The sequence below is a fragment of the Centropristis striata genome, chromosome 13 (genome assembly GCF_030273125.1).
Source record: "Centropristis striata isolate RG_2023a ecotype Rhode Island chromosome 13, C.striata_1.0, whole genome shotgun sequence".
NCBI lineage: Eukaryota > Metazoa > Chordata > Actinopteri > Perciformes > Serranidae > Centropristis > Centropristis striata.
In genome coordinates this window covers 3,946,841-4,002,693 of record NC_081529.1, presented here as the reverse complement: position 1 = coordinate 4,002,693, position 55,853 = coordinate 3,946,841, and the positions used below count along the sequence as shown (strand labels likewise).

The window sequence follows — 55,853 nt, the reverse complement described above, 5'->3', positions numbered from 1 at the left end:
ACCCTGGACCCATTACCAAAAATTGCTAATCGTATGCTCCCCCAGTCTTTACTGGTGTATCAGGTGTTGCCAGTTGACTACCATTTATACCTCCCACATTATGATATAAAAACTTCCCGCTACCTTTGTGTGTTGGGTACTTGCATAATATAGTGTGATTTACTTCCATTTTATGAACACGTTTTACCCAACTTCCGGTCACCAGTACAGCAGTGTTCTCATACTTCATTTATTAAAAAATGTTAAATCAACTCTATTTTAGTTAGCTCTGTACATACTGTATATAGCATTATATATTTTACCGTTCACTTTTGTATTGTTTGGTAGCATTTTTGATCATTTTGAAACTAGAACATTTAGAAACATTAGAAATTTGGATTGTGTGCTTGCCTCTAGCCCTTGATTCTCGTTGCTTAAATCAGCAGTTAAACAGGGACTCTGTCCTGAGGGTGAGGCTTTGGTAGCTAAGCAACCAGGTGGCCAGGTGGGGTCGACCAATCAGAGCAGAGCAATCAACAGAATGTTCCGGAAGACTGGCCAGAGGTGGAAAAACTGAAATTTCTGCCCTCGAACAGAAAGCCTTTTTGGAAAAACCATAATACCTATCATTGATCCGACTTCACTTTGAGCGTCCTGAGTTCTTCCTGAACATCTACATGTTTTTTTTAATGAAAGATGAAAAAATAGCTTTGTTAGAGCGATCTAAAAAAAACTGTTAGCCTAGATCTCCTTTTTTCCGAAATCTTCCTGCGTTTGGGAGCCAATGAGGCAGTTGGTGCATGTTGGTGGCGCTTCTGTGCATCCCACGCCCAAACTATAACTCTGACAGCTTTACCAGAGGATTGTGAGTGAGAGGACAAATTTTCCTACGTTTCTATGTATAAATTATTTCTGTAGAGTGAAATTTGCGGCCTGGAGCGCAGTTTTCAAACAATTTGACAATTTCTTCTCTCCCTCTACACTCTGTTTTTGCCCAATAATTTGAAAACCACTGCTTCACTGCTTGCAGTGAAGATGAGTGCCTCGCTGCTAAGCAGTGGCACTAATAAAAATAAGCCCACGGAATAACAATTAGTGTGCTTTTGCAAGCAAGCACACAAAATAAGAAATAGACCCGGTGAATAGTAGTTTGTGTGCCTTTGCAAGCAAGCACACAAAATAATAAACATGAGCAATAATAAGAGATGCCTCGCTGCTAAGCCGTGGCACTTGTAAAAAATAGACCCAGTGAATAGTAGTTAGTGTGTTTTTGCAAGCAAGCACCGTGGCCCTAATAAAGCACGACAGGCATTACAATCTCAAGCCAATATAAAAATATATTAAAAATAAAAAAACAACACTCAAATATGATGATATTATTAAGGTGTTTATATAAAATACATTCTTAATCTTCTTTTAAAACCAGCCACTTAAATTCACAAACCTCACCTGGAAGACTGTTCCAGAACAAAAGGTCTCACATTACATTCAATTGAATACTTTATTAATATTTTAATATCCCCACATGTATTCTGGAAAACAAAGCTGTTTGTCTCTGTGCTGTGCCCCCTGCTCCAGGTCAAGAGTTTATGTCTGCTCTGCACCTAAGTAGAAAGATCCCCCAGCCAAGAGGAAAACTGCTCAATCAACACTGTAAGAGAACAGAACACAGACATACATGATTTATTAGTGTTGAAAATAAGTTTGGAAAATTCAAGGCTCACTGAAAAGTAGAAATAACATTCTGCAGCTGTTTGCTCTTGCTACAAACTGTTTATCAGAAACGTTAGCGCTGAAACTGGTATTTCACAATGTTAAATTTTTGGAGCGCATCCGAATCACAGGAAGATACACAATTACTTTGGTTGATGGATACAGTGCATACGGAAAGTATTCACAGCGCTTCACTTTTTCCACATTTTGTTATGTTACAACCTTTTTCCAAAATGGATTCAATTCATTTTTTCCCCTCAAAATTCTACGCAAAATACCCCATAATGACAACTTTAAAAAGTTTGTTTGAGATTTTTGCAAATTTATTAAAAATAAAAAACGAAGAAATCACTTGTACATAAGTATTCACAGCCTTTGCGATCAAGCTCAAAATTGAGCTCAGGTGCATTCTGTTTTCACTGATCATCCTTGAGATGTTTCTACAGCTTAATTGGAGTCCACCTGTGGTAAATTCAGTTGAATGGACATGATTTGGAAAGGCACACACCTGTCTATATAAGGTCACACAGTTAACAGTGCATGTCAGACCACAAAACAAGCATGAAGTCGAAGGAATTGTCTGTAGACCTCCGAGACAGGATTGTCTCGAGGTACAGATCTGGGGAAGGGTACAGAAAAATTTCTGCTGCTTTAAAGGTCCCAATGAGCACTGTGGCCTCCATCATCCGTAAATGGAAGAAGTTTGGAACCACCAGGACTCTTCCTAGAGCTGGCCGTCCCTCTAAACTGAGTGATCGGGGGAGAAGGGCTTTAGTTAGGGAGGTGACCAATAACCTGATGGTCACTCTGACAGAGCTCCAGCGTTCCTCTGTGGAGAGAGGAGAACCTTCCAGAAGGACGACCATCGCTGCAGCACTCCACAAATCAGGCCTGTATGGCAGAGTGGCCAGACGGAAGCCACTCCTTAGTAAAAGGCACATGGCAGCCCGCCTGGAGTTTGCCAAAAGGCACCTGAAAGACTCTCAGACCATGAGAAACAAAATTCTCTGGTCTGATGAGACAAAGATCGAACTCTTTGGCGTGAATGCCAAGCGTTATGTTTGGAGGAAACCAGGCACCACTCATCACCTGGCCAACACCATCCCTACAGTGAAGCATGGTGGTGGCAGCATCATGCTGTGGGGATGTTTTTCAGCTGCAGGAACTGGGAGACTAGTCAGGATTGAGGGAAAGATGAATGCAGCAATGTACAGAGACATCCTGGAAGAAAACCTGCTCCAGAGCGCTCTTGACCTCAGACTGGGGCGACGGTTCATCTTTCAACAGGACAACGACCCCAAGCACACAGCCAAGATATCAAAGGAGTGGCTTCAGGACAACTCTGTGAATGTCCTAGAATGGCCCAGCCAGAGCCCAGACTTGAATCCCATTGAACATCTGTGGAAGGATCTGAAAATGGCTGTGCACCGACGCTCCCCATCCAACCTGATGGAGGTCGAGAGGTTTTGTAAGGAGGAATGGGCGAAACTAGCCAAAGATAGGTGTGCCAAACTTGTGGCTTCATATTCCAAAAGACTTGAGGCTGTAATTGCTGCCAAAGGTGCCACAACAAACTATTGACCAAAGGCTGTGAATACTTATGTACATATTATATTTTCGTTCTTTATTTCTAATAAATTTGCAAACATTTAAAAAAAACTTTTTTAAAGTTGTCATTATGGGGTATTTTGTGTAGAATTTTTAGGGAAAAAATTAATTTAATCCATTTTGGAATAAGTCTGTTACATAAAGAAATGTGGAAAAGGTGAAGCGCAGTGAATACTTTCCGTATGCACTGTAGGTCAATGGCGGAGGTCTGCACTCCAAGAGTACCTTTCTAGTAGCAAATAGGACTGGTGTGCTTTGTTAACATTGAGCATCTTACCTGGTCTGAGATGGTGTGCTTGAAACTGCATCGATCCCTCGTCCTTTAATTTCTTCTGTCTGTGAACCTCTGAGTCTGTCCACCTCGCGGTCTCTTTCTTTCTGGGTCTGGGCCAGTTTGTGCTTGTACTGGGCCTGCAGCTCAGAGCGTTCCTGCTCAGCCAATCGTGTTGGTGTAGCCAGGCGTTCCATCAGGTCTTCACACTCCTGCCATCTGGGCTGCTGATTCCTCGAGCAGCTTCACACAAGCCCTGGAATAATATGCAAAGGAATACGTACAGCTAAGCATACAGACACACATAAGCTGCTCGAAGTGCAGGGAGTTATGCATAATGTATGTTAAACATGTACACCATCCCTGTCGATGGGACAGGGAGGCTCACTTACCAGAGAAGGTGAACTACTTGTAGTAATGTGCTGCAGATGAAGGTGCAGAGTTTGGCTTCCTCCCTCCTGTGGTGGTGGGTTCATCTGAGTGAAAAGGGGGGAAGAAACGACTCTGGTTGCTGTTTTTAATGCAAACTTCAAAGCCGGTAAAAATCCAAAACTAATAATGGGAAAACCCTCCAGTTAATTTATTCTTAACTTTGGGGAGTCTTTCTTTGGCCCTTCTTTACCAAAAGCCTTTGTTTGTGTTATAGGAGCTGAACTGGGCTTTAATGCAAAACGGTCATGTCCTGTACAAGGACAAAGAGAAATACAAATAAAAAAGCTACAAAGCTGAACTTTGTACCTGCATTTACACAATTTGTAACAACTATCTACCTTGATATTCTTTAGCATGTCATTGGGATCTGCTGTTGAGACCTGAGTCCTGGACAGGTACTTTCAAAAACATCTTCTTGATGCTATGCTCGGGCACATCATCAGTGATATATCCTGGGGTCATTGGGTGTTTCAGAGGCTTCCTCCATCCGCTCTTCCCATGGCACAGTGAGCTCAAGCATCAAAACATGATTTTTATGATTCTGACCACAACACAATATCTGGCACAGAGTGATCTCTGTGATGTGGAGAGGAAATCGCAGCTGCTTCCCAAGGTCTGCTTCCAGTCCGGTGCAGTAAAGTGTAGCCCGCTTGCCTTCTGGTGCTCTGTTGTTGGTCTCTCCCCCTCTCTGACAAAGTTGATGGTGTTCCTGGTTGGCCCCGTCTTCCGGCAGATGTTCAGGCTACTGCAGATGGTCTCAGCGATTGTCCGGAGGACTTGGTTGTGCTGCCACTGGTAGCGACCATCGGCGAAAGCTCGAGGGCATCTGCTCAGGATGTGTTCCTGCCAATACCCCAAGGTGCATAGACAGCCTGGACAAGGAACTTGATGCTGTACGGATACATATTCCAGAGATTGTTCCTTGTGATCTTTCGCTCCATCGCCTGCTTCCAATTTGGTCCAGCAGCATTGCTGCGCAATCAAAGGCCTTGGGAAGACATTCAACAGAAGACAAGGTGTTGATAAAGAACACCTGTGGGGAGTGTGACCAATGGGTGCAAAAGGTTGACACGGTGATTTAAGGCATGGATCTACCAGCACGGTATACTACCAGAAATCCTCTGGCTACTGCTACTTTGGTTTGCCCTTCAGTTTTGTGGTCTGTAAATTACAGTGAACTATAGGCAAGGCAAGGCAAGTTTATTTGTATAGCACAATTCAACACAAGGTAATTCAAAGTGCTTTACATACACATTAAAAACAGCAAGACACAATTGAAAACAGTAAAAACAGTCAATTAAAACAGGGAAGATACAGCAGGATAAAAAAAGAGATAAAATAATAAAAAGTACAAGTCAAACATTGTGTAGTTAAAAAGTAAGGGCAGTAGAGTAGAGCAGATAAGTGTTAAAGTTAAGAGTACGCTTCAGTAAACAATAGTGTTTTTAGTCCTGATTTAAAGGAGCTGACCGTTTGGGCAGACCTCAGATCTACAGGTAGTTTGTTCCACAGGTGAGGAGCATAATAACTGAAAGCTGCCTCACCCCGCTTAGTTCTTGTTTTTGGGACACGCAACAAGCCAGTTCCAGATGACCTAAGGGGTCTGGATGCTTCATAGAGAGGGAGCAGATCAAGCATGTAATTTGGTCCGAGACCATTCAGTGCTTTGTAGACCAGCAGTAAGATTTTAAAATCTATCCTCTGACTCACAGGTTCCTCTGACTCCCAGTTTCCTGGTGTTTGTGAGGACTCTGGCGGCAGCGTTCTGGATCAGCTGCAGCTGCCTGATTGATTTTTTGTTAAGACCTGTGAAGATGCCATTGCAGTAATCCAACCTACTAAAAATAAATGCATGGATAAGAACTATAATTTTTTATTTTTTTACAGCTGGGATGGATTAACCTTGTGTAACTTCTAAATTCACTATAGAGAGTAAATCATAATATACACTCAAAGCGATAGATGATATATGTTTAACTGCAGTTTGACTCACCATGATGAATCTCTCCTGGTAGTTGAGAGTAATTTAGCTAACGTTAGCTGAGCTAGCTAAATCTGATTAGGCATCTCCTTTCTCCAATGGTCACCCCTCTACACTGTTGAACATCAGCTAATATGTTTATACATCTATTGTTTCCGTGTTTTAATACAGTCAAGTTTTTTTCATTACCCCTGTCATGCTCAACCTAGCATAAAATCGCAACACTAGCATGAAAAATGGATAAAATATGCAAGAAGTTAAAAGCCAAATACACAAAAAAAGTGTACTGTAGCTGTAAATACAAGCGTTACTCAGGTTCATCTCAACATATTTGATATCCTTATGGAAGGGATAGCATTTATGCTAACGCCCTTTTATTAACATATTTGACGCCCTGTGCAAGGTCATCATTAAATCATAAAGAGGCATCCTTAATTCCCAACAAATAAATAGAGAGCGAAAACATTTTTTGATGAAAGAATAAAATAAAAGATAGAAATCATGTTTTTCATAGCCATGTTCATTTTTTTCATAGAAATGTTTATTCATTTCGTAAGCATCTTTATATATTTATTTAATATTGACTGATGGCATTCCGGATTTTTGGCCTTTTTTTTTACATCTTTAGCTGCTTGCTGGCAAGAAATCTTGAAATCTACCCAACAGTTTGGCCACCAGGTGGCGTCAGAGACAGCAAAACTGAAGAGTTTAATAATTTATCTTCTGAAGCCTATATTTAATTCAGTAAGGTCTAGGCCTGATGTTCCACTCTTAATCAGCACAATTATAACCAGTAGGCATGCTGCTCAAAGTTAGGCTCATAACACTATTCCTCATGAGCTATTTTCAGGTGTTTCATTTAGATTTGGGATAACATCATGTGGTTTTTATCCTATATCAGTTTTGTAAAAGCAGAGATTAGTTCCATGAACATGGTGAACAAACAAACAACCTCTGTTTAAAATATATGACCTTTGCATGCAAGAATATTTTAATGTTTTATAGATGATTGAGAAGATGGAGTGTTTATTGTTTCATGCACTATAATCAATATTTAGGGCTTTCTACAGCCCTAAATAAGAGTGCATTAAAGATTTTATTGAAGAACGAAATTAAACATTTTACTTTATCACGACAGAAATACCTGAAAGCATTTAATTGCTTTATTTAATTTGTGGGGAAAAACACACATTTTTGAGATTTACAGATTGGGCAAACCTTTAATAAACAATACAATACATTGATTAAGCCATTTTTTCAGTAGAATTTGTGTCGCATTTCATTTCTCAAGAATAGCTGCTCTATAAGATGTATCCAGTCAAATGTCACCCTGTCCTCATACATGCATATAGTAGGAAATTTAACAAATGACTACTGTGGAGGCACATAACATGTTTCATGACTTTAAATCTGATCATATAACCAACTATAACAATATAAATTCATGATGAATACACAGTTTTGGTCAGGCTTCATCTTCCCACCTGGAGTTCACCCCAGAGTTCACTCAGCTGCTGTTTCCTGTCACAGGGATGAGTGCGTCTGCAGGACAGATAGGGGGAAGCTATAATCAAAACAGGCCTCGTTGTTTTACCACCCTTTTTGTTTTTTTTAATCCTGGTGAGATGCTTGGCTTGAGCTGCCAAGAGCTGCTATCTCAGAAGTTGATCAGTGAGAGACAACAAGAAAAAGATTACAGGGAATGTCTTTGTAGTATCCAGGGGGAAAAGTCCTCATCGCAGAGGTCACTGAGACAAAAGACAAAACAAAACAGTGTTAAAAGTTGTGACGTTAATAACACAATTGTTCACTTTTTTTTTTGACAACTGTCCATTAAGTTTTATTTAACCCTTGTGTGGTGTTCGGGTCTGTGGGACCCGTTTTCATTTTTTATTAAAAGAAAAATGATACAATTAATTAATTTTTCAAACTGAGACTCACTGACTTTGGCTCATTTTTTGTGAAGAACATATATCAGAATACATATTTAATGACCACACACCATACACCCCCCCTACACATTTCTATTACATATAAGATGTCCGGGTCCACTGGACCCGGGGCTAATAGAAGTGTGGAAATTGATGTTCAGTCTGTCTTGACTGATATGTTTACTCTGTGTTCATGTGTTCAGCTTGTGTTGTGCATCATCTGTTCAGTATTTTAACATAAAAGTATTTGATTGTGAGGCATTAAAAGCCACAAAATGCAACGGGTCCATCAGACCCACAAACACTGGCTGAGTAACAACAATATGAACATTACACAAGGGTTAAAACATAGCACTTGATGCTTACTAGACTTGATGATGGCCTCATGACTCTGGTCACGTCTGCAGGGGAGGAAGAGCACAAGAAGTAAAAACCAATATGCAAAGTCACAATGAAAGGCAATAATCACACATAAAAGGTTAAATCATCATGACTCAGCCTCTACAGAAATGATCCAGCTAGCATGAGATTATAACGCACCAATGCCCTGTGACCTGCATGAAACCTCCATGCAGTGGTTATGTACAATAAGTTAGTTTATCACTTTATATTAAGAGCTTTTCAGCTGCATTAAGCAATGTGATTGTAGGGCGGTAATGTATTTATAATAGGCCTCCAAAGGGATGATGGATTGTTGTTGTGCCTCTGAATCATTTAGTATTAGCAGTGTAGCAGTGAATACTTAAAAGCTAAATGTGGGGCAGGCATCTTAGCTCTTTATGCATCTGTGCCTCAGTAACATGCTCCACTGCTCCACTTTCTCCCCTTGTCTGGAGCCCCTTCTGTAAACCTTGCACACACACACACACACACACACCACTTCCTCCTAACTGTCAATGTCCCTTTGTCTGTCTGGATGTTTTCCTGTCTCTCTTTCACTCACTGTGATTCCAGGCTACTTTATATTTAATTTACAACTTAATTGAATTGTATATGCTATTGCTTTTTAAAACTGGTTTGAATAAATTTAGCATTAGCATTAGCTCTTATAGGGACCACAATGGCTTATAGGGACCGCAATGGAAATAAGCCTTAGGGCTTTTTTGTGTCATCCCTGACTATTTTTATGTATTTATATTACGTATGACACAGGTTGCTGTTTCATATTTTTTATATTAAGAATGGTCAAATAAAATCAATCAATCAATCAATTAGCTTGATTATAAGTCTCAAATAAGTTGTGTTCGGGGTCAAATGTGAAGTTTGTATTCTCAAAGGGGTACTCTGCTGGTTTTACACATGAATATCACTGATCAGTCAGTCATCATCAGATGAGTATAATTTCTCTTGTGTCGAATATCAGGGAAAACTGTAGGAAAATATTATTATATTCTTGATATTTTAAAGCATTAAACATTTACAGCACAGTACCTAACAGTAATTAACAGTTAACAGTAATTAAATCCTGTCTCAGAGACACATGACCAGACAACCCAACTGCAGGGGGTTATAATGTGTATTTGCATGATAGTATCTGACTGGCGGTGTTTCCAATCCACTTCCTTTTGTTTCTTTGAAGTTTCTCTCACTGTCCTGTGATGTCTGATTCCTGTCGCGATTTGCCCTGTAATGAACTCCGGCCCTTTGATCAATTGAGACTGAATTTCTGGATAAAAGTGTAGGATTTTCTTTTGTCAGGAGAGAACGCAGACTGACTTCTCTCCATGCTGCAAGAAATGATCAATATTGGACGAGTAGTGTCCCCCACCCTAACCCTTAGAGAGACCTTAATTGAACGTAACCCGGAGTTTGCCAGAATCACCTGATCTTGGTGTTCTGGTCTAATGGTGGGATTATCTTAGTTGTAGTTTCCAGACCAAATCTAGTTTACAGCTTGGATCTGGAAACTTCAGCTTTATTTTAGTCCACCATATCCTGGTAAGTTTCTGGTAAGAATTATAAAAAAAATATGGTTGTAAAATAGTCACAAAGATCGGTTTGAGTCGGATAAGTTATCTTGACAGCAGAGTTTGGTAGTTAAGAATTTGGTAGGATTTATTACCAGACAGAGAACTCAACATGCTACAACATGCTACAACATGCTGTGAGGTTCAACAATGATGGGACCAACATTTAGCACTTAATGAGTTTATATTTTGGGCGTACCATCCACATCTACTGCAGGTAACACACCCAGTGCGTTTACATGCACAGTTTAATCAAGCGATGCTTAAAATTCAATTTTGCCGTCTCATTTGACTTCTGTACTTGTCCCTGTTTACATGCAACTGAAAATCAAAGAAAATCAAATAACTGACGGGTATGTGTCCTCCTCCTCAACACTGGGTGGCGATATGCATCGTTTCAGTGGGTTAATATGGCGCCCACTCCGGTTGACCAATTTGTCATAATAAACAAGAGAGAAAGGCGGGAAACCGGCCTTTTTAAACAAGAACAACAAGATGGATAACCGTACAGTGTTCATTCATTATGTAATGTACAGGTTACTTGTTGTGCAGATGAGGTGCACACTATCCCTTGTGGTCATGGTGATTTTGAGGGGCAGACAAGAAAGCCAGACTCTGCTGGAGGGCTACAATAGTAGCCTGTCTTTGGTTCGACACTTCTGCAAGCGGCTTTCTTGGATTTTTTGTTTCGGGGTCATACGCCAGCGCGGCGGGTGGAGCATGCACACATGCGTTGTCTTGTACATGCTGGCAAAAATCATATTCAAAGATCAGACAAGATCGGGCACGATCAGGGTGGTATGGCCGTAAGCCAAGGCTCGGAAGAGAGTTTCCATAGAACTTGGCGGTCCTTTGTGGAGTTGGTGGCTGGTTAGCCTTCACTCCCTTGGCCTTTTTTTCTTTCTTTTTATTTTTCATTTTATTTTATTTTCTTATTCGTATTTTTATCTCTTATTTTTATTTTGTTGTATTCCTTGTCTGCGTGCTGTGCTGTTTGTTTGTTTTTTTCCCTTTTTCTGTGTTTTGTCATGTAAGTGCTTTTTGTGGGGAAAAAATAAAATATTAAATTTAAAAAAAAAAAAATCATATTCCAATCACATTACCTTGGTGTCGGCGTCGGACTAACGTTTACATGCACACATTTGTCCAGTTATAGTCGGATTAAGGCAATCTTTTGTGTCAAGTGTCATGTAAATGTACTGAGTGACAATGGATAAGAACCTCATACAACCCTGCTTCAAGAAATCAAAACTATCCCTTTAAAGTTGGGATATTTTGACATTTGCTGCTTGATAGAGCTGTACAAAATCCCGGCATTGCCCCTTTAAGACCCCTGTGGCAATAGAGTACATTATCTTCATGTGTTTTCATTGACTTGATTGTTTGTGTGTCCTTACCATGTGATCCTCGCTGTTGTCATTTTTGGGTTTCTGCTGCTCCATTGCTCTTCATGTATGGCACATCTTTCTCATTGGCCTCTTTCTGCCTGTCACGACGGAAACAGACATATTATATTAAATACTCCATATTCATCCTCACAGCACCTTCTTCAACACATTTATCTGTAAACAGCTTTGGGAAAGAAACTCATTTAAAAAAAAGGAGGTTTCGTGTTTATTAGCTCATAATTGTGAAAGCTGGCTGTTGCCATGCTCCGTGGTGCCGGAGCCTCCTGGTATTGTTTGCCATTGCTGTGTGAGTGGCTGAGCAGGGCCGGGAGGCTGAGAAGATTGCACTTTGAGTCAATTAGCAGCCATGAGCTCGAGAGCTCTGATGCTTTCCCCTCCATTCATCTCTCCATTAAAAAAAAACCTGGAATACACTGTTGTTATGTATCGAGCCACTTAATCCACACACAGTTGCTCAAGGCGGACACTAAAATAATCACTGGAGTGATTTCAAATCAATGAAGCAGATAAGTCTCTCCCTCACTCCCCCACACATGAAACACACATGCACTTTCTGTGTTTGTTGTCCTGATGGAAGTGTTTTATGAAGGATTTAAGGATTTTGTCAGCCACTGGAAAACAAGAAATAGTTAATGATCAGTACTCACGGTCTGATTTTGTTTGAGAATTTCTGTCGCAGGATGAGAGCGATGGTGGTGAGGACCACCATTGTAGTACACATGGTCCTATACGTCCAAGGATCCCCTGCCTTGGGTCCGAAGGGACTGGTAGTTTAGAGCAGCAAGGCTTGTCCTCCCATTTAAAAGGCTTGAATGGTAAAAGGCAGAGTTTGCGGTGTACAATCAGACTATTTCTGTCTTTCCTCTTGGCTCTGACTCATGATTGGGGAGATTAGCTCAGAGGATTAGCCAGGATCAAGACAGGACTAGGAGGTAAACAGAGCATGCTGTGTGTTTCTATTCTGAAAAAAAAACCCATCTCGCCACCATGTCGTCACAACATGCAAAAACAACCTCGATATTGTTATTTTTTTGTTAAGGAAGGGCCTGTTAAAATTGTCTTTGAGTGGCACTTCACAACGGATTAAAAGATACTAATCAAATTACTGTATATCTGGAGAAAGCTAATCCACTGTTGGCCAAGTGCAGAGCTCCTACGATATCTAATGAAAACAGAGCCCATTGTGGGATAAATGGAGGTAAAAATAGGGACCTCCAGCAGCTTATACTTAGCACTGCTGACTCAAGCAGAGAATAAGGGAGCAGTAGGCCAAGAAATAGAGGTAAGGTCTAATTATGTCAACACTTGTGTGAGTAGACATGAAGGCGATTCAGATTAGAGCAGATATACATTTAAAAGGATTCCACATTGTGACAGTAAGGTTGCAGGGTTTTCTTTGCATTTTTATTTCAAAATTATACAGATACAAAGGTGAGTCATAATGAAAAAAATGTACAATCGTCACAATTAATTGTTAAAAATGTAAAAATGTCTTCTTTATATCTCATAAAGTGAACACAAGTGGGCACAGACGGATAAAGGAAACATTACATGATATTTAGAAAGAATGGTATTTACATGGCAGTTTCTTGATATACACATTCAGTAGAAGGCACATCCAAGCCAAATGTGACCTCTCGTCCACTGTTGGATTAACGTTTGCATTTTCTTCCTCTTTGCTCTCTTCTTTAAAGGCATACTATGCAGGAATTGTCGTTTATAAACACAGCATTCAGCCTTGGCCCCTCTGCAGCTCAATCCAAGTGAAAGCAAACCCCAGAATTGTCTGTTGGAGTTTTGCCTTGCCAAATTTGTGTTTTTTCAGTACTGTGTCCACCATTTTCATAGCTTCGTGAGCAAAGGGTGATGCCCAGAAACGTCATGAATGCAGGGAAATAAAAAGAAAAGAGAAAACAAAGACAGATGGCAGGCTCTATGCTGATACAGACACCGCCACACACTTCTATGGCGTCATATGTGATGATTGAGAGGGATTATTTTTGAGTCTGTACATATTTTTTTCCCAAAATCCTGCATAATATACCTTTAAATTGTTTGGTCCTTTACACAAGTATAAAAACACAGAGGAGAGCTTTATAATTTTACATCTACTCTCCCTCTCTTTCTCTCTCTCTGTCTCTCTCTCTCTCTCTCACACACACACACACCCACACACACACACACACACTCCCATAGTCCATGATTATCTTAGATTACAATAAACTGTATAAATGTCCCCAGATACATTTCTTCCCTTTAAAGGTCAGTACAGTGAATTAATCCCTCTCTTACGAGGCCATGGGCCCAAACATTAGAAGTCTTTGGGAGTTCATGGTCCAAAAAACCCAGACAAAGAGCTTCACCCAGTTGATGTTGAGAGCTTAGTCCAGCCCACTTCCTCATAGACAGCTGTGATGCCACAGCAGACCGTAGCCAAGAGTTTGGTCCATGCAGCGGCCACCTCTGGTGTCACCACCTCTGAAAACGCTTCTCCGAGGACCTCCAGTATCACACCACTCAGGATCTGGGCAGGGTACAGCAAAACACACTACTTTAGACACCTTGAGGTTCCATTAAAAGATTAGTTTGAAATTTTTGGAAATAAACTGCAGCCAGTACACGGTTAGCTTAGCTTAGCACACAGAGGGAATGACTTAGGTAAGAAGTCATTGGTAGTCATTGGTAAGAAATTCTTCCTTCCAGCACCTCTACAGCTCACTAATTAACACATTATATCTCATTGGTTGGCAGTTTTGAGAATCATTATTTCATTATCACAATCACATTATGTGAAATAATTTTTGTCGGACATGTGTTTCCGTTTTTCACTCCAACCTTTGGTCCCCAAAGGCTTTTTTCAATGTTTTACTGCACTGTCTGTTTTAAAGTGGTAAACACAATTACTGGGATCAAAAGGTTCTTTATGATCTTCTCCTACATTCAACCGACAACCTCAAGTGCCTTAAACCTAGCTATAGATGAATAAATGACCTAACTTCTTGCTTGATGTTTTTGCTTGGTTAACAACTCAAACTGATTTTCACCCTGGAGGAAAGGGGTCGTGTCCAATATGAAAGTTAAAGGAAATTATGTAATTCAAACAACACTGATCTTCCATGCCTTGCATTTTGTGCATCATGTTTTTACTTTTTACTACAACTATGTCACTTCCGGTATCACCTCCTCGTAACTACTTTACTTCCCACATTTACATTTATTTACTGTTTAAACTATCTTTTATAACATCGTATGGTTTTTTTGCCCTAAACCTAGATCAGTGGTTATGTAGACTAAATTCTAGCCATTTTTACAACAGCAAACCGTACACGTACATGTCATGACATGTGCACTATTTTTGGAACGTTTCGCTCTGTTCTGAACCACAAACCGTGAAACACTGATATGGGTCATTATGGGTGGAATTGACGAACAGCCTTTTTTGTTTCTTAGGTTAGAGATCTTGTTGGTTTACTCTGTGTCTTTGACCATTGACACTTTCATAGTGTGTTTTCAGTTCATGAAAGTTAATTGTAATTTTGGCCAACTACAAATGTCTTGTTCACTTGTATACTATAAGGAGTTGGCTGGCTGTTCATTTTGAAATACAGATGCACCATGCTAACTAAGCTAGCTAGTACTAGCATTAGCTTGTAACTTAGCGTTTGTCCTCCCCAGTTCTACTCTCTCATTCAAAAATGGTCACATCTGGCTCCAAAAATGAAGATGGTGACAGCTAAAATGCAAACTCAAGGTGGAAGTCCACAAACCAATGGGTGTCATCAAGGTCACTATGCTCTAGGGCTGGGCGATATGGCCCTAAAAGAATATCATGATATTTCAGGCTATTTTTGCGATAACGATATTCTTGGCAATATTACCAAATACTTGAAAATATATAGAAAATATGATTTTTTTTAGTCTGTATAAATAAATAAAAATCTAAAATGTAGTGTGAAGTGCAAATCTCAACAGTTGCCAAATACTAAAAAATTTACTCTTGACTCTTGAATATGAGAAAATAATTAAATTAACCATTTAGGGGTTCCGGGGGCAAATTTTAATGACATTTTGTAAAGGAGAATAAAGGTTCTTGTATGTTTTATTTAAGGCATCTTATTTTGACGGTCTTCTTGTAAGTTCTGTGGTGGATTCTGTTAACACACTGTGCTCTTATTTTGAAAGCTGCATGTGTTTAGCGACAGAGAGTAAGTAGCTTTTTGTGATTAAAACAACATTAATTGTTAGCTAATGTTAGCTCGTGGCTAACGAAATGCATAATGCAGCAGTGTTTTTGGAGGGCAGCTCGGTATATTCAGTTGTGTGTCAACCTTACGCCACTACATCAAGAAGTAGGAATGTTGCCAATATCATGATATGCATTTTTTTTAACCATAAAAAAAATATACCGATATTATCGTGAACGATACAATATGGCACACCCCTACTATGCCCACTTCTTTTATACAGCATGTGGTTACATGTCAGAATGTACATCTTCTAAGTGTTTTAGACTTTACGCTTTGCCTTCTTGAGGCCAAAAATCCATTTATTTTCGTATTAAAAACATGCGTTACCTTAAAGTACACAGGCTCCACCTTGTGTCGGAGTGCGTGGGCCTTGCCCACCAGCTTCAGCACTGAGGCCACCTTGTCTGAGTTGTCAAGGCTCTCCACCAGTGTATTGAGGGCATTCATGACTCTGTGAGCATGCTTCCTAAGCTGGGCGCTCCGCTCCAGTTCCTCTGGCTCCTCGATGTGCTTGAACTGGCTGAAGAACTGCTTGGATGAGGGAAAGTTCACAAACAGCCTGCAAAGGAAGCAAAGTAAATGAGAGATATGAGTATGAGCAGCTGCTGTGAAGCTCCCCTAATCTCATCGCCCTTCAGCCTGCAACAGCTCGATCTTGCAAACCCACGTTCATTTTTTTTGGAGCTGGCAAGATACCATGAGTAAATATCCACACTGACATGAGAGTGCTGCATATTTTCACTTTAAATGTTTGCTTTCAACTATTATCTAGGTACTGTGTGTTATGTATTCCATATATTTGAAAAGAATTTAAAAAGTGAAGGAAAAATATTCAGCTGCAGAAAAATCATGACACAAAATGGCCCGTTGCCATAAAAGACATTAACCCCTTTAAGGTTTAGTTCATTTGATAAAGAATTGGGGGTGGTGGGCAGTTGATTTTTAAGGGGGAGATAGCAGGTTAACAATAAATACCATATAGAAGTGGTGTACATCTTCTGAAAGCTGGAGATCTGAATATTAATTTGAAATGCAGCACTGTGTGTTGAGATGTTCAGGTCATAAATCTCTAATAAAAATCTCTTAATTAATCAATTAATAAAACCTAATAAGGTGTGTAATGATTCAGAACATTACTGTTTGGCTTTCTGAAGTCCATTTCCATGCTCAACTAAGTCCCATAAGTTCTTGCAGCAATTCGAGAATGAATAAAAATGGTGAAAAATCCCTCCAGGACATTACATCAATACACCAAGACCTTTGGAACAACATAGAGAAACCCATGCTGTGATATTTGGTTTTGGTTTAAACACTTTTGTCATTTTGGAGATTTCTGTATTTTCAGAAATTAGATGGTGAGCATTTTTGTTCTTTAAACTGCTGATTAATGTGGGGAAGCCATACATCTTCTGAAAGCCCTGATTCTTTAATTTGTGGTTGTAAAGTGTCATGAGGTTGTGATCATCCTAGAAGTCACAGCAACTCATTTTATACAATGATGTCAAGTTTCAAGAAATGCTCTAATGGGCCCCTATGGAGATTACCATTATTACACATTAATAAAATTGAGACAAGAGTCTCAGCTTTCCAGTAATAGCCAATTTATGTAATTCAAGCCTGTTTAGGGAACCCAGTGTGCAGAAATATTCAAATACAGTAGGTGAAAATAGCTCATTTTGCATGAGAAAAACTTTCTGGTTCCTGCCTTAAACTGCATGTTATCAGCATCAACATTTCAGACTTGTGAGCCAAAGTACATACTTTGGCCCGTGAAGTGATCATCCAGTAGCAGGAGCAAGTATGTAAAGTACTAAGCCGATCTCGTTTTACATCCATCATTGGTTTTCCTCCATTTGGTTATCTAATAAAGTTCATAGTTCAAAGTTAAGTCACATTTTTCTGTTGGGTTCCCATAAATCATTTAACACTTCACATGGTAGAAATACTGTAAATCAGATAAACATGAAGGTTGATCTAACGCTGATAGTGTCTGTGAGGAATTCTGTTTTATTACTGTTTAAGCTTTGACTTTAAAGGATGTATGTCGCTTGGGAGCCTCAAACCCAAGACAATATTCTGTCATTCTTTTAAGGACAATTTTTTATGAGTTTGTCGATGGATGTGTTGAAAATGATCAAAAAGATTTAGCAAATAAAGTATGAAGTATTCAAAATGATTACCCGCTGCACTTTAAATTAAGGGTTTTGAAGAAGCATTTAGTGTTAATTTATTGTACAGATCCAGTTATTAATGCCAAAATAATTTGTTGTTATTTTGTTTATCACTTGTGTTATTTATCCCAAAGACACTCAACAGTTGAGCTAAGATAGCCTTATATTGCTGTTTGATATAACTTTGGGCAATAGCAAATATGAAAAAAAAAAGGTCTGTCCTAAAGCATTTATTAGTTTCTGACTCTGGGAAAAACAGTAAAGTTCCCCAAAACTATTGTATCTCTGAACTGTCACAAAATGACCCAAAAAATAAACAAAATGACCAAAAAAAGACACAAAATGACTAAAAAAAGACACAAAATGACCAAAAAAAGGAAACAAAATGACTAAAAAAGACACAAATTGACCACAAAATGATCAAAAAAAGAACAAAAAAAGACACAAAATGACCAAAAAACACACAAAATGACCAAAAAAAGACATTAAGTGACCAAAAAGACTAAAACACATGAACACTTTAACACAGTGGAGACAGAGCTGACTTCCAAAATGATTTGCCGACCCCCAGAAATCATCTCGCGACCCCAATTGGGGTCCCGACCCCAAGGTTGAGAATAGCTGATCTAGCCAATGTGGAAGACCCTTGAACCTGCATTCTTTCTAATGGCCAACAGGGGGCGACTCCAGTGGTTGTAAAGAGAAGATCACAAGTTTCAAGTCGTTTTCAACACACTATGATGTTCGTTTTTACAATTATAGCAGGCTGTGCTTTGTTACATTGTGATTGACAAGTCACTTATACAGTCTTCGGTTTTGATTTTGTCCCTGTTATCTTGAACTTTGACCCTCAGAGTGTTTTTCCAGGTTACGAAGGATAATTGTAAAATTTTATTTGCCTTAAGGGTCTTCCGCATTTGGTTTTCCTTAAAGACACTCTTGAGTGTATTTCATTTCCATTGGCTGGCCTCTCGATCCCTCTTCATTTTAGAGTGTCTTTGGGGTCAGATAACATAATAATTCAATGACTTTATCATTTTTATTCACTAAGCCTCCCCAGAAACTTTTTCAAGGCCCCCTGGGAAGACCCGCCTCCCACTCTCTGGTGTCAGGCATACCTTGTACCAGAAATCTGGCCTCTGGATTTACACAATCTTCATTGTTACTATATGTGGTCCCCCTTGGCGAGGCTGTGGGCTCAAGTGCCTGACAGTTCTGCACTGTGGTTCCTGTCATGCCTCAAAAAAAAAAAGGGCCCACGATCTTGCACAATTCCACAATGTCTAACAAAAGGTGAAATGTGCTAATGAGTGAGGGCGAGATGAATTAAATAACTACTCAGGCTACACACCTGATGCTGCCTTTCTTTTTTTGTATAGTGAGCATTTCATGTTTCATTTGGTATAAGTATATTATTGTTGTTCACGTTCCAGATCTAGATTCTGATATTCCTTTACACATCCAGCTCTTTCTGAGAACAGATAGTCAAATCAAGGAAGTTTTTCTCTGATTTATATCCTCATTTGGCCCTCTGAGGTATCAGAAAACTAGAAAGAGGAACCTAAAAACTCCCCCCTCCCACAGTCTGGGAAGAGGGCCAATGCATCTGGTTTCTGGCAATCAAAACCTGATGTCCCATCTCCCACTGTCTCTGCAACAACTAACACAAAAATGAAGCAAATATTTTTCTGTTTGCTCTGAAGCATATGGCTGGATATTAGAGTTTCACCTGTGAGTTTAAATGCCTGAGATGGAAGGAGGAGTCTTAAGCTCTCAGCTCTGGGTGGAGCGCCTTGGTGCTAGTTTTATTGCAAACTAATGAGGAGCGGCAGTGTTTAATCTTTCTCTCTTGTAATTGCATGACCTGTGGTTGCATATAAATAGCCTCATTAGTATTTTATATAGTCATTGGATTCTTAATCCTTCCCTTATCTGTTCTTCGAGACTAACAGAAGAGCTGAATCCAGAGAAAGTTTCTAATTTCAGAGACGGCGTCATAATTTGCTGCTTGCGATCTTTAACCCTGAGAGACATTTGATCTGCTCTTAGCTAAAAGAAGAATTTGCCATGGGTGTGCTTATCGATCTCCCTTCATTCCTCAAATTCCTGAAGGTCATGGGGTCTTTGTGAAGGAATGTAGCAGTAGAAAAAGACAAAGCAAAGTTAAATTAATTTACTTTCAACACGTTTATGATGGAAAGAAGAGGAGTGGACTCAAAGGACTGGATTGCTTAGCAGGTGTTGGCTGGTTCTATTGAACTTGGATAATCCGGTTTTCGTATTGTTCACCTGACGGCTGAAATATGATACAGAGCAATTTAAAGCTGATCTGATTTTTGTCCTTAGGGCAACTTGAATCACTAATGTTCTCCTCTTTCACTTCCTGCTGCTGTTGTTTTTGTTGTGCAATTTGCTTTAAATTGGAAGTGCTTGTCATTATTTATTTATTTATTTAAGGTCTTATTATTTTACCAAATTATTATTATATTATTTCAATCACCATTTTTTTTTAGTTTATTATGTGTATTGTGACTTTTTATTTATTTTCTTTACTTGGCTATATTGTAAATGAAGTCTCTACCTTAATGTATTTCCAAGTAAAAAATAAAGGTTAAATAAATAAATGAAACATAATAATTAAAAATAATAAAAATACTGATTTGTGTGCTGCAGCTAAATCCTAATAGTCTGATAGTCTGTCATCTGTTAAAAAAAGGAAAGAAAGGAAAGAAAAAACATACCTTTACTGATAGTTACTGCACAAGTATATTGTGCCCTGCATTTTCTGCTATAACCTCCCTTTCAACTTTCACCTCATGCAATCAGTAAGGATTATAAAGGCTTGCTGTGTCATGCAGTAATTCTCGTCACACTTGAAAGACCGTCAAAGCCCTCTCACCAACATTTACCGATTCCCTGCAGATGGTTGCTTTCAGACCCGCTTCATTTCATTGATTTCAGTGTAAACATTAAAAAATCAACAGCGACTATAACAACAACCCTTCAACAGTAATGCACGCTTGCTGTAAAATGTTCAATTGACTAAAGAAAATTACCACACAAAACAAAACCCCTCTCATCCCTGATTGCAGTCTGACTGCCAGTGATGGAGTCATGCTGCTGTGGTTGCCCGGCCCTCTATAGGAATTCAATAGGCTACGTGACCTGCTCAATGGGAGGGAGCCCTATGAGTGCCAAAAATGTTGGAGTGATTAATTATGATGTTTATCACTTGCCTCTACTATTTCATAAATAGGATTAAGAAAAAGGACGAGAGGTGAGAATATCTCATGCAGAAATATAACTCACTGAGTTCCTCTGGACCCCAGGCTGGAAACTTGTAAAGTCAACGAGATAATTTGTGTTTAGCCTTCTGAGAAAGGAGAAGCCAACAGTCTGTATTAGAGTTGATTTAGATCAGGGGTCTCAAACTTACGGCCCGCGGGCCAATTGCGGCCCTCGTGACAATATTTTGTGGCCCTCACCTTGATATTAAATGTTTTATATGAATGGCACTTTACCGTGTTGTGTGTGGAAGGTCCCTTTAATTACTTTTTTTTTGGTAATTTTGTGTTTTTTTAGTAATTTTGTCTTTTTTTTTTATATCATTTTGTGTCTTTTTTTAAAATAATTCTGTGTCCTTTTTTAAAAATAATTGTGTCTTTTTGGTAATTTTGTGTCTTTTTTAAATAATTTTGTGTCTTTTTTGGTCACTTTGTGTCTTTTTGGGTAATTTTGTGTCTTTTTTTCTGTTATTTTTTTGTCTTTTTTGGTCATTTTGTGTCTTTTTTAATAATGCTGTGTCTTTTTTGGTAATTCTGTGTATTTTTTGGACATTTTGTGTCTTTTTTGTGATTTTGTGTATTTTTTAAGTAGTGTTTTTTCAGTCATATTGTGCCTTTTTTTTTTATTTTGTGTCGTTTTTGGTCATTTTCTTGTCTTTTTTAGTAATTTTGTGTCTTTTTTTGGTCATTTTGATACTGCCTCCAACGGCCCCCAGGTAATTTGAGTTTGAGACCTCTGATTTAGATGGATATCTGCAGTTTTCTGTGGTGGAAAAGCATCAGCCGGGCCTCCAGCAGGTGCAGTTATATTACTGAGGGGGGAAAATGCTAATTTGACCTTATCAGTGGTGAGCTAATTAAAGTTGCAGAAATTAGGAAAAAATTAATGAAAAGTCCCAAAATAGGTATTAGATACAGCACATGCAGTTTTTTTTTCTGACTGATATAAAACCTCTATTGGGTTTTTTCCCGTCAGAATAATGCAAATATCTGCCGAACTCTGTGTCAACCTGCGTTAAAGATTTCAAAATAAAACAGGAGAGTAAAAAAAAAAAGGAAAAAAGACAAATACCTGACAAGAATGGCCACCCCAGCGTCATCACAGTTCTGGTAGACTTTTGCCCAGGAGTCCTGGATCATCACCTTCTCCTTCTCTGTCAGTGGGCTTGGTTGTTCCAGGTGGTCCCCCTCTCCCTCTCCTTGCATCCTCTCCATCTGGGAACACAGTAGTGTGCAGAGATGAGCACGTGCAGAAGGCAGGGCTGATGACAGTAACCCCCTCCCTCAAAATAAATCTCTACCTTTTTTCTTGTTTATGTGTCTTTCTTTGCAAGAAAACCCTGCTTCCCTTCCCCCCTTTTTCTTCCTAGTGAGAATCTTTGCTCTCCACCTCTGAATCTCTGAGCTGAGCGAGAGTGTGAGTGAAGAACAGGCAGAAAAAACACAAGAAACACACGCAGCGAATGAGGAGGAGCCTCTGTACTCTCTCTTTTTACACTCTCCCTCTCTCTCTCTCTCTCTCTCTCTCTCTCTCTCTCTTTCTCCCTCCCTCTCTCTCTCTCTCTCCTTTCTCCCTCTACCCACCTCACCTTTGTAGGTGGTGTTTGATGAAACATGATGAGATAGGAAACAAATCCTTCATAAAGACAGTCAGATATGTAATACATGCAATGTAAGATTATGACAATGGAATAAGATAAAGGAGCACGCTGTGACCTTTTACCTCTGTCGTCACCATACCAGGCTATCCAGGAGATTAACCTGTAATATTGAATTTCTCACAAAGCTCTGCCGACGTAAATGTAAAAACCACAAAATTAAACAGCATGACGTCCATCAGAAATAGGGCAGACGGGCTCTATTCATTTTGCTTTGCTTCTGACAGATTATACGAGCATTTTTTCAGTCCGTTTTTTATTACTTTACCCTTTTTATTATATGCACACACACTCAAGAGACCCACATTGCCCAGCTACATTTTCCAGCTTTGTTGTGGCATGGGGTTATCAGCCAGAATTCATATCGTATTTGTGTTCTCACAGTTGAAAACTTGAGAATGCTTTTATTCAAGTTTCCTAGTAGGCCTGAATGAACATGTTTTAATTAGCCAGGAAGCTGTGGGTAATAAGTCAAAAGAGGGTAAACAAGAGAGTAGTAAAGACATCACATATTATAACCGAAAGCTAAGATTGAGATGATATTTATTGCCTGACTGGGGAGGTACAATGTACAGTAGGTGCCACCAGAGTACGGTCCCATGTTAAACATTGACAGAGTCCTTGAGAGTCTATCAATAACAATCAAGTTGGTGGAAAAAAACTGTGCTTAAGGTAGACACTACTCGTATTTCAGGTTTTTTTTGTGCTTCTGCGTTGCAAAAGAGTAACATTTGCAAGCAGATGTATCACATTTCCAGGTAAAGACAGTTATTTTAGCAACTAATCACATTGGAAATATTCTAATTAATAAGATCCAAGTCCATGTCAGGCACTCCCAGTTAAAACCACAAAGGTAAGAATTCGTGCAGGTTTAGGATTTATCAAACCATATCAAACTGGCTGGTCTAGGATCAGATGGTTAAGGTCAGATTAGGTTCTTGTGGATCAGATAAAACAAGCACACTTAGTCAATGATTGTAGATCAAAACGCTCTGCTCGCACTGGTTTATATTTCCACAGAGGAACTCAGATACATTTTATAAAGCTTTATGATTGTTTGCATAATCCACACTAAAAAATCAGACTCCTTTAACCCACTGCCCAGAAAAACAAGTCTCTCATGGTTGTCATGTCACCTCCACAGACATAACTCTACTCAGTAGATCTAGGGCTGATGGTTAATGACATCTAGTGGACAGTTGGAGTAATGCTGCCTTACTACAACTAGCTGTGAAAAGGCAATAATTAATTATCTTCCTGATTTTTTTCCTTAAGCATAGATAAACATTTCTGTTTGAGAGATTTTTATTAGGTGTTTTTTTTTCCATAAACACAGACTGTCCAAATAAAGTCTCAGGTGTCAGTGGGATCCGTAGCCCGAGAATCTGCTGCATCACTCTCCAAATATTTTTCCTAAAACAGTTGTATCTTAGAACATCAATTTCTCCAACATGTGCAATATGTTGATTATCTGCCTGACCGTATCTAATCACTGACACTTTATCTACGTATTTACTCTATCAACTTAATGTCATTAATCCATAAATCTATGATAATAATTTGATTTATCATCCTGCTAACTAAGATGACGTTAGCATATTTATTAAGTTATAATATATAAATATACTTATGTTATAATATATATATATATATATATATATATATATATATATATATTAAGTGATTACATCCCCATTTCTCTTTTATCACATATTCGATAACTTTTGACTTTATGATATCAAAAAAGACTTGCTACACTGTCTTTAACAACAAAGACTTGTGACTTCACTTGGACTTGTGTCTTCAACTTGAAAATACTTGGTAACTAACTAACGTTAACACAATTCATTCATCCACGAAGAACGAATAAATAAAAAGCATTAATATTTTTTTGTAAATAGCATTACCTTTGTCAAAGAAGTATATTATATCTTGGGACTTGTTGGACTTGACTTGGGCCTTGAATGCAGGAGGCTTAGGCTACTTGTGACTTGTAAAATACTGACTTGGCACCTGAGCACGCACTATGATTAAGACAGGAACCAGAACCAGTTTTCGCATACAAGGAATTTGCTGTGTTATTGTGGTGTAAATGAGGGAAGAAGCTGTGCAAACTTTCCAGGAGTATGCAAATGTAGGATAGGAGAGAGAATCCAGTATGACAACAATCAACAGATAGCATGGTAATTAAATCAACATATAGCATGACAACACACTGTCAGGCCTGATGAAGTGTGGATAAGAACTAAGTAGGAGCAGATAGCCTATAGCAGGAGTAGGCAACCTGCGGCTCTGGAGCCACATGTGGCTCTTCAAGCCATCTGCAGTGGCTCCTTGTGGCTGTGACAATAAATGATATGAAATGAAACGGTTACATTTTCATTTTCATTTATCAAGGAGGCCCAAAGCAATTTGTATTATCCAATTGTAAAAATGTGTAGCTTATGTGTGTAGCTTATATATATATATATATATATATATGTATACTTTTTTATATACACTACCGGTCAAAAGTTTTAGAACACCCCAATTTTCCCAGTTTTTTATTGAAATTCAAGCAGTTCAAGTCAAATGAACAGCTTGAAAGGGTACGAAGGTAAGTGGTGAACTGCCAGAGGTAAATAAAAAAAGGTAAGCTTAACCAAAACTGAAAAATAATGTACATTTCAGAATTATACAAATAGGGCTTTTTCAGGGAACAAGAAATGGGTTAACAACTTAACTCTATGGAGTCTTGGGCTATTTTGTCCATTTTTTAATTCTTTTCATGTCTTTGTAAGTCATTTTGTGTCTTTTTTTTTTTTTGTCATTTTGTGTCTTTTTTTAGTCATTTTGTGTCTTTTTTTAGCCCTTAAGTCCAACATAAAATGTGATTTTGAATCTTTTTTTTAACTTTCAAAACACTATCATGCTCAATAAAGAATTTTAAATGTTGCAAATGTGCATTCATTTCAGAGTACACTGAGACATTAAACTGCATCATTTTCAATTAAATTCTGGAAAAGTTGGTGTGTTCTAAAACTTTTGACCAGTAGTGTATATATTATATATATAATATACTGGAATCGTTACTTTTTTTCTTTGAAAATTCAAGAATTTAAATATATTTTCCGCAAAGCGTAGCTTGCAAGATTGACCCAAAGGGGGTTCCGTAGATCTGTGTGACGACAGTTGTTAGGCTACAGTGCTACCTATGTGACAGGTTCCAGTCGATTGTTCATAAACAGTTGGACACATTAGGAGACTAAAGACAATAATTAAAGTTTATTTTTGTATCTATGCTGTAGTTAAGTCTATGTCGCACACACTGAAGGTAATTTCGTGTAATTAGCTCACCTAGCAGGCTAGTGTACGTGAGTTAGCTAGCTAGCTAGCTAACTGGCTGGCTAACGACAACGTCATAAGGAGAAAATCGGAAACAAGCGCGTGGGTCTGTCAGTGTTTCTGCACAGTCTATGGTTAGTGTGTGGGAGTTATTCCACCAACAGAGCCACAATGAATGTCGCTAAAAGTGGTTATCGCGTCTTTTCCGCCAACTCCTCCGTAGCATGCACAGAATTGGCCAAAAAGATAACAGAGTGAGTACAATGGAGCATGCCTGACATTGTCTTCTACTGACTGCTAGGAAATGTTGCACAGCCTTTGCAGCGGTTATGCCAAAGACATCTGGTGCATCTGGGCACCAATGAATGAATGATGTTTTTTTTCTCATGTTGGTGCGTGTATTTGTGCTCTTGTTTCACAGGAGGCTGGGAGTTGAACTGGGGAAGTCTGTGGTATTCCAGGAATCTAACAGAGGTGAGGAGAAGGGAAGGCTTCAACTCCATGGAGTCTTTTTGGGCTATTTGGTCCATTTTTTAATCCTTTTCATCCTGCCTCTATCCACCACGTAAAATATGTTTAAATGCCATGTTGGTATTTTTTCAGCACAACCTCACCTATATGACATTTATAATAATTGATTTTTTATTCTGACTTAGTGGATCAACATTTTGAACCAAAAAGAAACAATCATTTTGGTAATTTTGTGTCTTTTGTTCTGTCTTTTTTTTTGGTCATTTTGTGTCTTTTTTAGTCCTTTAGTTCAACATAAAATGTGATTTTGAATCTTTTTTTTTTTTACTTTCAAAACACTATCATACTCAATAAAGACTTTGAAATGTTGCAAATGTGAACAAAGGTTGCAAATAAAACATATAAGAGGGTTACATCCAATTCTATAATTTTATACACAATATATTTGAGCTTGTCTCCAGTTTTACTTGGTATATCATCATCAAACTGCAACAGTAGGGCTCCACGCTGCTTTGTTTTCTAGTCTGGATGTCATGAAGAAGTCTGGATTTGGAGCTTTTGGTGACTCCAGAGGGTTAACTAGTAATTATTACTTTTAGGATATTTGTTATAAATGAAAATGTCAGGTATTCATCTGGCTAATAGGGCGAGCGGATATGGTCAAAATCTTTCATCTCAATATAAGTAATTTCATTTTTCCATAACCTTAAATCAAATATAAAGAGCCTTTTGTTCTGCACTTGAAGGTGTAACACTGTAAAATATCCACAATCTAAGGCCTGGGATGACTATTATTGAATGTTTGCACATGGTTTCGAAATGTGTAGCTAATTTAGGCCCTCTGTCCATTTATTAAACAAGGTACTGGGCAAATTTAGAAGTGCATCTTTTACACTGTAGGGCAACACTCTTTCAAAATCTGGCTTTTTTTTAAATTGTACTCGTATCTGGTCCATTCACTATATTTTGGGCATTATGAAATCTAAAGCTCTAATTATGTTAAATAAAGCACTGAACTGAGCTACTTAACACCTAGCTGCTACCAAGCTAAAGATAATTAATAGTTTTACTTTTCTGATTTTATAGCTCTTGGATAGTTGCCCTGTCTATTGCATTCTGTTGTTGTTTTTGTTTTGTATCTTGTTTTGTTTGCACCTTATGTATAGATTAAATGTTACATCATTCATTGTTTATATCTTGTACTGTGGACCAGGAGAAACACATTTAATTCCTCTGAGAGTTCACTGTCGTCCACCTGTGTACACTGCAGTACAGTATATAAAGATGCAGCTTTGCTAAATAATTGAATCCTCATTTTCTCCATCACAATAGAAACAAGAGTGGATGTGAAAGAATCAGTTCGTGGACAAACTATATTCATCATCCAGACGATACCACGGTGAGTGTAATGTCTGAGTTCTGTATGAATCACCACAGTTCAGTTCTTATTATTATCACTAGCTAAAGTTAACATGTACTTTTTCCTCTTTTTCTTTTTTTAATACAACTAGAGATGTCAACACAGCCATTATGGAGCTGCTGGTTATGGCCTACGCCCTCAAGACCTCTTGTGCAAAGAACATCATTGGGGTCATTCCTTACTTTCCCTACAGCAAACAGTGCAAGATGAGAAAGAGGGGCTCAATAGTGAGCAAACTGTTAGCTTCAATGTTAGCAAAAGCAGGTAAAGAGAACAAAGTAATCTGTGACTCATGTGTCTCTCTCTTGAATGTATGTAAATGAATGTAATTGTTGACCATGAATAGCGTTATCTTCCTCCCCCTAGTTAACACACTTATTTCATTGTTTTTTACCCCAAAGGATTAACACACATCATCACTATGGACTTGCATCAAAAGGAGATCCAGGGCTTCTTCAGCTTTCCAGTGGATAACTTGCGTGCCTCCCCTTTCTTGATTCAGTACATCCAAGAAGAGGTGATAATTCCATTTCATTGTCTGCTGTGTGTGTTTAAGTATAGGCCTTGACAACCCCACCTGTTAACCAACTCAATCAATCAGTAGCTCCACTTACATAATATATCTCTAACCAGAGGGAAGTCTTTTTGATTAGAGATTCCAAAGTAACTGTTCACATGGACCAAGGTTATAATAGTTTTGGATTTTTCATTAGTTTTAGTTTTAATTTCGTTGTGAATTTTTGTTTTCAAATTCAGTTAGTTTTAGTTAGTTTTAAGAGTGAGTTTTCTAGTTTTAGTTTGGTTTTTTTTTTTTTTTAAAATGCTTAGTTTTAGTTTAGTTTTTATTAGTGTTAGTTTTAGTTTTTTTTGTAATGGGCTATGTGTTGGGTGTGAGATTCAAAGTGGTCATAATAAATTTTGCCTTTATTTCCTTTGGTTTATCCATCTCAGCCCCAATAAGGTTATTAACTGTTTTGAATTTTGGTTGGAGTGTAGACATCCCAGTCTCAGTAAACATATTTACCATGTGTTGCATGTTCAAATAGAAACACTGAATTATGAATGAAAAAAGTTGACAAAAACGAAAACTAAGGACATTTTCACTATAATTTTAGTTAGTTTTAGTTAGTTTTGTAACCACGCAATACAGTTTCAGTTAGTTATCGTTTTTTTAAAAACTCTAGTTTTTATTTTTATTTCAGTTAACGAAAATGTTTTTTCAATTTACTATAATAACCTTGACATGGACGCTAAATAAAGTGATCTGATAGGATTTGCGTTTGCATTTCCCAAAGCATTTAATCGGGAACATACCTTTTGACTCAAACGAGTGGTTCTGTCCACTGTGAAGTGTCACAGGGACATAAAAGAAGAACCCCCCCCCAACCCCCTAATTTTATTGAAAAAATGTCATTTATTAAATACATTTTGGCTGATGATTTTGTTGATTCCTGCTTTGTTCACCTTTTTAAAAAACTCATTGTTTTGAGCTTTTAGACCAACAAGGTGTTCAACAATCCTTAAATCTTTTAAGGTCTCTAACCAAAAGTTGTATCAGCTATATTGGCTATATATTGTATTTTCCCCTCTAAAATCAGTTTCTGCATCAGTCTCATTAATCCCATATCAGCTGGGCTGTAGTATCAGCCACAAAACAAGGTTACACCACTCCTCTCAATCTGATTAAAAATGACTTCCAGTTGGACTTGATTGGACTTGATTGGACTTGAACTTGATTTGTACTGTGGTGTGCTTTTATGAAATTTTGTACTTGAATGGGTGATGTGTGAAGTAGTTATTGCTGTAGGCTATTTTATATTTTTCTATTCTTGAAATGTTTTTCTTTATTGTTTTACTATTTATTCTGTTTGTTTTGAGACATGTCTATGGTGAAACCAAAGAGGAATTTCCACTCAGTGGATAATAAAGTTTTCATATTCGTATTCGACTGTATTGGGCCGTTCTCTTCTGCAGTGCTCACAGGAGGAATTTTCATTCGGATTGGGCTATTGTGATGATTAATGGAATATATTGGTTTGTGTAAATGCACCTAATCTGATACAAACATTGACATGTGTTTTCCTTTGTCCTGGCAGATTCCTGATTACAGAAACGCCATCATTGTGGCAAAGTCTCCCTCTGCAGCAAAAAGGTAACGCGTACATTTCACCTTCCCCAGTTTTCTCCCTCTGTTAGCATTTTTATGATGAAGTTGCGTTTTCTTTTCTTTAGTATGAAGTATGAATAAAACAATCACTGTACAGGGAGAAGATTTTTGATTTTTTTGTGCAACATATACCCATGACACAACTTGACCAAACATCCGAACATAGACAGAGCTACTCAGAAATTATTGTTGAAGGTTTCTCATAAAATACCAAGAAGGGGCGCCATATTTTGTAGAATTTATTCTCTGATCCCCAAATAGTGTATCTAATCTTTTCTAAATTCATGCAGGATATCATGTCTCTGAGCCAATGTGAATAGGAAGGAGGAGCTGTGTCCTTCCACTTAAGTGAAATAATTCGTCGGGCTAGTAAAGAGGCAAAAGCTAAAAAGTTGAGCATAGCTTTAGATAAGTTCAAATCTGGAGCGATGCCAAAAATACCAGTCAAGGGATTGGGCTCAATTTGATGATGAAGGATTTCTGATAGTGCATGGAAAACCGATGTCCAAAAGTTGCCTAAAGAGGGACATGTCCAATACATGTGGTAAAACATGTGAGGCAGGAGCACCTTTACATTTATCACACGTAGGATCGACATCAGGGTACATTCGCGCTAACTTGGTTTTTGATATGTGGATACGATGCACTACTTTAAATTGCAAAAATGCATGTCGAGAACACATCGAAGAGGAGTGTATCCGATCAAGTTGCATTTTCACAATATTTCTCTATTTATTTGTTTGTTTTTAGGGCTCAATCGTATGCAGAACGCCTGCGTCTGGGTCTGGCTGTGATTCACGGCGAGGCTCAGTGTTCAGAGTCCGACATGGCTGATGGAAGACACTCCCCACCTTGTGTTCGCAACACCACAGGACACACAGGACTGGAGCTTCCTTGTAAGACCACCAACTTTTATAGAGCGCCATTAATTTATTTTGCTCTTTTTTTGTTCTTCTTTTTTTTTGCAGATTAGTAGATCCAGCATTTTAACATGTCCAGAAAACATATTCCTGTTAATTATTTCTCCTAGTTGGATTCCTTTTTTATTGGTCACACCATGGTCAACCTCAGCAAGACATTTCTTATCATTTCTGCTAGTTTAACTCCTCAGTGCTTCAGGTTCAAAAACACTTCACTGCATTCATAATATAAATCCTGCTGATAACCCAATACAGCTCTTATGTGTGCTAACCCGTCTGGAGCTGATGATTCTGCTGTCTCTCACTCATACCATCCACCATACTCCAAGAAATTGATTTTCTGTGTCGCTGCATGTTTTAATTCCACAGATAAAGTACTTCTACTCATGCTGCATCCTCCGCAAGCTGCAATTCATAACTTATAAGGAGTGACATGCTTGATAATCATAGAATCGTAGTCTATTTCTAGGCACGTGTCTTGGTTTTAATATATTTACATTTGGTTGGAAATACTAACGTGACTCTGGAATAGAGTTTCTCAACATATTTGCAGTGTTAATTCCTGGTAAGGCCATTTTTAATTGTTCAGTGTGAGAAAATATCGAATGATTGTGTCATTGGCAAATGACTCCCGACGTATTTGCGTCCAGTATTCACTTTATTATTTAGTAAAATATTCCTATTCTTACTTGTGTTTCTATTCTCACCCTCGACTTAAAAAATCCTCCTTTAGATGCAATAACGTATAAGTTGCTTTTAAGATGACTTCTATTTTGAGCTAATGATTCGTTGCTGTGAAATATTTAAAATTTCAGCCAACCTAGGGAGAGGATTTTCCAAGTCTTGGCATCATGTGTTTGTCATGTCAAATATTTGTGCATTTGTGTTAACGTGGTGTTTATTTGTTGGAAATAGCAGGCAAACAACAAGCTCCGTTCCCTGGCATAGAGCTCCCAAGTACGACCGTAAACATAACTTACACCTGACTATGAAATGATTCCTCTTCAAATGGTTCCTCAATTGGTGCATGTGTAGACAAAAGGGTTTGTGTTGCATCTTGTGAAAATACAGTCTGGATTCTGGAGGGGGGAGTTTGTGGAAAAAATGCACAAACCGATTGCTCGTGCACAGATAGTTTGGATTGACAAAACCTTTTTCAGTCATCTACGATGTGCTCCATACTATTTGCATGGCATGTTTGACTTGAAATAAGCAGCTCACGTGTTTCCTGCACCCTTCTAAGATTCCAGACAGTTGTTCTACAAGATGGCCAAACTCCTCTTTGTTTTGTTGTGTTCTGATTTTATTTTGAAATCCATAAATCAAACCAGAACCACACCAAGCATTTTTTGTTTGTTTTTATATTTTTTACTTCAATATCTGGACTCATCTTGCCAATCAACACATGGTGCACCCATATTAAACCCGCTCTGAAAAACCTGATTAACTTTTGGTCATAATGCATGTGATGATAACGACAAAGCATGCTTTTGAAACCTAACATCCAGTGATGGGAAGAAGAAACATTACGAATGGAATTGTTGGTACGTTTAATCATTATATCAAAGTTTTGGTTTGCTACTTCACTTATGATACCAGAACTTATTTTATCAACAACAATATTGAGTGTAGTCTTACACTTTTCTCTTTCCAAAGGAAGTTTCTGGAATGCAGTGCCAACCTGTCGTTGAAATTTTCTGATGAAATCGTTTAAGCGATCAGGATAATGTTGACGAATGGATTTTTTATTATTTTATCTTTAATTCATTTCAAGATATTTGACCAAACATTTCTCAGGTAGCTTGTTGCAGTATCTCAGCAAGCTGCAAAAACAACATATTTTTGAGAAGTGTGTGTACTGCTAACAACATGGCTTTTGCTGTTTTTGGTTGATAGTGTAAAAAGTCTGAATGTGACACTGCCAGGTTTTCTGATGCTGTGGAACTCACGGTATTCAGCAAAGTGTTCTGCAAGGCATGCTCCTTCTGTCTCTGCTTCTTTATACTTTTTTCCTTCACAATCGGCTTGGCTGGCTGATTGTTTACCAGTTGATTGTTTCCTTACACCCTTTAAATAACTACTTTTACATGCACAACAGTACTTCAAATGCAGCTGTTTAAAACATTTTTTTGTCTCAAATGTATATAAGGGGTAATCATTTAAATATGCTACACTGAATCAAATCTAATGTGCAGATCGTAAATTGCACACATATATTATTAAAGGGATGGTTTCAATTTTTTGAAGTGGGGTTGCATGCTTAGTATTTTCCTTCTGTTGACAGAGGCAGCAGCAAAACATATTTTAGCCAGGATTTAAAAACATATACACTACTGGTCAAAAGTTTTAGAACACACCAACTTTTCCAGAATTTAATTGAAAATGATGCAGTTTAATGTCTCAGTGTTTGTCTCTGAAATCAATGCACATTTGCAACATTTAAAATTCTTTATTGAGCATGATAGTGTTTTGAAAGTAAAAAAAAGATTCAAAATCATGTTTTATGTTGGACTAAAGGACTAAAAAAAGACACAAAATGACCCAAAAAAGACACCAAAAGACACAACATGACTAAAAAAAGACACAAAATGACCAAAAAAAGACACAAAATGACAGAAAAAAGACACCAAAAGACACAAAATGACTAAAAAAAGACACAAAATGACAGAAAAAAGACACAAAATGACTTACAAAGACATGAAAAGAATTTAAAAAATGGACAAAATAGCCCAAGACTCCATAGAGTTAAGTTGTTAACCCATTTCTTGTTCCCTGAAAAAAGGCCTACTTGTATAATTCTGAAATGTACATTATCTTTCAGTTTTGGTTAAGCTTACCTTTTTTTATTTACCTCTGGCAGTTCACCACTTACCTTCGTACCCTTACAAGCTGTTCATTTGACTTGAACTGCTTGAATTTCAATAAAAAATGGAAAAATTGGGGTGTTCTAAAACTTTTGACCGGTAGTGTATATATCAGTTCAAGATACATTTAGAATCATTTCACAGATTTTCCTTGCGGTCAGACCGTCTTTGCCGATGAGGTGTGCCAATTTGTTACTGTCTCTTCAAAGCCACCAGACTTCATTAAAAAAAATCAGTAAGTTTAACTCGCAGAACACAGGAGTTGCTGGGCTTTTGCTGCCTTGATCAGTTAGTTTGTTAGTATTATTGTGTGACTTTAATGAATTAGAACTGAACCTTTAAAACAGCAAAGTCACACAAAACAACAAATTGAGGCAGCAGTAGGCCAGCAACGCCTCGGTTCGATGAGATTAAATGACTGTTTTTGTCAAAGGAGTCTGATGGCTTTGAAGAGAGAATAGCAAACAGCCTCAGTTCCCTCAGGTAAAGTGATGAAATATTCTAAATATAACACTATACTGTAGATAATATTCACTATACTTTAAAATGTTTTTGTCTTGGCTAGCGATGTGAATAACTAATCCATGATCGATTAATGGTCGTTAGGAATTTGGTCATTAACGTGGAATTTTTAATCGATCTGTATTTTTAAATTTTATCTCTGACTGCGTATCAGTATCACAGAACTGAAACACGTACGTCAATAAGCCAATGAGCTGAGAATTAAGTTGGATAAAGCTACAGTTTGCAAACTGAAAGTTGCAATAACAATTATAAAACACACAGAAATACAAGAGTATTCATTTGAGCAAAACTATCTTACTGTATCAAACCTGGCTAGCATGAATTACTAGGTTTAATTGTATCCAAAACATTTTTAAACAAAAAACACTTAAATATGCAAGATTACAGTGAAAACTAACCTCATGCCTCTTCGGGGGCTAAAACATAAAACATTGAAGTCCTCAACGTTATCTTTACAGTTTAATCTCACTTGAGTTAGTTTTACAATTGACAGTATAAAGTCTCTTTTTGTCCTTTCAAAATAAAAGGGTCCATTTTCAAAACAGGCTTTTGCATATTACTGTATATATATCTTTCATTTTGCCCATGTATGCATGCAGCAATTAATTGATCGTAAGCGTCCTAGAAAATCGAGTTGGCAGGTTTCTTCCAAACGCCCATCCCTAGTCATTAATACACCCCTAGAAGATTGAAAATGTATAGTGTTATTTGAGCAACTCAAAGTGGCATGAAACCAGAATGTAAACAGTGCAAAAAAAAAAAGCAAAGTAATTGTTGCTGGTTGTAGAGAGGAGGAGAGGACTGCACAGGAACTGGCTCAGAACTACTCACAATGACCAAGCTGCCAAGATATGAATAATTGAATTACTTATAGTCAGGCGGCTTAGCCAAATAAAGGGGACACGCCGGACAAAAGCTCCACATTTTTTCCACATACTCTCAATCATTATAGGTTTCAATTTTTAGTAGGAGCCACTTCATCAAGATTGCGGATCGGAGATGGCAGCCATATAAAGTCTATGAGAAATGCTATATCTTCCAAGCCACTTAGAAGGTCAATCTTGGTGTCAAAATCTACATTTTCTGGGTCAAGGAATCATTTAAAGCTATTGAGAATATCACTAGATGATTATTTGAACAAATAGATATGTTCATTTTCACTCAGACTGGGCAACTCGCTTCAAGTGCTGCAGCAGGAATCCTGAGTTGAAAATGTTTGGAATCAATGTTCACGGGAGAGAGTGGATTAGCTGCCATGTACACTGCTCAAAAAAATCAAGGGTACGCTTTCATCTCATGTCAGATCTTGATCAACAAATTATTTACAGTGAATCATCCAGTGATATTCTCAATAGCTTTAAATGATTCCTTGACCCAGAAAATGTATATTTTGACACCAAGATTGACATTCTAAGTGGCTTGGAGGATATATTGGTTCTCATAGACTTTATATGGTTGCCATCTCCTATCTGCAATCTTGATGAAGTGGCTCCTACCAAAAGTTGAAACCTTTGGTGATAGAGAGCATGTGGAAAAAATGTTGGTGCTTTTGTCCGGCGTGTCCCCTTTCTTCTCAAATCTGGTCCTAAGCCGCCTGACTATTATTGTTTGTTGTATGATATTGGTTCAGAAATGCAGCTGTTGCATCTCCTGTGATTTGCATGTGAGATACAATGGGATTACTGTGTGCATGTAAAAGTAGTAGCTGGCAGCAGTGATGTTCGACTGAGGACTGACCCTGAACATTGGCAAGTGTGTATGAAGAAACCCTCATCAGTGCTTGTCAGCCACTGTTGTCCTGTGTGAAATAAGACTGTCTGCTGCATATTGATTCATATGCAGACTGCTGCCATATGCCTGCCACAGCCTGGGCCTGAGGTTGTGTGTGTCCAGGCAGTTGTACCTTCTGATTGGGTATCCTGGGCAGAAAACCCTGTCATTTGATTTTTTTGCATGGCATGTGCTGTACTAAGTTTGGCATTTCAGTTTAATCTCTCAGGGGTAGGTGGGGTACAATGGGGGGAAAAAATTAAAAATGTAAAAAATTTTTGATTGCCAATTTTTATTTTTTTTACAGCAAAATCTCTATAAATTACTCTCATCATCTAATCATTTCCGACCCTATAATTCAGGGTGCAGATTTGCCTAAACCGCCAAAACATTTTCTCAACCCATTTTACCCAATCTACTGAGATTTATTTTCGACGAGGTGAAATACAATACACGTAATCTCTTAAAGTGCTCTTATAGGTTAACGGTTTCTGCTTTCCTTTTCAGTAATGATGGCCAAAGAGAAACCTCCTATTACTGTAGTCGGGGACGTGGGAGGAAGAATTGCCATCATTGTGGTAAGAGCCTGTGAATGCACTTTCTGTCGCTTATGTAATTAGCTGTCATTGTCAGCTGCTCCAACATCTTATATCGTTCTCATTTGCAGCGTTTTGAAGCATTTCTAGTAGTTTGCACCACTAGCAGTAAATGAATTCATTTACTACCACTATAAGTGCCTCTTATCACGGGTAGTATGGTTTTAGATATATAACGTGCACATGCTTTTTATACCTGAAAGTGAGACTATGCATTGTTTTAAAAGATACTTTCTTCCTCTTGCATATAAAAAGTTTAAAATATAAGCAGTGGTGGAAAGTAACTAAGTACTTTTACTCAAGTACTGTACTTAAGTACAATTTTGAGGTACTTGTATTTCCATTTTATGTCACTTTATACTTCTACTTCACTACATGTTGAGGCAAATATTGTACTTTTTACTCCACTATATTTAGCTGACAGCTTTAGTTACTTTACAGGTTGAGGTTTAACATAAAAAAACACTAAATTTAGGTGATTAGACAATTTTTAAAATAAACCTCATAACAGAATATTAAGTAGTCAATATGAGTCCTACCTTGAGAAAATTAAAATGCTGTATACATAAATGCATCATTAATAATAATCTAATATAATATTTGAAATATATAAAATAATCTGAGCGGCTCCATTCTGCATAACGAGTACTTTTACTTTGATACTTTAAGTACATTTTGATGCTGATGCTTTTGTACTTCTTAAGTACATTTTGAATGCCGGACTTTTACTTGTAGTGGAGTAATTTCACAGTGTGGTATTAGTACTTTTACTTAAGTAAGAGATCTGAATACTTTTTCCACCTCTGTAAGCAATAAAACACACAGATGCTCATTTTAGTGAAGTGAACTTTGCTGCTACAGCCTGATGTGGTCTGGTATGATGAGTAGTTTATGGCGGGTAATCTTACGTTTAACAAATATTATTGTGTCAATTCACTGACTTAATATTTTGGCATTTCTTGTTCTCCCATAATTCTCATTTGTGGCCACATAGTGTTGCTCCTATGTTCCTGCCATTATCCTAAACTAGGGCTGTCCGATTACGGCAAAAATTATAACCACAATTATTTTGGTTAATATTAAGATCACGATCATTTAACACGATGACTCATTGACTTTGGAAACATTATACATTTATTTAACATTTAAAAGCAAGTCTTTTTAACAGTGTATTTTTTTTTTAAACATTTGTTTATCGATTTTGCAGTGACATAACAAAATCAAGAGATGACATTGCGAGAGTCAAAACAGTGTCAAGTGTAAGAAGTAAAAAAAATAAAATAATAATAATAAAAATAATACATAAAATAAAATGAAATCAGATAAGGAATAACTAATAGTAAGAAGAATTACCAAAAAATAAATAAATAAATTAAATGAATGAATGAATAAATAAATAAATAAATAAATGAATAAATAAATAAATTTAAAAAATGGAAGCGAACAACAAATACACAGAACAAAACAAAAACACAAATAGGTCACCCACTGTACTAAAGTCTAATAATATGTTCACTTAAGCAGAGATAAATAAAAAACATTCCCAGCATGCTACAAAATCACACAAGAAAAACACAACTAGTAGACAATCAGGGTGGCTACTCAGGAATAGCCGTAAAAATCAATCAACAGTGTATTTTCTTTAAATATTACTCAAATGAAAGGGAAAAAAAAACGTTAAAAAAACAACAAATACATTTTATATATATAACAGATCAAGGACATGATGACAGAGAAATGACCATGAGAAAGAGACGGGTGTAACTTTTCATTGTTAAATACAGGTTGTACGTTTTTTTTCTTCTTCCAGGACGACATTATAGATGATGTCGGAGACTTTGTAGCAGCTGCTGAGATCCTGAAAGAGAGAGGAGCCTATAAGATTTATATCATGGCCACGCATGGTTTACTGTCTGCTGATGCTCCACGCCTCATTGAGGAATCTGCCATCGATGAGGTGAGATTACATCACAGTCTTGCTTTCAATTATGTGTATTTGAGTTATTGTTGAGTTTGAATGAAACCCTTTGTGTCATACCTGTGTAACATCAACAATGAAGGTAATTTATTTTATTTTATTTTTTTATTTATTTTTTTTAAATTTGCACAGTTAGAATTACATAAAATGACAAAGATAACATATAATGTAAAGTGCAGGAGGAGGCAGAAAACCCAGGTGGGCTTATTTAAAGCCTCCACCTAAAATGTCATAATTATTAGAAAGAAATAAACTGATAATAGAAAAAACACATGTATAACATCAACAAGTTATAATGACAATAACAAAAACAAAAACAAAAATGAACATGTTAAATAGGAGGCAATAGAAGAAGAAAAGGCCAAACTGAAGTACTGATTTTAAATGATCATAAAATATGCTTCTCTATTACATCTCATCTATTCTTTTTAAACACATTGTAAAATGCGATACTTCCTCCTAATGGAAGGTTTTTCAGGTTTGTTAAGCCCTGAAATTAGTAGTAACAAGAACTAGGGAAGGGTTTTTTATCAAGCAGCTGTATTTCTATAAGCGAGCAGTTTCAATTTTCAGTTCCTCCTTACTGTCCTGGGTTCAGAAAACACTAGTTATTTGTTTTATAAAATACATTGATATATTTTGATATATTTGATTTCATTTTATAACATTTGTTTAATTTTGAACATGGAGACATATTATGTGCAGTCCCAGTTTGTTTCTCATTTCTACAGGGCATTGGTCTCTGTCAACTTTTTGACTTCTGTAACAAAGAAGTTTGGAGTTCCCCCAGTCAGTTTTTAAACCATCTAACAGTTTTCATTTTGAAAAACATTAGCAGCAGTAGCCTCAGGTGAAGCTCCAACCACTGTCTCTTCCAAACAGCTGTTGGCATCCACCTATCCTTGCACAAATGAGTGCATAAACATATGCCCAATTCTGAGTGTCTTTGGTTTTCATTACCAAAACCGGTAACACTTTACAATAACTAGACATTTTCAAGGTTTAAGGAATCTTTATTAACCCAGAGGGGCAATTTGTTGAACAGACCACAGTTTCGACACAAGAACAACAATACCTAGTGTCAGCAGTATAATCATACCACAGAGCTCACAAAAAATAATACCTAAATACATACAAAATCTTTTTTGGTAACCCTTCCTTTTACAGTCCGGTAATTACCAGGTAAATACCTGGTAATAAGATGTATTTAAAGTAATAACAGGTAATTCAATGTAATTGTCTTGTAATTACAAGTACTTACAGGTAATTACCAGTATTTAATTACATATTTATCTGGTAAATACCAACAAGTTACCTGTTATTTACTAGATATTTTCCTGACATCTACCAGGTATTTACCCAATAATTAACTGGTAGATATCCTGCAATTGCATATTGTAGACAATAAACCCACTGAATGTGTCTATATGTGACTTTGTTCGGGTGATAATAACTTTATATATTTACCTGGTACTTACCAGGTATTTACTCAAAAATGATCACATATTTACAATAACCAACTAAATAATGTTTATAGATGGTTTATAAACCAATTATTAACCATTTACAAAGTGCTTTACATATTTAATCGTTAAATGTTTTCAACCAATTTCTTAAAGGTATATGAATAATTTCAAAATCATTAACATACTTAATATGGAGTTGAAATATTAAAATGGGTGCAACTGAAACTTTTTTATAAACAATTAATTATAATTTAATTGTTTGTTAATAGTAAAGTAACTATAAACTTACATTAGTAGACATGTTTATAAATGAATATGCATCTATTTGCCATTTATACATGATTAAGTTAGTTAAACATTAATAAATGATGTATTTACCATTCTAAATGGTCTATAAACACTTTATAAATGATGATTAAACATTAATAATCTGTTTACCATTTATAAATGATGGTTATTGTAAAGTGTTACCCCAAAACCTTGTGCTTTTTTAATCACACAATATGTTTCTGCTGCAGGGGCGTCTTTTAATCTAACTATAACAAAGGACAGTATTTGAATATGGACCAGCTGCAGCCTGTCACACCCTCAGATTCTTCCGGTGGAGAGTCCTTTAGTTTTCATTTAGGAGTACTTAAAGCCTAATTATCCTCGGAGGTCTCCTACCCTCCAAAACAAACAAACTTATGATTAAAAGCGGTAAAACACTGAATAAAGCAGTTTCACATTAAAAATCAGTGAAGTCGTTTGGTGGAAACAGCGTGTTTCTCTGATAACTTAACCCATAAGAACCCATGGTGACACCCGTGTAACAAACACGTTAAATCTTCTATTTTTTGTTACTAGGCTAAGTTTAAACCCATTTAACAATTCTAATCCGTTAATAGGGTGTCCTGTATTGCATTTAACTTGTTTTGACCATATTTCCTGAACAAATTAAAGTCACAATTTTGATAAACAAAAAGACACATGGTTATTTGTATTTATTTATTATCGATTTATTATTATTATGCTACTTTAAAACAAATCTAAAAAAATAATTTGTTGTTAAACAGAATTAATAATGTCACAATTTTGATAGATGTTGTAGAGATGCAGAGAAAAAGGCAAATTTGTGTCTAGTTTTTTTAAATTTTAAAATACGAAATATTATAAACATAAATTCTATAAGCGCCCAATGTAATGTTTATGTCACATCACAGATCTTTGACATTTAGGGATAGTGTTTTTGAAAATGCATCAGAAATGGTGGTATATCCCCCATAACTTTCCTTTAAGGATAACTGGGTCTGGGTTCTTATGGGTTAAGACCCAGGCGTCTGATGACTAATGTATGGTAAAAGTGTCGCTTGGAACTAGATAAAAAATACAATTTATGACAAATTCTGGCATGCATGAGCAACTGTTATGACACCATTAACATATGATACAGACTGTTGACTTGATTAAAATTACACTTTACTCTGGGTATGAAAATTGTTGGAAACATTTGGGATGGTGTAAGCACACAATTCAACATATTTGTATTTGTTTCTAGACATTTTCGGTTTTATATATTTTTTTATTGGAAATTAGCATTCATAAGCATCAGTACAAGACATAACTTATTCCACAGCTGTTTTTCCACATTTTATTTTTTTAAAGGGTACATTAGAACAAAGAACCACAAAAGAAAAATAAATACAAAACAAAACAAAAAACATAGTATTGTAATATATCATAAATAATAATATATAGGGAGGCAAAAAAGCAGAGAAACAGAAACATTAACAATTATGCTAATAATACCAATACATAAATAAACACAGGATGCCAAGTATGCTCATTAAAAAAATAAAAAATAAAAAAATATTTAAAAAAATACCTTGATAAAATAATTTTTCAAGGTTTAAGGAATCTTTATTACCCCAGGGGGGCAATTTGTTGAACAGACCACAGTTTCGACACAAGAACAACACAAGAACAACAATACCTAGTGTCAGCAGTATAATCATACCACAGAGCCCACAAAAAATAATACCTAAATACATACAAAATATTTTTTGGTAACCCTTCCTTTTACAGTCCGGTAATTACCAGGTAAATACCTGGTAATAAGATGTATTTAAAGTAATAACAGGTAATTAAATGTAATTGTCTTGTAATTACAAGTACCTACAGGTAATTACCCAGTATTTAATTACATATTTATCTGGTAAATACCAACAAGTTACCTGTTATTTACTAGAAATTTTCCTGACATCTACCAGGTATTTACCCAATAATTACCTGGTAGATATCCTGCAATTGCATATTGTAGACAATAAACCCACTGAATGTGTCTATATGTGACTTTGTTCGGCTGATAATAAATTTATATATTTACCTGGTACTTACCAGGTATTTACTCAAAAATGATCACATATTTACCTTGTAACTACCACATATTTACCTGGTAATTACCGGACTGTAAAAGGAAGGGTTACCTATTTTTTTTCAACCAATTAGAAGACCAATGGCTATAGCTGGGGAGCCTTTTCCTTAAAATTTAGCTTTGTGATCAGGACACAAAAACAAAATGGAAAGCACAGTTTTAAAAGGAGCAATATAGAGGATTTAATTAGATCTACTGCTAGAATTGGATATATACACTACCGGTCAAAAGTTTTAGAACACCCCAATTTTTCCATTTTTTTATTGAAATTCAAGCAGTTCAAGTCAAATGAACAGCTTGAAAGGGTACAAAGGTAAGTGGTGAACTGCCAGAGGTAAATAAAAAAAGGTAAGCTTAACCAAAACTGAAAAATAATGTACATTTCAGAATTATACAAGTAGGCCTTTTTCAGGGAACAAGAAATGGGTTAACAACTTAACTCTATGGAGTCTTGGGCTATTTTGTCCATTTTTGAATTCTTTTCATGTCTTTGTAAGTCATTTTGTGTCTTTAGGTGTCTTTTTTGTCATTTTGTGTCTTTCTTTGGTCATTTTGTGTCTTTAGGTGTCTTTTTTGTCATTTTGTGTCTTTCTTTGGTCATTTTGTGTCTTTTTTTAGTCCTTTAGTCCAACATAAAATGTGATTTTGAATCTTTTTTTTACCTTCAAAACACTATCATGCTCAATAAAGAATTTTAAATGTTCTAAAACTTTTGACCAGTAGTGTATGTGATGACAGGCTGCCATCTTTCTAGACATTTTAAAGGTTTAAGGAATCTTTATTAACCCAGTGGGGCAATTTGTTGAACAGACCACAGTTTCGACACAAGAACAACACAAGAACAACAATACCTAGTGTCAGCAGTATAATCATACCACAGAGCCCACAAAAAATACTACCTAAATACATACAAAATATTTTTTTTCAACCAATAAAAAGACCAATGGCAGCAGGCATCTGAAGAACAATCTGTGATTATTTGACCCTCAGGTGGTGGTGACCAACACAGTCCCCCATGAAGTACAGAAGCTACAATGCCCCAAAATCAAGACCGTGGACGTCAGCATGATATTGGCCGAGGCCATCCGCCGCATCCACAACGGCGAGTCCATGGCCTACTTGTTCCGCAACATCACCGTGGACGACTAAAGACGGCCAGAGAGGGCGAGGTGGGTGTGATAGCGACTGAAAGCAGGTGCACTTCTTCCCAGCGCTGTAAAACAACATGCTGATGCCATGTTCCCTGTTGTTGTGTATGTGAGGATGACATGTATCCTAAATCAATGAAAGAGGTTTAAACAGTAACAATTACCCAAAGTTATTTAACGTCTTATGAAAAAGGTGTAAAAACGTATTTGAGAAATGCATCCTGATGAAAGAATGTGATAAACTAGTGATAAAACGAGAGACTTTCACCTTTTGATGCGTTCGGCCATATTTTGAAGCCACTCCTCAGTTCACTCTTGCTCTTGTTGCCTTTCCCAACAAAAGATTCTTTGTATTTTAAAAAAATGATTTTGTCATTCACTGCGGTACCAACTAATGACTGAGCTTCAACTGCAAAAGAGAAGAGAAAAAACGTGTCCAGTAACAGGACTTTGCTTCACCAACCATTTTCTAGTGGCTCTTGCTGGCCCTGCTGACTCAGCACTGTGATGTCTTTGCATTTAAAGGGGTTCTGTGTTTGCAACCACATAGACAACACTGAAACGAGTCCTGCTTATTGGTGCCCAATCTATTTTTTATGCAGCTTTTTTTTTGCACCATTTGTGGGAAGTTTGGATGGTAAAATGTGACGCAAGAAATTTCTTAACACCCGTAGAAATGAATGGATGGAACTAAGTTATAACAAAATGTATTTTCCTGCTTACTCTTAGTAGTATCTAGCCAAAAGGATAGTTTGAATTAAATGCCTGCTGTTTTGAGAAATCGGCTCGTGTGGCTCCTGCTGTAAGTACACTGGTATTAATGGAGTTTAATATAAAGCCCTCAAAGCATCAATATTACCATGTTCGGGAAAAAAAAAGTGAAATGTGGGTCTCAAAGGTATTTGAAAAACTCACAGCGAGGTGTGCTGATTAGACTAAATTGCATTCACTTCTACTTTTTTTTCATCACTATTTTCATTATTTTGTTATTTGGATTGACTGACCCTCTAATTAAAAAAAAAAATCTCTTGAGCAGCAGACTGAACATTAATTTTCTTAGTGTTGATTGGTGTTGCTTACCTCCAACTAAGTCTATAACCTTTTTCTAGATGCAAGCAGTTTTGTTGATTTTTTTCCCCAGAGAAGTCCATTAACACACCAGCACACAGTTTGTTTTCTTCCCCGTTGTTTGAGGTACTTTCAATACTGTCGTGTGCATAATTAGCACAGTGTGCATCGTTAGTATCAATGCTTTGGACAACCCTGTTTTGCACTGTAAGGCTCATGTACACAGTGCTTTACAGCAAGCAATGTCTTAAAATTTAAATGTCATACCAGCATTTGAATGTACCATATAAATGGACTTTTATTGATCCATGCTATTGGTGCATCACTTTACAATGATAACTTAGACAAAATTCAACATGGTGGGCTGCTTGAAATGGTTTTTGTACAGTGGTAAAGTGAATGGAAACTGACGGCTGCTTTGAAGATTGTGCATGTGCACTAAAAATAGCTAACTGTAATCTAAAAGTTGTGCATTTTCAGCAAACTGACGAAATAAAAAGCTCTTATGGGACAGTTCACTCTAACATCATAAAAACATGTTTTTTTGTCTTATCTGTAAAGATAATTATCATTCTACAGTAAATAAAAGATCTAGAGTGAGAGAGAAAAAACATTTTTTTTAATCTTGGGGTGAACTGTCCCTTTAATGGTCACAAATTACTGTGTTATTCCCCTTAAAACCTTGTGCTTTGAACACGCTCTCCTTTTTGTGCTCTTGAGTAAATTTCAAAGCGATGCTTAAGATAAAATCAGTGTATTTCTATGCTGATTGAGCCTTTTGCTCAGGGAAATGTACTTAAAAAGCCAATGCACAATTATTTGTTGTATTTTTGATGCTTTGTTCCTAATTCACGTGTTGATAAAACGTATGTCTTCCATACAGCAGTACTGTACACCCTCCATATGACTTCTCCTGATGTGTTAATGGATGGGTATTTGAGAGCTGGATGCACTCGCTTCTGTTGTAATGGCACAGAGTTGGAGGGCGTCCATATGAAACGCTGTTGCTATGCAGGCTCCAATGTTATCTGTCCTTAGTGTAATAATGTCTTCTCTGTATTCACTGTTCCCCTGATTTGTCTTATCTGTGATATTGATGACGTGTGATTTAGACACCCGACTGTCTATCTCTACGGCGTTTGTCAATGTGTGTGAAAATAAAATGGTTGCCTCTGGCTGTGCCTCGTCTCTACCAAATAAGGAACCATATTATAAAAACTGTAACATAAGACTGTATACCAGAAGTGGAAATAGCCACAGTGACGTCACTCATTGGTTTGCAGATTATTCTACTGTATTCTTTTGACCATTGGTGTTCTGATTTTTGGAACCAGAAGTGACCATATTTGGATAAGAAGGTTTGATCTGACTGAGAACAAGAGGACAAACCTGACGATGGCTTCGAAATTAGAGGTCATTGAATCACAGCTATTTAACACGGTGCTGTGGATGCATATTGTCACTTCTGGTTGCCACAAAATATCCAGGCTCTTACATGTACCATGTTATACCGTCTGTTTGACTCTAAATGGAGCCATGATTTACAAAAAGAACATTATGCTCTATTAAGAAGACTTGACACTTGCGATTAAGAACATTGACTCTTCAGAAAAATGTTTACTGAGCTAATAAATCAAGTGAGAAGTAGGGTCATTTTCTAATAGACTTCTATACAATCTGACTTTTTTTTGCAGCCAATGGGAGTCACTCTTTTATACACACTGTGGGCTTTAGTTTGGAAAAGGCATGTTTGTTTCTGTATCTTTAAGTTTATACTAAACTAGTATTCCTCTGTAAAAACTATATTACATTATTGTTAGCGATATTTAATTTGATTGCTTTTAATTCAAAGAAGGAAACACATTTTAAATATTTGCACACTAAGTGGATATGCTGTGCTGCATTATAGATTTCTTTTTTCTATTTCTTTTTTTCAATTATTTTTATTTTATTTCAGAAGGATTCATAAACAGAATGTTCCATTTCAGTGCAGAAAAGTTAGCTTTTTGCTGACAGGTGTTTTTTTGTTTTAAACTTTAATGCAGTTTGGAGTTACTTTTTGACCTCTTCACAATGGCTGTTCTAAATTAAATTTCCTGTGGCTAATCCTATTGTTTTAAGAAATCTTTGGGAAGACTGATATCTGCAGATATTTGATACGTGTAGCTGAAAAGTTGGAAATATGCAGACTAAGGGTTATAAAAAAAAAAGCATGTCTTGTTTAATGAGAAGGCCTACCTTTAACTATAATATAGTATTACAGTAAAACTTATTAACAGTTATTTAACTTTGGTCTGTCCTAAGCCAGTCCTTTAAAACTGATGTAGTGACTGTCACAGATCCTATTCTTGTTCAAAACTTCTCAGGTATATCTGTACAGCACTGAGGAGCTTTGACCAAGTCCAGGAGCAGAGACAAAACCAGAAACACTTGTCAACTATGGTCCAAATGTAAGCTGCCATCCTAATAATTTAGGCTTTAGTCTAATCTACAACCTGAATGGAAAGATTAGTTCGCACCTGAGTTTCAGAAAAAGAAAAGGATGATCTGCCTCTCTGCGTCCGCCTGTGTGCCAAAAGACGAGTGTGTGTGCCGCTGTGGAGCAGCTGAAGACCGCAGTGAGTTTAAACAGGACACGAAGAGGAACCAGAGACCTGATTATCACAGGCCACTTCCTTGTCTCATTCTGCAGAAACAATGCACCTTGTCTCTAACATTTTTGGAAAGAGGAAGCATACCTTTTTCTCTCGCTCTGTGGAGCCTGTGTGGCCTTTAAACAGTCAGGATATTTTTTTTAACAGCAGATATAAAGGTCTCTTTGAGAACATGTCAAAGACAAATGAATTGATTAATTTAGCAGCCCTGATGTTTCATGGCAGGTGGAGAGTACTAACAGCTCATTCTCCTAGCTTACTGTATCATGTGTTGGGGCAGTCGCAGGGGACAGTTAATAAGGATCTACATGTTTTATGGTTCCCTTATAATCTGACTATATTGTTTGAAAAGACGTGTTTCCTCATATCGACCTACAAAGAGCTTCATCTAATTGTAGCATTTTGTTTGTATGATTACATATATTTTACAAATTGTGCACAAAACGTATATTATTGGCGATACAAACATAATAATCACTAATAAACATTATATATATATATTTTATATATATATATTTTTTTTATATATATATATTTTTATATATATATATATATTTTATATATATATTTTTAATATATATATATTTTTTTATATATATATATTTTATATATAAATATATATTTTTATATATATATATACACACACACACACACACACACAGACATATTATATATTAATATATATATATTCCCCTTGCATTTGCACATCCTAGCATCACTATTACAATACTGGTAATACTGAAATATTCCTTTTTGTATACCTACTATTGCAACCCCATGTATATAATATTAAGTAGTGACCACCAGAGGGCACTCCAGCCCACAACAGAGAGATTATAGGACCGAATTTGTGGAGACCACTGCAATAAAACAATAATTTACTTTATTTCACCAGGATAATCCACTCAGTATGAATACTAGACTTTCTTGCAAATAGGCTGGTCAAGAGATGCAGTTTTTTGTTTTTCATTCGCTTTAAATCATACATTACTGGCTGGCCCAGCACTGTCAGAAACAGAAGTTTAGTCTCCACAATACATGGAGTCATTTAATATGCCATTGAAGTAACAAATATCTCAGTATGCTAGGACAGAATGGCTTATAGTTATGTAACTGACACTAAGTTTGTAGATCTAAACTGAATAATTTTAATATGAGCTGTTTTTTCACACAATATTTTAAAATGTAAGTGCATGTAAGCTTTATTTTACTTTATGTATAAGTGATTATTGGGCTATATATAGAAAACCAATACTCAACTCCTTGTTCAATCCTGAGGCAAAAAGAAACAAAAGTTCTAAATGGGCACACAAAATAGGATATATTCTTTATTTTAGTAACAACCTACACAGAAAAAGTCACTGAACACGTACAAACAGTTGATTTTCTTCCCTGTTGTTTCATCTGTGCAGCTTTGTCTTAAAAATGTAATTGTATCAATCTTTTTAGATAGCTTTGGTACTTCCAAAACCATTAAATATATCATGAGTTTATAAGTATCGACACTTTTGACAGCTTTATTCCATTGTATTTTACTTTGGCCTGTGATTACTTTCTATCATACATATTTCTACAATGTCCATACGACTTTCCAAACAAACAGGCCTTCCTTTGGTCTGCTCTGTCATGTAAAAAAAAAAAAAAACCTGCAAAGAAAAAGGGAATTAACATGTAGAATGGATAAAATGAACATCAGTGTAACTGGAGTTATAGCAAAGCACTTTTATTTATCTTGAAATAAGCACTGAAAAAGAACATCAAACATCATCATGGTCTTTGTACTGTTATGGTAAAAAAGAACCAGTGAAATCCTTAAAATAAATGCAAACTCCCATTTAAAAAAAAAACTTTTTTTAATAATAGAAACACACCAGTAAGTACAGTATGTATTTCAAAATGTCCGAGATTCACGATAGGCTGCACAATAATTAACAACTTAATGTCTGATGTGTTGCTATCAAAAATAGAAACCGTTCTCTTGTTGTTCACGCCATAAAACTCTCATGTAAACACACTTTTGCATAAACACCCATCACTTCACAGTTATTGCACTTTTTTTTAAACACCAGTAACACAAAAAAAACCTCAAAAAGAAACATCACATTTATACATTTAAGTGAAAACTAAGCTTATGATACATAATGCTGCTTCTACACTGTCACGATTTATTACACCATCTTTTCTTTTTTTAAATTCACAGTAAGCTGTGCCTGTGCACTTTCCTTTTTTTTTTCTCAAACAGTTGCTTAGCCACATTCTTTCATGTCTTTAAGGTTGGTGTCTGTTTTCATGGTTACACGTCCGTCCTTGCCGATGCGTATCTGTGGCTCCAGCGCGGTTGCGGGGTGAGATGGAATGTTTCACGCCTGACGAGCACGCATCATTAAAGACTCTCATTAGTGTCCCTATACACTGTCTCTTGTTGTGCAGCTCCACACCAACAAAGTCCTGTCTTTCAGTCTCTTCTGAGCAGTTTCCTCTCAGTCTCTTTGGCTCCACATCATTATGAGATGAGGCAGCTGTTGGCCTTGTTCATCGGAGGTCGTTTGTTGCTCTCTTTGGGGAACGTTTCCCTCCTCCGGCACAGAGCCGGACTGAACCGACTGGGCAGGTTGGCCTGCTGCAGCAGCTCCCTGAAAGCTTCCAACACGTTGACATTGTCTTTGGCCGAAGACTCCAAGAAGCTGTGGTTCCAGTCCAGCTCCACCGTGGACAGCACGTCCTTGCTGGACACCTGCCGCTCATTGTGGCGGTCTATCTTGTTGCCTATGACGACAATAGGTGTGTACTTGTCCTCTTTGACCTCCAGGATCTCCTCTCGCAGACTCTTGACCGCCTCCAGGGATTCGGGGTCGTCCACGGCGTAGACCAGGGCGAAGGCGTCGCTGCTTTGGATGGACAGCTTACGCATGGCGGGGAAGGAGTAGCTGCCGCTGGTGTCCATGATGTTGATGGTGACTTTGACCCCCGCCACCTCGTACTCCTTCCTGTGGAGCTCCTCCACTGTGCGCCGGTGCTTGGGCTCAAAAGTGTCTTTGAGGAAGCGTTGGATGAGGGCTGTTTTCCCCACTCCAGCTGCTCCCAAAAACACCAGACGCACCTCAGTTTTCTCCTTCACTTCAAAAGACATGATGAAGTTCTGTTACTGTTTCTTTACTTCTCCTCTAACTGTTGATCCTTGTCTGAACACTGTTTGGGTGTCAGGGATGGAGCTGGATGTAGTTCTGCTGAAGAGGATGCTGGGAGCAGATGCATGTGAATTCTCCTGTTCAGGCTGTATTTATGTTCACACACAGCACCTGCCCACTCCTGCTCCCAGCCAATCAGGGGAGGGCAGCATATCCCGCCCCTAAGCCTTCAGCAGCCAATCACAGACATTCATGCAAATCAAGAAGAAAAAAACGGTGACAAAAGTGGTTTTACTTGAAGTTCTCTGTGTGCAATGCAGTAAACATTTCCAGCTGAGACTTTTGGTTGGTTTCTGACTGCTGCACGAGTGATCAGAGAGTCTGTGTTCAGCTCTGACTGTCATAAATCAATCATGCATGAATCATTTATCTCACACTTGATATTGATCTATGGTTGCAACGGTTAATTAAATCCAGAGTTCAGATGTTGTAACAGCTGCGTTAATATTGATTTTCAAAACTTGAAAGCTCCAACAGTGAAGGCTTGCAGCACCCTACTATGTAATAATTTCCTGAAAATCCCTTTATGTGAACGTCGTCACACTTTATTCTACTTGTTGTACTTTTATTGGTTCGTGTTGTCTATCTCATTGTTGTCATATCTGTTGCTTGATTATTAATTATTTGCTATATTAATCTAATGAACAATGTGTATGCTCCTTTTAATTGCCCCTTGGGGACAAATAAAGTACCTTGAATTTAACTGATTTGATAATGTAATAACGCCTGAAAATGAAATAAAATTTGCATTTAACTCAATGGAAAATGCAATAAAACCCAATAATGTAATAACTTCACCAATAATGTAATAAAATATCCTGACTGATATTGTAATAACAGCTTTACCAATAATGTAATACCGTATTAGCTTATTGGGAATTTATTACATTTTCTGGAAGTTGTTTTGTTGGTTTGTGTTATTTTGGAATGAATTGCACATCAGACAGGCCTCCTCACTGTTTCATTTGAAATATCTTCTTAAAACCCACCTGTACATTTTACATTTTATTTTATTTATTTTTATTCCATTTTTAATTTATTTTATCTTATTGCATCTTACTGTTCTATTGTTTACTACATCTCTTTGTATTGTGTTATGTATTTATTGTTTGTGCAGCACTTTGGAAACCTTGTGTTTGCTAAAATTGTGCTATATAAATAAAGTGGTTTTTTTTTTTTTTTTCATGAGGTAGTGACTTGTTAGAAATCTGTGAAGAGGTTACCTGGAGTCTCCAGTGCTGCTCAGAAGCTTATCTGAGCTGGAATTTTATCAATCAGGATATTTTATTACATTATTGTTGAAGTTATTACATAATTGGGTTTTATTAAATTTTCAAGTGCAATTTTATTACATTTTCAGGCGTTATTACATTATCAGGAAATTATTACATTATAGGGTGTAACAAGGCTTTAATTTAAAAAAAAAAAAAATTAAAAAAGAAGCAACAAGCAAGTCTGCAATCAACCCAAACCCATTCTGAAACAAACATTTTTATGAAACAGAACCGTCTCTTTTGTGTACTGTTGCACCCATAATACAACATAACTAAATAAAACAATTAATGGACCAAATCTAATGATGTTGCATATCTGAACCAGCTATTCTACTTTTAGTTACTTTAACAATTTTTATTTTTTTTAATAAAAAAGAGATAAAAGTTCCATTTTAAGGAATTGGTACCTACTGCATGAGGGGAACTGCAAATTAAAAGCCTTCTTATTAACATTTTTTTTTACATGGAGTTTCAGTGAACATTTCTCGAGCACTGTTTTTTTTTTTGTTTTTTTTTTCATTCAGTCAGCTCTGCTCACATGTATGGAGGAGGAGGGACAGATGCTCTTAAAATCGCGTCACTATTTTCTACATTATTGACGCTGTCATATTCATTACAGAGGCTAATTACAACCTGTTTATTATAATGTATAGTGCACTCTTTTTTTGTGTCAGAATTATGTAACATCTCTGAAGGCTGAATTGCGTCATTGTCTTCATTTCATTCATTGTCCCGCCAGCATTCAAATGTCAACTGTGTGGGAAGCCCTGTCATCTGTATTTAATTCAGAGCAAAGCACAAAACAATATAACATCACAGTTATCATTATCATACTGAGATCTCTCACATGCTCTCTGCACCCAGACTTTGACACTTGTTGCTATGATACCACAAAGCCATTACCCGAGCTGAAAGGGATTTATAAGTAGAAATGTGCTCCTTATTAGTGCTGTCATTCAACTGTTCACTCAGGTAATGGCCAGTAATGAGGTACGTTGGCTAATTAGGTAATTTAAAATCACATTTCCTGTTGCCATCTTCATATATATTCATATATGGACATGTTTTATTGCAGTGGTCTTGAAAGTGTTGAAATGCAGATTGATTTCTACACGTGAGCCCCTCGTGAGGACGAGATGTACATTTGAACTGATTACATTACTTGTGTACTTGTGTTCGTTATTATATTATAGATTATAGATATCTGCTTGAATCACAATTCAGGCACATCTCCTGATGTTACTGTTACGTGCTGCAATCCATAAACTCCCAGCGAGGGACTCTGGGATGTTAACTCTGGCTTTTCTGACCTTTGTGTTCTCCTCCTGCCCTTGAGACAAAACTGCTCGGAAATTAAAGCCCAAGGCCCCCGAGCAATTGGAGACTCAGGTTTTTCACTTCATTAAACACAAAAGGAAGACTGGGCCAGCAGAGGAGCCTATATATTTCATTTTTCTCAAACTGGTCAGTCATATTGGTATAGTTTCCTTACAGGTCAGGACATTCTGCAAGAAAAATGTAAGACAATAGAGTAAGAGAGTGATAACAGCTTAGAGAGCAAGGTTATAATAGTTTTGGATTTTTCATTAGTTTTAGTTTTAATTTCGTTTTGAATTTTTGTTTTCAAATTCAGTTAGTTTTAGTTAGTTTTTAGAGTGAGTTTTCTAGTTTTAGTGTTAGTTTTAGTTTTTTTGTAATGAGCTATATGTTGGGTGCGAGATTCAAAGTGGTCATAATAAATTTTGCCTTTATTTCCTTTGGTTTATCCATCTCAGCCCCACTAAGGTTATTAACTGTTTTGAATTTTGGTTTGAGTGTAGATATCCAAGTCTCAGTAAACATATTCACCATGTGTTGCATGTTCAAATAGAAACACTGAATTATGAATGAAAAAAGTTGACAAAAACGAAAACTAAGGACATTTCCACTATAATTTTAGTTAGTTTTAGTTAGTTTTGTAACCACACAATACAGTTTCAGTTAGTTATCGTTTTTTTAAAACTCTAGTTTTTATTTTTATTTCAGTTAACGAAAATGTTTTTTCAATTCTAGTTTTCGTTATTTCGTTAGTTTTCGTTAACTATAATAACCTTGTTAGAGAGCACAAAATAAATCCATTTTTTGGCCACTTGGGATCGGTCTATGAACTGATGAGAGCTGTTGGACTCAACCAAAACATTAAAGTTGCAGACTGGTAAAACTGGTCAAACTAAGCTGTGGAGGGAAACATTCCGATGATAACTATCTATGGATTTGTCACAATTCACTCACTACTTGTGTAATAAATACTGATTAGTGGCACTTTAAATTCAATGAAAAACTAAATGTGTAAAGTCCAAAAAAAAAGCCCTAATGGACACATAAGTTACTTTTATCTTGAAGCCACGTTTATTGTGAATCCCATCCATCCAATCACTTTTATCAGACAAAATTAACATATTGTTTATGTATTAATTTGTTGTTTACATTTTCAGTCGTGCTTTTTAGTGACACATTGGTTGGTCAGTCTACCACTTTGTTCCAGATCAATGGGATGGGCTGCCATAACATTCATTTTCTCTTCAGGATGCATTCTAATTACTTTGGCGAGTCTCAGAACCCATCTGCTGTCAGTCTAACAATGATTTAGCCTGTGCGGGCAAAGGCCAATATTTCTGGGGTTCCACTGTAGCCAGTGGAAATCTATATAACGGATATTTGGGCCAAAACTTCCTCCTCCATTCAGTGTTCTTTGTTAACAGTCTGATTATTATTTTGTTGGTGTTTTAGGCCCAGAAGAATCCAGACTTGGGATTGTTCTACTCGGCTTGTACTGTGTCAAAAAACGGAAGAACTGCCAAAATAGAAAATCGATGAATTGAAAAGCTAAATCATTGCCAAACAATGGCCGACGGGTTCCAAGATTGTATTTTGGCCAATGCGTTCTGCCTCATTTGTTCTGCACACAGCCTTCCTGCATTAAACTAAAGCCTGCTCAAATGTTACTAGTCAATACTTCCCCAACTACAAACACACAGAATAATCCAGGAGGCTTTCCATACCAAAATCTTGTGCATACAGATTCTGTTTGATTTAGTGTCACTCACCGGTGTTGCTATAAACCTGCCATCGGTTGCATCTCTTTCGATATTTTCCTCTTCTGGGGTGCTAGTATGAAGGTCCAACCAAAGCTGTGTCTAAGTACAACATGGCCAAACCTGTTCTTGAAGACTATTTCCTGTACATTTTTCTCAAACTACACTACTGGTCATAAGTTTTAGAACACCCCAATTTTTCCAGTTTTTTATTGAAATTCAAGCAGTTCAAGTCAAATGAACAGCTTGAAAGGGTACAAAGGTAAGTGGTGAACTGCCAGAGGTAAATAAAAAAGGTAAGGTTAACCAAAACTGAAAAATAATGTACATTTCAGAATTATACAAGTACGGGTAGGCCTTTTTCAGGGAACAAGAAATGGGTTAACAACTTAACTCTATGAGGTCTTGGGCTATTTTGTCCATTTTTTAATTCTTTTCATGTCTTTGTAAGTCATTTTGTGTCTTTTTTTGGTCATTTTGTGTCTTTTTTAGTCATTTTGTGTCTTTTGGTGTCTTTTTTGGTCATTTTGTGTCTTTTTTTAGTCCTTTAGTCCAACATAAAATGTGATTTTGAATCTTTTTTTTTACTTTCAAAACACTATCATGCTCAATAAAGAATTTTAAATGTTGCAAATGTGCATTAATTTCAGAGTGCATCATTTTCAATTAAATTCTGGAAAAGTTGGTGTGATCTAAAACGTATGACCAGTAGTGTATATTGAAGATTTTCATTAACTTGTTGTAACATGTCTTACCCCTTTTTTATTTTTTTCCAGCAGCAGGCTCCATGCTGTGCTGTGCTGCAGTATTGAGCTTCTCAGCAGCCTCACTGGCTCCGAGGTGTTAGTCTGTTATGCTGCCCGGCTGTGGTAATGGCTGGAA

The 55,853-nt window shown here is 36.9% G+C and overlaps 3 protein-coding genes and 2 long non-coding RNA genes across 6 annotated transcripts; 1 reads left to right on the top strand and 4 right to left on the bottom strand.

Moving 5' to 3' along the window:
• Positions 1-1,353: 1,353 nt before the first annotated feature.
• On the bottom strand, positions 1,354-4,048 carry LOC131982907 (uncharacterized). The gene is made up of 3 exons (XR_009395436.1): positions 3,964-4,048; positions 3,578-3,827; positions 1,354-1,630 (listed from the first exon to the last, which is right to left on the bottom strand). It is a non-coding gene; the product is annotated as an uncharacterized LOC131982907 (long non-coding RNA).
• Positions 4,049-7,151: 3,103 nt separating this feature from the next.
• On the bottom strand, positions 7,152-12,146 carry LOC131982906 (uncharacterized). Its single transcript, XR_009395435.1, has 4 exons — positions 11,939-12,146; positions 11,280-11,368; positions 8,282-8,316; positions 7,152-7,732 (listed from the first exon to the last, which is right to left on the bottom strand). It is a non-coding gene; the product is annotated as an uncharacterized LOC131982906 (long non-coding RNA).
• A 1,045-nt stretch (positions 12,147-13,191) lies between these two features.
• LOC131982900 (cytoglobin-1-like) lies at positions 13,192-22,341 on the bottom strand. Its single transcript, XM_059347493.1, has 3 exons — positions 22,066-22,341; positions 15,866-16,097; positions 13,192-13,815 (listed from the first exon to the last, which is right to left on the bottom strand). The coding sequence occupies exons 1-3, from the start codon at positions 22,206-22,208 to the stop codon at positions 13,651-13,653; spliced, it is 540 nt and encodes a 179-aa protein (XP_059203476.1). The 5' UTR covers positions 22,209-22,341; the 3' UTR covers positions 13,192-13,650.
• Positions 22,342-25,777: 3,436 nt separating this feature from the next.
• On the top strand, positions 25,778-45,956 carry LOC131982896 (phosphoribosyl pyrophosphate synthase-associated protein 1). 2 transcript variants are annotated; one of them, XM_059347489.1, is made up of 11 exons: positions 25,778-26,229; positions 26,397-26,449; positions 27,779-27,845; positions 27,958-28,130; positions 28,268-28,383; positions 29,963-30,018; positions 30,784-30,929; positions 31,869-31,910; positions 36,620-36,690; positions 38,519-38,665; positions 43,556-45,956. In XM_059347489.1, the coding sequence occupies exons 1-11, from the start codon at positions 26,147-26,149 to the stop codon at positions 43,712-43,714; spliced, it is 1,113 nt and encodes a 370-aa protein (XP_059203472.1). In that variant the 5' UTR covers positions 25,778-26,146; the 3' UTR covers positions 43,715-45,956. The 2 variants fall into 2 exon arrangements, with proteins under 2 accessions (XP_059203472.1, XP_059203473.1); XM_059347490.1 differs by lacking the exon at positions 31,869-31,910 and having other exon boundaries at positions 25,780-26,229.
• Positions 45,957-48,750: 2,794 nt separating this feature from the next.
• On the bottom strand, positions 48,751-50,645 carry rasd4 (rasd family member 4). Its single transcript, XM_059347492.1, has one exon. It carries the CDS (start codon positions 50,563-50,565, stop codon positions 49,939-49,941), a length of 627 nt encoding a protein of 208 aa, XP_059203475.1. The 5' UTR covers positions 50,566-50,645; the 3' UTR covers positions 48,751-49,938.
• Between the last annotated feature and the right edge of the window lie 5,208 nt (positions 50,646-55,853).

Bases quoted from the DNA above. Each gene is read 5' to 3' on its own strand.
- LOC131982896 (XM_059347489.1), top strand. From the start codon at position 26,147: ATGAATGTCGCTAAAAGTGGTTATCGCGTCTTTTCCGCCAACTCCTCC. The intron at 26,230-26,396 runs GTGAGTACAATG...CTTGTTTCACAG, and splicing joins TTGGCCAAAAAGATAACAGA to GAGGCTGGGAGTTGAACTGG. The intron at 36,691-38,518 runs GTAAGAGCCTGT...TTCTTCTTCCAG, and splicing joins GAAGAATTGCCATCATTGTG to GACGACATTATAGATGATGT.
- LOC131982900 (XM_059347493.1), bottom strand. From the start codon at position 22,208: ATGGAGAGGATGCAAGGAGAGGGAGAGGGGGACCACCTGGAACAACCA. The intron at 16,098-22,065 runs GTATTTGTCTTT...CTTCCTTTGCAG, and splicing joins GGGGTGGCCATTCTTGTCAG to GCTGTTTGTGAACTTTCCCT. The intron at 13,816-15,865 runs GTAACGCATGTT...TACCCTGCCCAG, and splicing joins TGGAGCCTGTGTACTTTAAG to ATCCTGAGTGGTGTGATACT.
- rasd4 (XM_059347492.1), bottom strand. From the start codon at position 50,565: ATGTCTTTTGAAGTGAAGGAGAAAACTGAGGTGCGTCTGGTGTTTTTG.